General features: G+C 33.3%; 3 protein-coding genes across 10 annotated transcripts in view; 2 read left to right on the top strand and 1 right to left on the bottom strand.

Moving 5' to 3' along the window:
* Positions 1-6,394: 6,394 nt before the first annotated feature.
* On the top strand, positions 6,395-30,688 carry LOC110107963 (transcription factor BIM2). 4 transcript variants are annotated; one of them, XM_020838430.2, is made up of 12 exons: positions 6,395-6,631; positions 6,730-6,813; positions 7,557-7,805; positions 14,893-14,956; positions 15,101-15,225; positions 15,418-15,523; positions 26,877-26,946; positions 27,041-27,136; positions 27,896-27,934; positions 28,077-28,516; positions 28,612-28,747; positions 30,173-30,688. In XM_020838430.2, exons 1-12 carry the CDS (start codon positions 6,613-6,615, stop codon positions 30,284-30,286), a joined length of 1,542 nt encoding a protein of 513 aa, XP_020694089.1. In that variant the 5' UTR covers positions 6,395-6,612; the 3' UTR covers positions 30,287-30,688. The 4 variants fall into 4 exon arrangements, with proteins under 4 accessions (XP_020694089.1, XP_020694090.1, XP_020694092.1 ...); XM_020838431.2 differs by having other exon boundaries at positions 15,107-15,225; XM_020838433.2 differs by having other exon boundaries at positions 7,589-7,805.
* Positions 30,689-62,141: 31,453 nt separating this feature from the next.
* LOC110107957 (phosphatidylinositol 4-kinase gamma 7-like) lies at positions 62,142-66,366 on the top strand. The gene is made up of 2 exons (XM_020838410.2): positions 62,142-62,390; positions 63,849-66,366. The coding sequence occupies exon 2, from the start codon at positions 64,133-64,135 to the stop codon at positions 65,972-65,974; it is 1,842 nt and encodes a 613-aa protein (XP_020694069.1). The 5' UTR covers positions 62,142-62,390; positions 63,849-64,132; the 3' UTR covers positions 65,975-66,366.
* Positions 66,367-71,636: 5,270 nt separating this feature from the next.
* LOC110107962 (DNA-3-methyladenine glycosylase) overlaps positions 71,637-72,089 on the bottom strand; it is a 12,489-nt gene continuing 12,036 nt past the window's right edge. For all 5 annotated transcript variants that reach the window (XM_028694664.1, XM_028694666.1, XM_028694663.1 and 2 more), the window contains one exon: positions 71,637-72,053. In XM_028694664.1, the coding sequence (XP_028550497.1) occupies positions 71,763-72,053 (291 nt within the window). In that variant the 3' untranslated portion in view covers positions 71,637-71,762. The remainder of the gene's footprint in view (positions 72,054-72,089) is intronic.

The following is a 72,089-nucleotide window of genomic DNA, read 5'->3' on the forward strand; positions in this document are numbered from 1 at the left end:
AAGTCATGATTTGTGTTATCAATTAACATTAGAAGTCAATCAACCATTACCATATAACGCATGTCATATTTATCTCCCAATTTTCATTTATAATAAGAGAATAAACAAGTTGATCACCCTATATCAATTGAGTTTCCCCATTCACCATCAATTGCCATCCAACTATCATTATTCGATGAAAACTTTGTTACCTTGTAATTTCTCTTTTTATATCTATAAGAGACGTCTCTTTTGATTCAAGCCTACTATATTGCACTAATGCTTTCTTAAGTTATCAAGAATAATTTCATGCATAATCATTAACAAACACTACTGGAAATTATTTCATCTTGGCTAAACTTGGTAGTTTTTTCCTTCTCAAATTTTACGTGCAAAAAAGTTGTCTCATATATACAATTTTCAATGGCATATGTGCACAATATTTTGCATATCACAAATGTTAAATTATCTTTATCAATATAAATAATTCAATATGCAATGCCCATAAAGACAATATTTTAAGTAAAATATTGGCACCATTTATAATCATTATAATAAATCATCCCATTCCAAAACATGAGCATGCCCTTACCTCTTCAATCAATTTATTAACTCAAAATTAAGCACACAAGTCCATAAGGCCAAAGCATCAATCACATCCTTATTAATAATACTCTCATAACCAAACCATTACTTCTATCAAATGCATTAAAAGTTTTATAATAATCATGATTGCATAATAATATAACTTTGATGTTAAATTTTAGAAACTTTCAAATCCTTTGAAAAATTCTTATACATACATAAAACGATATTACATAAGTCAAAATATCTAACGTAAATCAAACTTGATCCGAACCCACCTAAATAAATCAAGTTCGTTTAACCAATTTATTTTTCAGATCATGCATTTTTCTTTAGTAAATACAACTCATTTAACCTGAAGGATACGTTTAACCTGAATCTGAATAGTTTTCAAACCAATTTTGAACTTGTGGGTCAACTCTAACCTGCCAAAATTTTAGCATGACAAAAGACTATCGTCTGATCCAAAATTATCAAGAAATTTAATTGAGTTAACCCAAATTCAAAATTTCTAATTGACACATGTATTAAATAATTATATTGAATCATCTATTTACAACCTACCAAATGAGACCACGAGATTTAGAAGAATGCAATATATGACAATAAAATATGCTAATTATCTCTAATTAATTTTATTTATCTTCAATGATAAATATAGTTTTTTTATTTTTTAAAATATTTAAACTATTAAGATAAATTTATACGCATATTGTATATATAAATTTCAAATTCAAAATATTTTAATTAATAATAAAAGCCTTCAGCCAGATCAAGATGGGATGGGTAAAAAATAAATAAATAAATAAATAATGAAAAGAAAGAAATGGAGTGCTAGAATCTTCCGCACATGAACCCCTCCACGGGATCCCCGCAAGGCACGGACATGTAGGTCCCACAGGTGGGCCCTACCTAAGCCAGGCTATCACGCTGGCGGCGCATCACGTGATCGTCTGCCCAACATGCTCTGATCTGAACCTCCAATCCTCCTATTTTTTTAGGTCTATTTTTTTAATTTTCTGACAATTATTATTTTTAATCGTAATTAGTATTAATAAATCCTAAACCACCTGTTTTAGTCAACGTCTTCCTCAGTCAACCCGCATGTGAATCGCGAGTGACAGAGCGGCTAGTGAACGGACGGTGCAGATCGATTTCCCTGCCGAAGCAGGTTTGAGGGCCGTTAGATCGTAATTACGCCGAATGCCTGTTTTTTTTCCTTTGTCAGTTATGTGACGGCAAGTTTTTTCTATCAGTTAAATGACGGCAAACGACGTCAGAATAGACGGCATGACGGTGGGGCTGCGTTGAAGAAGTGGAAAATTAAGGAATAACAACAAAAACCTGTGGCTATTTGCATTTCAATGCCCATATTTCTGGCGAATTAGACACTCAATATTGATGCATCATGTCACCCGAATACACTAAATTTCAGTGTATTTTGGCGACATGGCGCATATGAATTGGTGTCCGGACGAATCCAAATACCGGACGTAATAATTTGCCCATATCTATAGTAATACCCTTCGTGCCCATAATTGTTTAAAATAACATATTTTTCATATTTCACGATTTCACTAAAATCAAATTGTGTAATAAAAGGTAGAGAAATGAAAAGGTGGGACCCGGGCTCCTGCGCGCAGCTCAATGGTAGACGCGAAATTTTTCCTCCTGTGAGCCTGTGTTCGAGGAACAATTATTACGTCCTCCGACCGGACGTAGAGGAACGTCCGGTCGGAGGCCAAATCGCGCCAAAAAATGAGAAATACCGAGCAATACCAAACAACAACGAGGAATACCATCACGTGAAGACCCAATATCGAGTTATACCGAGTTATACAAAAGTTGTACCGAGTTTTTCCTAGAAAAAACTCGGTACAACTCGGTATTGCTCTGTATTGCTCGGTATAACTCGGTATTGATATTCACAGAGCGGTATTCTTCGTAATTATCAAATAATACCTAGTAATACTGAGCAAATACCGAGTTTTTTTACGGAATTTTGTCTCCGACCGGACGTTCCTCTACGTCCTTACACCAGACCTAATAAAAGTTCGTGTTCGAGGCGCCTCAATTTCCCAAAAAAAAAAAAGGTGGGAATCAGTTGAGAATATGCACTCAGTTCCTTTGTTAATATCAAATCTTTTTTTTTTCTTACTCATTTAAGTATTTTTTATATAATATATATTTATGGTAGGATTATCTTATAAAATCATATTTTTGTGTTAGGTTAATCAAAATATCATGAATATTTAAGTAGGGCTGAACGAGTCACTGATTGTAAACTTCCACAATTGTGCATTTTATCGAGTGGCTCTGATCTATTCAAATATTATGTCTTCAAAGATCATAGTCATGATATGAAAGATTATTACCATATGTATTACAAATAAAAATGTTTATCAACTAGAAGAAACTGAAAAAAGTTCATCATTGCGAACCTAGGATAATAAGATGATGAGGCATTACTTAATAAAAGTTAATTAGATTAAACTTGTTACCAAACAAATGACTCGATCACATAGTCGCTATTGTTGTCACAACCCAATACAATACAATTCACTATTCTAAAGAGGGTCACATCATGTCAAGGCCATGATAGTAGACGTATATAATACTTCCCATGACCTTATTGGAAGAATTTATTTATTATTTTATTTTATTTGATATTTATAGCACAGAGCCATTTAAGTCATAAAATATAAACAAAAATAAAGCATCAATTTATTTCATTTCATCAAATTATACTTTCAAAAGAATTGACATATAAGTTAAGTGGGGTAATTTTGGGGTATGTTTGGGCATTCATTTTATTTATTTTCATATTCATTTATGTCCATTTATGTGTTATGTGTGGATTTGTCATATCCATATATGACATATAGATAAAGTGCTTGTCAAATATATCGTATATAAGTATTGCTTTGATAGTCATTTTTGATATGGTTTCCTAATTTACTAGTCTGATAGCTTAGATGATGGGTAAAGCATAGAGTAGAGTTCTTACTATTAGATCATATGATAAAAATAGGTATTGTTGATGTTTTTGAGATTGAAGCCTTTGAGGTTTGTGGGTGCAGTAGGGGATTGGTTGAGGAGGTTGAAAAATACATTTGATAGTATGCATTATCCTTCTTGGAGGAATTATAGTTGGCAGATTTTTTGTTGGATGGAGAGGCAGAACGCTGGTGAATGGGCAAGCGAGATGAGAAATTTCATAGGACGAAATTGAACCCTTTAATCAGCTGGGAGGAAATTTTCATGTATTTTGGGCTTGGTTTGTACCACTATCTACATGATAGTAAATACAAGAGAAGTTTCTAAGGATGCTTTGGGGAAGGAGTATTGTGATGCAGTACGAAGAAGAGTTTAATACTTTAGTAGGTATGCTCAGTAATTAGTTCGCACTACAATGAGAAGTGTTATATATTTTTGAGTGGACTGCAAGATAGTTTGACTCAACCACTAGTCCCATTCCATATCTCTATTTTTCTGAAATTATGGAGAGAGCCCGTTTGATTGTGAACGATTTGATAATAACTCAGCAATGGTGAACTTTTATTAGAAAACGTATTAGCAACGTAGAGAAAAGTAAAGATTTGAACTTGGATATTCTAAGAGAAGAAGACAATATGTATCTATTGCAGTTTTCTGGTAGTGGCAGTGTGACAAATTATGGTTCAATTAGTGGAGCGCATATATGTCATAGTTGTGGTAGATGCCACTCTTGTTAGTGTTACTGGATGATGATATTATGTTTCGGATGCAGACAGGTGTGATACAGGGTGGCTGAGTGTCCATGGGAAAGATTTGATTAATGATTTGAGCCTCGAATAAGAATTTTGTCATACTTGCTGGGAGATCGAGGACAAATTTGCTTTATACATCTTATGAGGGATCATATGGTAGAGATAGTGGATCTGGTTCTTTGGCAAGCTCAGCAGTAGGTAGACCATCTACAAGTTAGACAGAGCTTGATAGTTCTATTGCTCCAGCTCCAATTCAACTAGATATGTATAGTCTGACTCAACAGGAGGCTCGGGATGCCTCAATTGTTGTGAAATATATGAATTTAATTTTTTACCAGCCATGTCATATTTTATTTGATTTTGGAGTTAAGTCATCGTTTATTTTCGAATGTTATATTTATTCACTGAACTCGCCTTCAATTTTATTAACTTTTTCTTTGTTTATTGCTTTACCTACTGGAGATGGTAAGATAGCTGGTAGAATTTATTTTATGATATTGAAATATTTGAGAGGAAGTGGAGGTTCATAGTGTAGAGCTCTTATTTTCATCATTCTTGCATCTTTAACTTGGATAATAAAGAATTTGAATAACTCTATATCTCTCTCAAATCCACCTCCTATGTTCTTGTACTCATATTTCAATATGTATTGACCTTGAGATTTGTGCTCGATCAATATAATTTTTTGATAAGCTTAAAACCAATCTTAATATAAAATGCATACGAATAATCTAACATAACTTTTTTCTCTCTCTACAGCGTAAAAAATCAACAGCTCACTTCACAAAAAAATTACAATTCTAGACGCCTTCACATGGATTACATTACTAAACAGTAAGCCTTCCACCCTTCACATCACATTACGAATATTTTAAATAATTTTATCAAATATTAAAAAAAGGACATATATTTAGGGTGACGCCCACTGTCCCTTTTCTCCGATCTCCGATGAGAAGCGGAGATTCATGGAGTCTGCCTCGAGATTTAGCGAGGGTTTCGAAGATGGTGAAGAAGAGGTGTTAGCAAGGGTAGAAGGGTCTTTTCATAAAAGTCATTCCTTTCCCCTTCTGAATTTCACTTTACTTACGCTTTTCTTTCTGACTTGCTTTTGAATGATAGTAATTAGAATTATTTTCGTATAATTTGAATAATGGTCATAATATTTGTTTTAGGAGTTATAAATAGATCTTAATTTTTCTTATTTTGAAATCATTGATAATTTTAGAATTATGATTGTTTTTTCAAAGCTTTTAGTCACTATGATTGAGCTTTTCGCCTCCTATTTTTTTTATTGTGGCTTGTTTTTAAGATCTGTTTGGAATGAATACAACTTTTTATAAAGTTGATTGGAAAATTGATGTGGTAAAAATAATTTTATAACTCTAATTGCAGAAAATAACTTTTTATTACATGTATTTTTAAAAACTATGAGAAAGTAACAAAGAAATAATACTCAACAGAATTATTACTATCTGGAAAATAAGATATCAAGAAAGATGTCCCAAATAAACTCTTAATCCTCTCTTGTTGTGTTTTCGTATTCTTTGACTTAGTTTTCTTATATTCAATGCTCTAATTTTCTAAATTTTTTGCTTTATTTCTCAAAAGCTCTCTACATTCATTTATTTTAACTATTGAAATTAAATAATTTAGTTTGCATTTTCACAAAGGCAGACTAAAGAATGTGCATTTGTAATTTGAATAATTTATTGATTTATTGATGAGAATTTGACGGCTCTAATAAATTTTTACGAATTTAATTTTGTTATCATATTTTCAATTTATATTGTGTTTACTTATTGGAATTAAATTAATTTTTTTTAATTTAAAATCAGGTTGAATAGATAAATTTAATATTATTAAAAAAATATATAGAATATTTTAATATTAAAATTTTTATGTAAAAAAAAATAATTTAATGCTAATTTGGATAATGGCTAGCCTTAATCCCGCAAAATTCCAAACCACCAAAAAAAGCGAAAAAAAAAAAAAAACACTGTGTTAGAATAATTTACAATTATGCCCCTTAGGATTTATAAAAAAGCTGTGCCCTTTTCCAAACATCTTAATTACCATTCCAATCCCAGAATTCCCTGCATTTTCCCTCCCTTCCTCTTCTCTGGCTTTACTGGTTAGGGTTTCAAAGCGCTCTTCTTCATCTGCATCTGAATTCCCAGTTGAATTTCATGCGCATCACTGTGAAAAATTCAACAGCGCAGTTCATTTCCTTGCAATTCAATAGAAAACCTATTGAATTTTAGAGAAAATCGAACTAAAATAGAGAGACGGAAGTGTACATATGTTAATGGAGCTGCCAGGTACCAAAACGATGCAAATCTGAAATAGTTCTGATGATTTTTTAGTTATTGGGGTTTAGGGATTCTCTTGCATTGCTTCTGATTTTGATGGGTTTTAGGTAAGAAGAAAACTCGCGATTTGCTCTCGCTTTATACGAAGGAATCCTCCTTCCAGCTCCAGGATTCAAGACCCCATGCTCAAGGTATTTTTTTCCTTTATTTTTACCATAATTATCATACAAAATTGTTCTCGTCGTTTAGTAGATCTGAGGAGAATTATGTTCTTGTTGGTTTGGTTTCTTCGGCTGTCTTCTTATTTTTATTATTATAAGGCCTTTTTTGTTGAGAAATACTTCAAAATTCAGCTATGAAACCCGGAATCCACTTCAAGAACGGATCATAATTTGTAAACAAGTGAGAATTCTCATTGATTTTTCCTCTTTCTTATAAATTAAAAACAAAAATAGCTTTTAGTAATGGTTTGGTTTTTGTTTTTTTATTCTTAGAAAAATTTTCTTTTAGGATATATATCCTAACTAATTTTTTAGGATGAGATGAGACGAGCGCATTAATGTCAAACCGAATTCAATAAATTTGAAATCAATCACTATAAAAATTTGATCAGATCTCCGATCCAATTTTTTTTTAAAAATTTTTAATCAACTCCAGTGATGAATCCCGGAATCCATTTGACGAACCGATCGTAATTTGAAATCAATTACTAGAATTCCATTTGATTTTTCTCCTCTCTTTAATAAATTGGAAGACGAAATCCGTTCTCAGTAATTGTTTCTTCAATCAATACTGACTGAATTCAGAAACAAGAGAGAATTCCATTCCCTTGATTAATCTTTTTAATCTAAAATTTGAAGTCGGAATTCTGGTTCTAGTAATGGTTTTTTGTGATTCGATTATTAATTTCGTTAATTTTTATTTTAATTTAAAGGATTTTTGATGAAGACGCACGACTTCCTGCAGCCGCTTGAAACGGCGGACGACGAGAAGACGCACAAAGGACCCACGCAGCGGACGACGCACGTGCTGCCGGGTGGGATCGGCACGTACAGCATCAGCCACGTGTCGAGCGGCGCCAGCTCCTTCGCAGTTGTGAAGCCGGAGTCCAACACGTGCGGGCCCGACGCCGCTTACGCTTTCCCGGTTTGGGACGCTGCGAAGGAACCCCGGCCCACTACAGGTAATTCGCTTCTTACACCGTCTGATTGTTCATTCGTGGGGTAAATGGACGGGTGTGATTGCTGTGAATATTGTCACTGTAGCATGACAGTGACGAGATATCGCGGTCGTTGTACACGCGGCCCACGTGATGGACGCGTGAGGTCACGGGACTCATTTTAGTGGGGCTGTGAAAGTCCATGGGTTTGTTGGGAGTGGTGGGTTAAACTGTGGCCCGCATGCGGAAGAGTCGCAGTAAAGCAGAGTTCTGGGCATTTTGCAGAAAGCCCTCAGTCAAGTCATTTATTACTAGAGCTACAAAAATTGGGAAGATCTTAAGCAACATAGACTGTAGGGTCTGTTAAAGGCTATGTTCCAGTACAGCTTCACCTTTTTTCCTACTAGGTTTTTAAAATGAGCTATTTAATCCACTGATGTTTAGGGTGATTGGTGGACGAGCATAATTGAGATCCCCTCATCCTCGATTTAAATCCCCTCTAATACGGCCTCGCCTTTTCAGTAGGGCAAAACAAGTATGAGTCCGATTCCGGTGGGTGGACTCGCTATGTTCCGTCAAGGGATTAGTTACGCTGCTAAGCGCTCTCTTTAAAGTGGCAGCGGGTAGATACTCCGAACCCCAAAAAATGCTAACACTTCATATAATTAATTTGTTTTTTTAATGATAATTGGTACCATATAAAATAATTAAACTTGTTAAGATATTACCCACCTGTTAATTAAATATCTTTGGTTGTCAAACTTACACTAAGAAGGTGAAGTAGATGCACAAATTATGAAATTATACTTCAAATATTTTCCAAAATCCTTCCAAATTAGAATTCACGCAAGCAAACATACCCAAACTGTTATTTTAGTAACCAAATCTGTTAATTAAATACATGCAGAAATGTCAAAGTTAAGATCTATAAGATGAGATTAATTAGTGTTCAACTATTAAGGATAATAAAAATGTTTACACTTAAAAGGATTAGGTCACACATTTGTAATCAGATAAAACAATTCTAAAAATGTGGCACAATATTATGAACTATGATGTAGGTTACATAATTGAGTCAACAATTATTGAGAACAATATTAGTATTTAATTTTACAGAACAATCTATGGATATTATTTCATTAAGCAGCAAAGCTATCAACTATAAATGTCCTTAATAAACAACCTTAATTTAAGGTTACTAAAATATTGTTTGGGATGGCTCTCTTACTGCTTCTTAAAGCAATTTTTAAGTACAAAATTTCTAATCTTGTTCTAAGAAACTATTTTAAGAAGCAAAGATAAAGCTGTCCAAAATGAAACCTAAATGATAGCAAGAAAGTGATTATCAATTTGTCATAAATAAATATTTAAATTTCCATAATATAAATCTGGAAGGAAATAAGTGCAACTTATAAATATAATTTTCATTATAAACTTGGTTTTCATCCATTTGACCAATATTCATGCCTAATTTTCATCTTGATCATGGTTTCACTAAATTAGCTTACTATTGCATGACTAAGCTCCTTCACTCTATGACTAAGTGGAGAGACTTTTATAACCTACACTATCCTTAACAGGTGATTTGCTCTATGTTAACCTAAACCCAAATGCAAAGATAAAAACTATCAAATTAAATTGATCAACACTTAGGAGGTGATTCATTAACTATCACATAATAATTCTTACAATCATTTTTAAATAAAATATATTGAATATATACAAATGAAGTTGTTTTTCATTAAATAAGCACTTAAGCTCATCCTCAAAGTGATCAATCTCCTAGCTAATTTTGTGAAAAATAAAGCGCGTGTATGCCACACGCACACACACACAGACACACATCATAACGGGACAACAGTGGTTAGAGGAGGATGTAGGTTAGGGGACTGTAATCGAACGATGTAGGTTATTGGATTGATGGTAGTCGAAGCATCCTTGTCAGATGATGGAAGGGACTGTAATCGAACGATTTTGGTTAGGAGATCGTATTCAGACGATGGTAGTTGGAGCAATGTTGTTGGACGACATTGATTAGGCACTAGTAATCGAAAGGATTGTAGTCAAGCAATGGTACTTGTAAGGACTATGGCCATAAGGTGAGCATAATCAGATGACTATCTTTTGGTGATAGAGACCAAAGAACTATAGGCCAGTGAGGGTGGTCAGATGGATTGTTATAAGGTAATGGTAGTTCAACGATGTTGTTTGGGTGGTGTTTTGCAATGGTCGTTAGACGATGGTAGTCAAATAGTGTTTCGATGGTGGCAATTAAGTGGTGGCTTGAAGGCGACCACAATACAGTGTCCAACAACAGTGGGTAGATGGTGGTTTGGCAGTGGTGCTTAGGTGGAGTTTCAAGATTCTTAGAGACTCATAGCTCTCTTGAATCTCAAGTCAAGATCCTCCTTCATGTAGAGAGCAAGGACATATTTATAGATTTTTGAGTGTCATGCCCTATAAATATGAACAAAAATTAAAACACTCTATCAGACAATCTATATATATTCTCTTGATCATAGAGTGTTTCTTTAATATTTAAGTGACTTAATGTCATAGAATTAAATGATCTTGAGCTTGTTGGATTCATCTCATCTAGTCGCTTGATTTGATTATAAATATGCCAAATTTGGTGGTTGCTTGATCCTCAAATTAATATTCCAAAGTTTTCAATCATGCTTCTTGATTTAGGCTTATTTGGACACGAATCAGATCATTTTTTATCATTGGGTTTGTCTCATTGAGTCAATTATTTAAATTAGAGTTTGGATTATCCTAAATTTAATTTTGAAAGATTTTAATTCAAATTTACCTCAAGATTCATGCCCTATTAAGACTACTTTTGAAGATGTATCATTTGCTTCTCTATTGTTAGACGGTGAAGCTTGTGTTGTCCGAAAATATATGTTTAAGTATTTTGAAAATTTCAGTGTAAAATTATAATCAAAATAAATATGCAACTAGTCTATTAACGTCAATATGAGCCTCCTCTCAGGGTTGTGAGCCAACTAAAATATATTTAGTTATGATTTCAATTTTTGTTGAAGTTGGAGCGCCTATTGGAGAGAAATTTATTGGAAAATTTCGCTTTAAGCATTAAATATTGCTCAAAATTGATTATAGAAACCTTTTATAGCTTTTTTTTTTTTTTTTGGATTTTTAGCGTAAAAAACTAGGCGCCTATTCAGGTATTAAGCACGGGCCTTCAAGCATATGCTCAAATTAATTTTTATAATTAGTTTTTTACCTTTTTTATTTTTTTTAAAAAGAAAAGAATAGATTTTTTGCTTTAAAATTCAAAATAATAAAAAAATGATGTTTGAAAAATCTTTCCAATTTTTCCTTCACTTTGGATTAAAAAATGCCCCTTTTGGGACATACATAGGCGGCATAGTTTTCTACAGCAAACTCCAATTTTGCCCTTTAAAAATAGGGGAATAAATGTCCAATGAGAGTTTAAAATTTTTGGAGGCAATCAAAACTCTATTCTTTTACTCATGGTCCAATTCTTCCCTAAGAAGGTGGGAAATTTATCAAACACGATTTAAAAAAATGTGAGAGGTGATTAAGACATGTATTCCCTATGACAAGTCTCCAATATTCACTTAAAATAATTATTGACCGTCCTTATTGGATGGGTTGAATTTGGGACATACATCACTTCCAATCCCTACGACGACGAGTCTTTGATCTTTCCTTGAAAGAGGTGTTGACTGTCCTTGTTGGGCGGACCAAGATTTGGAGGTGATCAAGACTTTTGATCACTAAGACAAGGCTTCAGTTTTCATATGAAAGAGACATTGATTTTCCTCATTGGGCTATTGCATTTGGAGGCAGTTGAGACTTCTAGTCCCTATGGCAACGCTCCAACCTTCCCTTCAAAAAGGTGATGGTTGTCAGTGTCGGGTAGATTGGATTTAGAGGCAATCAAGACTTATTGATGCAAGCATTGGTGTTGGTTTTGATGAGACGTGTCACAATTAAGGCATAACTCTTTTGAAAGTTTCAATAAAGTTCCTAAGAGAAGTGACTACCTGTTGAAAGATAGGATATAAGTTTGAAGGCTATAAAATACTTAATAAAATTTATTGTGATTTTGATAAATAGTGTCTCAATTTCATCTATATCTAATAATCCTATGCCTTAAAAGGAGACTTCTTATATATACAACTCATAAATGTATGCTATATACAAATTTAGTTGACATTTACAATCAATTGGTTGCAAGTAATGATTACTGATGAAATCTTAATCTTTGTGTAATAACGATGAATTATTATGAGAACATGCCCTTCAGAGGGGATTAAGCTCTTTTGGATGCATACATCTTTTTTCTTTTGTGTATAAACATAATTGATATTCTGCCATAATAGTGACATGCATCACCAATAATGTTATTTTAATTAAGCTCCTTATTTATGCTAAGGAGGGCCATGAGGATTTTCTTTTTAAATGATGTCTTCTCATATGTTGTTAATTTAAAATAACACTTTAAACTTTAACTTTGGTGAATAAGTTTAAGGGAAACATACTAAAGATGTTTCACATGTTGGAGATTATTAGTCAAAGTATTATTTGAAGATGTTAATATACATAAAAGTGGTTGAGAGAAATCCTTCAAAAAATGTTTGGCCTATCCAAAATTGCTTGTCAAAGTGTTGCTTTATAATGTTGGTTCTTGTGAAAGAGGCCAAATTGAATCCCTCTTATATTGATTGTATCTTTATTGGGAGGGGACAAATGTTATGTGCACCATGAGTCAAATGTAAAGATTGATATGCCTTTATATCATAACTATCTTTTTGAGGTCATGGTTATGATGACCTTGACTAATGAGTAAAAGTTTAGCTGGAATTGGGCATAAAATTTAAAATTTGCTTGAGGCCCCAGCTCTATCAGCGGGCCCATTCTTAAATTTCTCATATTTACTAGAACTTTTAAGAAAAACTGTTATCACCACGATTTCTTTATATGCATATAAAAATATTAGATGTAATGACTTGATTACAATTGTGCCTAAGGTGTTAACATTAATATCCCTTCGAAGTTGTGGCTAAGGTTACACCTCAGTCTTGATTTGCTTTCTATGAAATTGATGCAAAAAATGGATGATAAAAGAGATGAATTTTTATGACTACAACCATGGTTTGTTTGATGTTGGAATTGAAGTTTACCTCTAAACATGGCTTATTTCTTTCAATGCTGATGAAATGCTATAGGGTAGATAAATTGTGCTATTATAACCATACCCAAGGCATTGGCTTAAATGACCTTTGAGGTTGTTACAATGGCTGCCCCCTTGTTGAGAATTATTTCCCATTGATGACGCCTGTTGCATGATAGAACATTCACGATTGTAAAGTTAGAGTTTATTATTTTAATATTTTTGTTTGAAGATTCAACACACACAATTAAAAGGGGAGTTGTAAGAGTTTTGAGGGACAAAAGAATTTTTACGCGAAACATTCGAGAAAGAGAAAAATCACGAGACATGGTTTAGTTCTAATGATTCCATTAGTTTTTATCTTTGGTTACAAATAAATGCCCTTTCTTGGGGACAAACATTCATTCAATGTAGTAAACATCTAATGTATACAACATATTACGTGCTTAAATATGGAAAGGCTCTATGGCGTGGGACCTGTTTTTAAGAGATTGTTTGTTTATTCATTTGGTCTTACTTCTTTGAGAAAAGGAGACTAGAGATTAAGAAGTCTATCATAAATTTTGGTGTTAACGTCGAAAGTTAGAGTTGGTGTCGATGTCGTGCATTAATCTCAAAACAATGACATGTGTCGACATTATTATCGATGGTAGGTGATAATGTCAACTATGTTAGTTTATTCAAGTGACAATGGTCAGAGGCCTATAAGTCAGAGGATCATATATGGCAGAGGATCATGTTTAGGCAAAAGAATGTTGAAGGATTGCAGTTGGATAGCAATTGTTACATGATTGTAGTCGGGTGAAGAAGATCAGAGGACTGTAGTCAAATTATGATGGTTGTTAGATTATAGTCAAATGACGGTGGTCGATGGACCATAGTCACCATAGTCGAGTAATAGTAGTCGGAGGACTATAGTTGTTGGCGGTGGTTATAGGATTATAGTCGGGTAGCAATGATTGGAGGACTATAAGTAAACATATGTCGAAGGGATTGTAGTAGGACTATGGTGGTCCAACAATATTGGTCAGATTTTAGTCCAATGGTTGCTGTCGTGGGTGGTCCGATATTGACAATCAAATAATATTCTAATGATGACTGTTGAGCGGTGGTTCAATAATGTTGGCTGGGTAGTGTTCTAACCACGGTGACTGGATGGTGTTTTGATTGTAGTGGTTGAGCAATGGTCCAAAGGTGCTCGAGGTTTGGATGACCTAGAATTTAATTCTGAAAACTTTTAATTCAAATATTTATCGAGATTCATTCATTATTAAGATAAATTTTTATGATGAATTAAAAAAAATAAAACTAAATTTTATATCAATTTATTTAGAAATCGAGTAAACTATTTGTTGTGATTGCATCAGGCATTTTCTTTAATTTCGTGATTTTATAGGGGAAATTATTGAATATATATTACACATTTTGCATGCTAATCATTGCTAAACTTCATACATATGTGGATTCTATTATTTAACTATTTTTATTTTGAGTGAAAATATCTGTGATTAGAAGTTGGTGAAAATTATTTATCTAGAATCATGATTCGAATCATATATTTTGTGAATTATTGTTATTATTATTATTTCTTTAAATATAATAATTTAAAAAATAATGATATAATAATAATAATAATAATAATAATTTTTATTATTTCATAATTTTATTTCATACATTCTGATTATTAGTAAACACAGCCTTTCTGTTTTACCTTAAATAGCGTATTTATATTTTCCACAAATATTGAAAATGAAAATCTGTACATTTTTCTTAATTTGTTTCAATATCCAATATATATATATATATTAAGAAGGTATATATATAATATAATATTTTCGATGTTAATTTGTAAATAGGATGATATAAATGGGTATGTATGTAAAACGATTAATTAGCGATTGACTCTTTTCTTCTGTTTCTCCCTATCTTCTTGCGGTGTACTCCCAGGGCAGTGGCCGTCAACATTCGCCGCCCTCAGCCCCCCGAGCTTCGGATCACTTGCCTCATCAAGGTATTTCCCTTCATCTCGTTCTCAGACCATCCGTTTCTTCTCCCCTCCCCACCCCTTCTTTCTCCAATCGCTTCTCTCTATCTACGGTCCGTGTGTCCCTTCTTCCTTCCGGTGGATCTTGAGAGCTAAAGAAATTTTGAGCAGGAACAGCGAATTCCCCGATAAGAAGCAACGATTTATGGAGTCTGCCTCGAGATTCAGCAAGGGTTTCGAAGAGGACGACGACGACGATGAGGAGTTCGGAAAGCGAGAAAGCTCTTCCCATAAAGGTCGCTCCTTTCCCTGTTGGACACCCCTTTATTTGCCATGATTTTCTTTTCAATTCGTTTTCGTGGGGCGCTCTTTCTGCGTTCTGTACCTTAACCACTATGATGCGCTTGTAGGCGTGCCATGTCTCTGTTGTGCTTTCTTCTATGCTAAATTTAAAATTTTGCCGTGCTTAATGAGAGCTTTTATTGCAGATCTAACCGTGAAGATTGATGGGAAAACCGGCGAGCAGAAGGCTTGTACGCCACGGTCAAAGCATTCTGCGACAGAGCAGCGTAGGAGAAGCAAAATAAATGATAGGTAAGGCCGTTTCCACGTCTATTGTTGTTGTCAAAGTTATTCAAGTTATTTTGTAAGTATTTATTGGTTTTACTGGATTGTTGCTTTGATGGTAGTACTCTGCCATCATCCTTGGTGAACTTGTAAGGAGCCGGACCTTTAATAAGGTGCTGCTTTGGTTGTAAGATTAAACCTGGATTTAATCAGGCTTTGATTTAAAGCTTGCCAAACAATTATTTTATGTTTTGTTCTAAATCAAGGTTTTGATAAATTTTATGTAACCCATGATTTAATACAATTTACCTATGATTCAAGTACTAGGAGAGCAGAGTTTGGAGGCTGTTAGGTTTGAGATCTCTGATGTACTGCCCAAACTTCTTGAAGCTTCGAGATCTCAAGGCATCTTTTCAAGCCTCTTAGAATTGAGACCATCTTGACCTATGTCACTGTCTCCTTGACCATTCTAATTTTCATTCTTCACTGTCACCTTTTCTTCCCCTACGTATTCTTATTGTTTTCCTGCTGGACTTCTATCGTTACTCATTCACTGAATGTTTTCACCAACGCCAATATCTCCCACCAAAGCTCGCTATAGGTTCCTTTCTTTGTTCCTTTTTACCTGAAATTAATGCTTGCCACAGGTGCTTGTGGGCAATTTTCTGGTACTTTTAATGCTATTCCATCTGTTAAGATAGCGGTCCTTGGCATTGTCTTTTGCTTACAAATTAACGCTTTAATTATTTGAACAAACTCTTACATCAGTTACCTACTATTTGCTTAAATCTTAAAATAAATAAATAAATAATTACTATTGATCTAATAACTTTGATTAAATAGTAAAATGATATCTTAATGTACATATTTAAACCACAATATATAATCTAATTATTAGTCATATCATCCTAATTGTTTTTAATAATATCCTAATCTATAATTATGCTTAAATATATTGTTTAATTAATTTCTCAAGTAAATCTTATTACAACTAATTAATCCTCTATTACATTTTGAGTTTTTAAATTAAATGTTAAATATTTATTTACTCTGAACAATCAAATCAGCTCACAAATTTAATTTAAATCTGTTAAATCTAGTACTTCTCTTATTTATTTATCTGCCTAAAGTAATTTTTTTTTTTGTTAATTTGGACTTTGACCTATGTTAAGAAAGGTAGAGGTAGACCTAAAAATACTTGGTTAGAAAATACTAGAAATGACCTTTCTTTATTAGATTTAACTGAGAATTTGTCTCTTAACCGGACACAATGGAGAAAAAAGATTCATGTAGACGACTCCACGTAGTGGGATAAATGCTTGATGATGATGTTGTTGTTATTGTATTAATTTGGGCTTGACATTACACCCAACAATCCCTTTGATTTTCTTATTAAATCCCAAATTCATTTAATCCTTAACCCTGAAAATAAATTGTTTGATAGATTACCCGGATTTAGTAAGATTTAGCAGCTATAATGCCAAACAGTTTTTAAGATTTACTAAATCCGGATTTCTAGTATTTACTAAATCTTACTTAGAATTAAATTGTACTTGTAGTCAAACAACACTATGAAGTCTGAGGCTTTAGCCACTACGAATTCAGAAACTTTGTGGATTCTAATTTTTCTATTCCATTATTAGGGCTTTGGTGTAAAATATGAGTTGGATAGTGGTTATTCGGCATATGCATCTCAGGTTACAGGAAAAATGTTTTCTTGGGAAACTGCTACTCACAAACTGAAGCTAACCAATAGAAAGGATTAGAAGGTCAAACAATACACAGTACTTTCACTTTATAGGATATTACATATAAAAAATGGTAAATACAATTTATACAAAAGAAAAATAAAAATAAAAAAAGGACGTTGGTGGCTACGGTAAGGGAGATGAGCACATGAATTGCAATCCAATGGTTAAGAGGGAGAAGATCTAATGGCTAGGCTCCTCAATCCGTGTGCTCAATAGATCATATTATAATTTGGTAGGACCCACAACTCCTTAAGGCTAGGTGTAGGAAGGAGGCATAGGAGTGGATTCATGATGTGAGGCCTTACGGTCTTCAACACTCCCTCCCAAGCTGAATGTGTAAATCTACCATTTCTATTTAAGTTTGCTTACAATATTATTAAATGTGCAATTACGAAGTCCTTTAGTGAATATATAGATAAATTGATTTTATGTTAGTACATATGCAGTGCAAATCAACCAATTTTTCAAATTTCCTTTTATAAAATGTTTAGCTATCTCTACATGCTTGGTATGACCATGTTGTATTGGGTTATAAGCAATGTTATATACAAATTTTATGATAGTATATTTTTATTAGCTCTCATCACTTTTTTTAATCTTTCAAGATGATTTTGATCGACATAAATTTATAGATTCCTTGAACAATTAACGGTTGTTTCTTGTCTATAAATTTGGATTCAATTCTAGATTTTGAAATAACCGATTGTTTCTTGCTTAATATTATGAGATTTTTCTCCCAAGAATGCACAATATTCTCAAGTCGATCTTCCATCAACATTTATTTTAGTGTAGTCTATATCAGGAAAGAATTCAATTTGTAGAGAATTTCTTTTTTAGAGTTTGATTTAAGATATTTGAGGGCTTTATAAGTCACTTGAAGGTGACTCATTCATTGGTGCATGAATTGACTTTTTTAACACAATTTCTTAAAGGATTCATGTCATTATTGTTCGACAAGTTTTACGTTGGCTGTCGACTACCTAACGCAACCCTCCACTTTTCTCATCCAGGACTTGGGACCTGGCAACGGCAGTGTTTAGTGCATGAATTGACTGATGAGATTTATTATAAAAGCAATGTCTGGATGGGTGAAAGATAGATAGTTTAGTTTTTCAGTTAATCTTTGTTAAGTTAATCGGTGCTACTATCCCATATCTACTGTATCTCCTTCAGTACATCCAACTTTTGATTCAGTTCAATTGGGGTTTCACAAGTTTTGCAATCAGTTATTTTTTGTCTCCTTTAGTAGTTTCATGATATACTTTTATTGAGAGACGAATATTCTTTGTTTTGATTAAGTTATTTCTATACCCAAGAAGTATTTAAGTGCGCCCAACACCTTGTTCTCAATTTTTTTAGCAAGTTGTATTTTGAGGGGCTCTTTCTTTATGGGCATCACCTATAACAATTTTATCGTTAATGTATATAATGATAATTGAGATGTTATCATTAGTAGAATTTTTTATAAAGACGGTATGATCCCTTTGGTTTTGTTTATATCCAACTTATGTCATGGCTTCTGTAAATCTGCCAAACCATACTCTTGGGTATTGTTTAAGTCTATATAAACCTTTTTAAATTTGCACACATTATTTTGTATAAACAAGCTATCAACCTTTAGAGGATCAATATGGACTTCTTCAATATCTCCATGTAAGAAGACATTCTTCACATCATACTATTGTATAGACCATCTAAGATTAGCTGCTAGAGAAATTAGTATGCAAGTTATATTCGTATTTGTAATAGAAGAAAATCTTTCTTGGTAGTCAATTCTATAGGATTGAGTATATTCTTTGCCAATAAACTTGCCCTGTACTGTTCTTGACTCCCATTGGCCTTATATTTTCTAGAAAAATTCCACTTACTTGTCAGAAAAGCTTTATGTGAAGGGGAAAAGTTGTGAAAGAATGTGGTATTGACTATTGAGAGATGAGATATAGAGGAATAGTTATGAGTTAATCATCATTATATTATAATAAATTTGAGTCTTATGCTTATTAGAGAGTATGATTGGGCTTATTCCTTCATGTGTAGACTTGAAGTGGCATTGTGCTTTGATTTTTTGGGATCTTTGTCATAGGGATGTCAAGATGAAAGATAGAGGTTTTATCAAACTTATCTTTAAGTTGGAAGTTCTCTTGAAAATGAGTTTGAATTTTTTTTTTGCTTTTTATCAAAAGTGACATCCTTTGGGATAAAGATTATTTTTTTTTTTGCATTAGGATAACACTTATTTCATTTTTAGTAGGAGAATATTCAATAAAGATATTCGAGGGCTTTAGGATCCAATTTATCATTACGCTATTTGTGTATATGGACATAATCAATGCACTCAATTTTTTGAAGTTTTTTTGTGATGAAATTGTTTGTGTGGAAATTTTTTTGTCAATTAGTTTAAAGGTCTTTTTAAAACCAATCACTTTTGTGGGTATTCTATTTGATTATGTAAGTAGCAGTATTGACAACTTCATCCAATATCTTTTTAGTACTTGATTCTATAGAAGAAGAATTTCATGACTTAAAAAAAAAGAGTTTTCGTGACTTCTAGGAAGTAAATATTTTTTTTCATTTTGTCATCCTTTTTGGAAGTATGTAGATATGAGAATTGTTAAATGATCTCTTTACGAAAGAAAGAAGATAATTTGTTATTGAAGTAATCACGAACATTATTTTTCCAATATATTTTGATGTTAGTATTAGATTGATTTTGTATTATGATTGTAAAAGCAGGGAGGTAGATTTTCCTTCTTTCTTCAGTCCGGAGTGTTGAGCATTATTTCCTTCTTTCTTCAGCCTGCAAAATAAAGAATAGCTCATTTAGTATTGGTAGATTTTCACTGTTAATTTGAGGCATTAAACACGAAAAAGTTAGAAGTCATATCTTTTTGAGCTAAAAAATATAATTCAAATGATTCTTTAAGGGAGTTGAGAATTCCTTTGTTTATTATTTTTTTTGGAGTTAAGCCTCTCTAATTCAACAAGAGATTTATTCCTTTTCATTTTTTTTCTTTTCACAATAGCATTGCGGATTTTTATGATGTTTCCAACCATTTTTTTTTGTTCCATTTTTTCTTGCAGAAGTTACAACATATATATTACCTTTAGCAGAAGGTTTTTGTCATTTAGGTAAAAATCTATGGCAACTAGTCTCTTATCTTAGGGTTCGGTGGTAGTTAGGGCAAATGTTTCAAAGACCGGAGTGTTGAGCATTATTTCCCTTCTTTCTTCGGCCTGCATAATGAAGAAAAGCTCATTTAGGATGGCAGTTTTTCACTGTTTAATTTGAGGTATTAAACACGCAAACGTTAGAGGTCATATCTTTTTGAGTTAAAAAATATAATTTAAATGATTCGTTAAGTGAGTTGAGAGTTCCTTTGTTTATTAATTTTTTGGGAATTAAGCCTCTCTAATTCAACAAGAGATTTATTCTTTTTCATTTTCTTTCTTTTCACAATAACATTGGGGATTTCTATGGTGTTTCCGACTGCTTTTTTATGTGCTGTTTTTTCTTGCAGAAGTTATAATATATATATATATATGGTAAAATATGTGGCAGCTAGTCTCTTATCTTAGGGTTCGGTCGTAGTTAGGGCAAATGTTTCGAAGACCGGAGTGTTGAGCATTATTTTCCTTCTTTCTTCGGCCCGTATGATAAAGAATAGCTCAGTTAGGATGGTAGATTGTCGGTGTTTAAGATTTGAACACAATTTTGGTTGAAGTCATTATTGAGTGTTGCAAGGAACTCAAAAATTCTTTTTCTTTCTACAAATTACATTGGAATTACATCATTATTGTAGCACGTTATGTGGAGATCTTGTTAGTAATATAATTCAAGCCTATAAACTCTCTTTATATTAAACTATTCAATAAGAGGGTGGTTAACTTTTTTTTTTTTAATTGTTGAGTTCTTACTTTTGATCTTATATATGAGGGTATAATCATTTCCTTTTTAGTATGTTTTTCTGATGTCTCAAACTTCTTTTGTAGTAAACAAGAATATATATTGCTTATTGATTTAAAGTATCATTTTATTTAACAACTATGTCATAATCATAAAATCAACTTCATTATAAAATACAAACTTTGGGTCCTTTGGTTCTAAACAAATATCTACAAAGTGATGGATCATTCTCTTTTCTTTTAGAATCGTCTTTTAGAATGGTCATCATAATCTATGACTACTTAAGATAGAATTTTCTTTTCAAACGACATGGTGCTCATAGTCCTTAAGAGTTCTCCCTTAATCTGATTTTACTATTCATAATAGTTGAATATGTAGAAAGGAAGTTGAAGAAATCAGACAAATGAAGTGAAAAAGAACCCCAACAAGAAAGAAGAAGAAAAAGAGAATAAACATTGAAAGCTTGAAACTCTAATCTCGCTATGTTGCCATGTAAAAAATAGAAAAATGAAATAACTACTTATATTTGATTTCTTACTTTTTGTACTCAGATTGTAGTTATTTATAAGCTTATTTAAGGATATTATATATGGAAAATAGTAAATGTCTATTTATAAAATAAATAAAAAAGTTCAAAAAAGAGGACTTTATGGCTAGGTGGAGGGAGGGGAGCACGTGGATTGCAATTCAATGGTTAGAAGGGAGAAGATCCAATGGCTAAGCTCCTCAAATTGTGTGCTCAATAAATTATACTATAATTGGTTACGTAGTGGGACCCATAGCTCCACTAGGGTGGAAATTTGGGCAAATGCAGGAATGAGGTGGACGAGTGGGTATAACAGTGTGAGACCCCATAGTATTTAACATAAATAATTAAATATTATAGTTTTTCTTTGCTCGTTGTATTCTTTGCATGAATTGTAGATTTCTTATTATAAACCTCTATAATATTTAATCTTTGCTACCTTTTAAGAACACATTATTTTCTCCTTCAATTTCTGGTCTAGTTGATAAATAGGTTAACTTTTTCTGTGGGTTTAGTGGTAGTACTTTCCTCTTGACGGGTTATCTCACTAGTTCCACGAAGCTATCTGATGTGAAACCAAAAGGAATTGTATTAGAGATTATAAAGAAATTGATTTAAACTTTGCAATATAAACTAATGTTTTACAATATTAGATGCTTAGACTTAAGGCCACCAATAATGTAAAGGCAATCAATTACAAGATAGAATAACAATCACTTGAGAATGATCTCTATCATAAAAGATAAACTTAAATATTGTAAACAAGAGATCCCACACTTAACAAATAGAAAAGTCACATTGAGTTTCCCTCACTCAAGCTATTCTAGTAAGGGTTAGCGGGAAAGAACCTTAGCAAACTAAGCACCAAAGTTGAGAAGACACCTAGAGTAGTAGCCCAATGAAAGTTTGTCAAAGAGGGAGAAGACGTGGGTGGGTACCAAATGTTCCGCCTACTTCCGGATGGTAGATGCTCTTCAATTGATGACGCCAACGTGAATAAGGTGTGATTGATGTGATTTTCTACGGAGTTATCCACTTATGGATCGCGGTCGAAGAGGATGGATTGATGAATATTCACTAAACTTTGATTGTCGTAGAGGAATCCACAATCACGATCCGGATCGGCCATGAACTAATCAAGGGGATTGTCGATGGAGGGAGGCCTTCTTCTTTCTTGGAGTGTTGCTCATGAGGCAAGAGGGTTTCCAAGAGGTGGGAAGGAAGAAGGGGCGGCTAAGGGAAGAGGGGCTTGCTTTTGGTGGACTTAGGGTTTGGGTTTGGAGAGGGGAAATAATACAAAATTTGAAATTAGTTTCATATTTTAGTAAAATAGGAAAGGTATTTATGAATTTGAAGTTTGAAAATCAAATTCAAGTGGAGGGGGATTAATGAGGAGAGAGGAGGGAGATCCCATGGAGGGGCCGGCGGCATGCATGGGGTTTGGAGGGATTTATGGGAGTTAATGAGGATTCCTAATTTATGAAGCTAAATTAGGAAGGAAATAAGGAGGTCCAATCTAATTTCAAATTAAATTAGATGCAATTTGAAACTTTCCTAATTCGACATGGTTAATTTAGGAAAGTATTCAAAATTCAAATTTTGAATTTCAAATAGAATGAAATCTTTCCCAAATTATGTAGGCTAAATTAGGAATGTCTTAATGAAGATTGAATTTCAACATTAAGAGGGGGGGAAGGTGGTGTGGCTGGCGGTGGGCTTGGGAATGGAGGGGGCTTGGCCGGTGGGGAGGAAGGGAGGGGAGGCCGGCGGTCTAGAAGGAGGTGGGAAGAGTGGCCGGTGGAGGAGGGCTATTTGGCGGCTGTGGTGAAGGGCAGCCAACGGGTAAGGACGATTAGGGAGGTCGGCGATGAAGTAAGAGGAGTCGGACCACGAGCCCCTGACACTTCCGGCGACTGGTGGGTATTGCTTTGCCCACACCTTGGGACTTCATCACTCAAGAACTCCAAGCTCTAGAGAGAAAACCAAAAATTTATTTCATTCATCATTATCTCTCATACAAGATGAGGACCTATATATAGGTCTCCAAACAATTTGAAAAGAAAGACAAGAATGCCCTTGGGGCTACAACTCAAACACAAACAAATAAAGGGTACAATCGTCACAACTAATAAAAGAAACAAAAAATACAAAATATAAATAAAAATAAAGACTTCTGATCGAGGCCGTCGCTCTGCGCTGCTTCCAATGATAGACATTCCGGAATCTCCTTCTGATGTCCTCATCACTATCAATTGAAGATGCTAGCAAATCTTCTAATGATCATCCCTGAAGCAAATTCGTACCAATTTCTTTCTAGGGTTTTGTTCAAAGCAAGATCTCGTAACTTCATAGGTAAATCATTTAAATATGGGTTGTTAAAACATTTTATGCAGAAAAATTCCTTTTTTATTCTTAAAATATTTTATAGAGATAAATTGCTTTTTTTATTAGGCCTAAATTTTCGCGTTTGCTGTAGATATCAAGTTGCTTTCATGGAAGTCTAAAAATGGATGTTAAATGTGACTTAGGTGATATGTGGCCTTAAGACGTTGACCTTTTCAGGAAGATGATTTTGTGAGATTAATTTACGTCTTCAATGTGATCAAATGATGTTCTCATAAAGGGTAGCGAAAATCAAACTCTTTAATGCACCATGGAAAGACTATCTCGTTTTAGAGGATCTCATTAAAAATATATATAGGGGGCAGAATTGGAGAAATGTTTGGTTTCCCATGTAATCTAGTTGGTTGATTGTCAGTTTGCGGACTAAAAGTTATTCTGTGGGCATTTTAAAATCATATAGTCCAGTGACTCCTTGAAATCCTGTGAATGATTTCTTTTGGGACCATTTTTGTTTTCAAGCTGCATCTCACAAAGCAAAGTGGAGGCAGCTTTTCTTTTGCTCTAAAGTACAAAATGCAGTGGAAGTGGCGGTTTAATTAACTGAATCAGATTCCTTTTGTAGTTCTACATGTTAATTAGGCATGTAGCAGAAGTTTCAGAAGGTTCAATCTGTTAGCTAGATCGAGTTATACAAACTACATACAAATTTCCAAGCTAAATTAGATTGAATCATGAATTCATGATGTTATTGAGACTCCAGCACTAAATAATTTATAAAAGAAAACACCAAAATTTTTACACTGCGTCAAGCAACATCAAACTCCAACTTGAAAAAAGATATGAGAAATGTATGTCCAGTACAAAGAGCGCACAGAGTGCTTGCAGCTCCCACTGATGCTATTATATCTTGGGAGCGATTAATGTACTCAGTTTTTTATGTGAAACGGGTAGGAGGCTTTGCTAGGAAGAAGGAAGAATTTGGAAATTCTCAGATTTTCATCCCAAAATCTGTAAGAATTCTCAGAGTTTTGAGCTTAGGAAATAGGGAGAACAGATGAGGAAATAAGTCTGTAGAATTTTGGTGAATCTCGTGGTAGAACGAAAGCACCGGCTTTGCTACGGAGAGGATCTCCTCTCCGTAATCTGAAATTGTTCCTTGCAAAACTGAAATAAATCTGGATTTATTCTAGCTCACAAAATCTGAAATTTTTTTCTTCAGGTTTTTGTGCCAAAACCTGAGAAAATTCTCAGGTTCCAAGTAGAAGGAATGCTTCACGGGAGGAGTTTGGGAACTAGATTAGGAAGTAATGCTTAGGCAAGGTTTTGTTCACGGGAGCATCTAGTGGAGGAATTCCACGTGATAGCCTGGGAAGCTTTCGGCCAAGAGAGGAAATACAGCAATTGAAATTGTTTCCAAATGAGGGACTTAGAATTTAAGGAACAATTAATTAGAAATTGCTAGTTGCTGGAAAATCAAGCCATTAATCAAACAGACAAAGGCATAGGGAATTTCGGCTGGAGCAAAAAAAGGGGAAAAAGGTAATAAATGTGAGTGAAGCCAAGGTGGAGGTGATTTAATTTGGAGAGTGATTTGAGGGAATTAATGTCTTAAATCTGAATTTAAATTCAGATTTGAGAATTAATGACGATTGGCTTAAATGGTGGGAGAGATTAATGGTGTGAATAATGCTAATTCGAATTCAAATTTTGGAATTCAAATTTGCATTAATGAAGAGCTCTTCCCTAATTGGAAACTAATTGATTACAAGGGAAGGATTAAGAGAAAATGAAAAGATAACGAAAAGAATAAAACCACGAACCCGGCCGTCTCCAAGGTTGGTGGGTGATACGATTGCCCTCTCCAAGGGACTCAAATCACGAGCTCGGACCCATCCTGCGGCTGGTGAAACTCTTGACTTCTCTCATAGAAATCTCACTCTCGTCCTCTCCCAAGAAGAACACAAGTGTGGGAAACAATTTTTCATATTAATCAACCATCCATTACAATAGCTTAAGGCCCTTATTTATAGGCCCCAATATGAGAAAATTCGAAATTACAAAATTGTCCCTTGGGCCATAACACTCAAACAAACTATCCTAGGGGTAAAACAGGAAATACATTAATTTAGAAGTAAAATTCAGAAAAATAAATCATAATAGAAAGTTTAAATGATAGCCGTCGATTTGCGACGCCTCCCGTGATAGATGCTCCAAATCTTCGTACCGATGTCCGCATCAGTTTTACCTTTTTTTTCCACACAGATTTATCTTTTAATGAATTTTAGAATGAAGTTCTGAAAAACAAACCGATGCATTCCAAGAATAAGGGAATATCGATACTACATGCATTTCATTTTTCATGAAAACAATTTTGATAGTGGTTAGAAGTCTAATGAAGAAATTTAAAAAAAATCTGAGTTATCAGACAGAATACTATGATCAAATAATTGATTGCAACATGAGAAATTGAAGCAAAAGAAACTATCCAACTGCATAAGCAGCAACTTCATTAGAAATAGTATGTTGTGTTACTGAAGCATGTTCTTAGACCATTTTATTCTTCAGAAGTGAAGCCTTTTACTCGGCCCGCTATTGTTCTGCTCATTGCTTTTGGGCAAAGTGAAGCACTTCACCGTTGAAGCATATATTTAACGCGCTTATAGCAACACTGGAGACCATTATGTGCAAAGTTTGCTGATGATCCTTGGCAAGTCCGTAGAACTGGCGTGCATTTATAAAGGAATTATGTATCTACAATCTTTTCTGCATTAAGAGAACGATAACAATAAGTAAGCTGTAATTTAAATAGTCTGTTCTTGCAATTGTAGTTAAATGGATGTTAAACATTTTTGGCAGGTTTCAAATACTCAGAGGGCTTTTGCCAAACAGCGATCAGAAAAGGGATAAAGCTTCATTTCTCCTGGAGGTATATATCTTCTTGCTAACTAGCTTCCTCTCATTTTAGATGACGTAGTTCATGTAATTTTTAATCAGTTTACATCATAAACATCGATTTTCAGGTTATCGAATACATCCAGTTCTTACAGGAGAGGTTACAAAAATATGAGTCGATGTACCCTGGATGGAGTGATGAAACAGCCAAACTAATGCCTTGGGTAATAGTTACGTTTATTTTACAACAAAAATTGTGCATATGCAACAATGTTAGAACAGCACGCCGTTCCTGTTTTCTGAAATGATGCAAATGCAAGTGATTCCAACCTTTTAAGAATATAATAATTCTTATTTATGGAAAAAAAAGAAGTGATTCCAACCTTTTGTACCTGAAATCATTCAAAATCATCTGTTAACTGAATGCTGTTTATAATGCGTGAATGTTCTAAGTCATTTTTGGCCTCACTCGCATGCATATTTTTATTCTGAGTTTGACTTGGTGTTATCACCGGAACCTGATGTTATGCAATTCAAAATGCATTTTCCTTATTCTCCTTTATGAACCTTCAAAATGGGAGATATATTTAATTTAGGAAAAACTAAATTTAAACCAGTGATGGTCATACTAGTTTTTGGTTCTCTTTGTAACATACTTCGTATTATAATAGTCAAATTTTGGAAGCGGTCTTTATTATTGTAGCCATCCTAAGAGATGCGGAAAAATTGATCATGCTTTCCCTATGTCCTATTTCTATTGTTTTCTTTTGTGCTTTTTGTTTCTTTTTAACTTTCAATTTTTAAAATTAGCCTATGATTTTAAATGGTGTTAATGTCTGTATTGAACTATGGGTATTCTGGGTTTATTTAAAAGAGAAAAAGAAACTGGACTTTTCTACTAGTGCCAACCAGCACCAAGTAGCTCGGGCATTTTCGCTAAAAAAGTTTTGTATTGATTTTCTTTTTTATTTGTTTTTTGGCAGGTAAAGGTCTATTTTAGGTCATTCTGGAAAAATTCACGGGTATATGTCATTAAAGTTTCTTAGTGGGAATTTTAACTAGCTAGGCATTTGAATGCATGTCTGAGAAAGCTTCTCAATTGTGATAAATGTTTTCTTTCTTGATTCTCATCCTAATTGAACGACAGTTATTTTTGTTAAACAGAACAATCACCATGGCTCTGGCGATGGCATGATTGATCCTCAAGTGTTGAAGAATGGTGCTTCTTCTGGATTACTGATGTCTGATAGTAGCATTCCAGTTGCACCATCAATTCTTTCGTCTTCTCAAAATCCAACGGAATCTGATTTGATTGCTGGTGTTTCTTACAAAGAATTGGAAAACCCTAATGGTTTTTCAAATAAGGTTGCAGCTTCACCAGCTTCTTTGCAGCCAAACTTGTACCCTTCCATAGGAAGAGGGACTGGTGATGTTAGCCATCCTCAGCAAAGATTGATTCCTGAAACAGTTTTCACAGGATCCCAGTCTGAGTGGTTGAGATCCTCATTCCCTACTGGTTGTAATGTCAGCAATGATGAAATAAATGCACAGGAGTTGACAATCGATGAGGGCACAATTAGTGTGTCTTCTGAATATTCTCAAGGGTATGTCTAATCATTTTCCATATTCTTCTTATTTCTTAGTTCCTTGGAAAAAAAAGATATGCATATATTTCCATGTTTTGTTCAATGTATTACAGGCTTTTAAATACTCTTAGCCAAGCTTTACAGAATTCAGGCATAGATCTTTCACAAGCTAGCATTTCTGTACATATTAACTTGGGGAGGAGAGCAAGTGTTAGCAGACGTAATGCTTCAAGTATGGCTGCTCCAAAGGTATATGCATATGCTTTTGTTATCTTTCAATTAAATGTTTATGCTTTCCATAAAAGTGTAGTAATTTTTTTTTCTCCCACTTAGTTTTTTTTCTCTTTATGTTGAAAGATGATTCTCCCACGAAAAAGTTCTGTTTTGTTCTTCTTAGGATATGAATGAATTGCATGATGCCTTTTATTTCCTTCACCATTTTTCTGTGAGTAAAAAATAATGGGTTAACACTCCATAGTTTTTAATCAGTAAAATATTCTCTTGAGGCAGAGTCCTCACTATCCAAGAAAATAGGTTCTGATCATCATGTGAATAAACTCAGCTTTAATTTACCATCACATCTGAGCTGTGGTATTATTTGGAGCTGTTCGATGGTCAGCATATATTCCTTCTTCATGGAGTAAGTTAAATAATGTTTGTGAATGAATTTCAAGGCCACTGGAAAAGAGTGCATAGAACATATTACGGTCATGCATTTAATAAATACTAATTTGTTCTCTAATCTTGGTCCTCATCTAGGAATAAAAAAGATAGTTGGGTGGCCATTTTGTAAGCTTCATTTGATAGATTATCATATAATATTTGAGCATTGTAGGCTAAAACGCTATATGTAAAGGAAGATAAAGATTTCTACCTAGTATAAATCTGTCATGTTATCCCAATTAGACGGTAGAGTAAATATATTTGCATGAAAATTGAACTTAGTAATGAAAACGCTCTCATAATGAAAAAGTCAATAAATATTTAAGATTACTATTTTCTACTTAAATATTTCTTTATCTATACAATAAAGTAGTACTTATGTACTGCTTTATTCTGGTGAACTTCTAGGCTAAATTAGGCTTGGTGGGAAAAGCCGAAGCTTGGTTTATGCCAAGGTCACTTCTCCCAATGTTTAGTTATAATTATTTTTTATTACGTAATTATATCAAAATATAGAGCTTGAACTGGTTAAAGCTTGGCCCATTATCAAGCTTAAAACATTTTATTTGCATGGTAAAGCTGCATCGTATGAAATAAACATATTCTCACTCTAATAAAGTTGATGAATGCTGCACATTTTCAGTCTTTTGGTGCATGTCCTGTTAAGTATTTTTCTTATAGATTTCTCGAACAAATTAAAATTGTTTTATGAAGCAAAATACCAAAAACCAAACAAATTATGACATCAAGCTTTGCTTGCCAGATCCAAACCAACATCATTGAGCAGCCCAACTCCTATCCTAATGTTTGCTTCAATATATTTTGAAGAACCATAGATTTTATTTTGGCCTGACAGAACTTAAGGTTTATGTTCCAATAAACTTAGAGAAGTTTGTCATCACAAAATGTGCCTTGTTAAAACATATTGCTACATTTTTTTAGTCTATCCTGCTGAATTTTGTATGATGGCCATGCAAATAAACCTATTCTATCTGATGAAATGCATTTCAGGAACAGGATGAGCCATTATCTAGCAACCTTGTAATGAACTCTACTAGGTCAGGGAACAGGAGCGATGAATCAGAGCAAGCAACAAAAAAACACAAATTAGATCATCATAACTAAATGCTAACTCGATACCGAGTTATGTACATGCTGCTCTACCTGTGTGGTTGATTATACCAAACCCAAGGCACGAGCATTCTTTCATTTGTCCTTTTTTAACTCTTCTCTAAAAGGACATTACAGTACAAAAGCTCAGAAGCTGCTTTTTGTATCATACTTCTTCCATTCATATATATATATTAGAAGATTCACTTCTTTGTTATAATGTATTCCATTGTTGTATGCTTTCTTCTGTATTTATTGGGCTGTAATTTGTGGTTAGGAGGGTAATCATATAAGTCTCTTTCTCTCTGACTGTAAAATGATTGTTTTGTTTGCTTAGTTTTTGTAAGAGTGGTTGAACTTTTTTGGTTGAAGAACTCATTGCTCCAAAAGCAAAATTCATTTTTTTCTGACGCAAAATCTTGCTAGCAAAATTTCCACATTTTCTTAGTTTTGTAAGTTGAGATTACCTTTCTGCACAGATGGGTTTGCTTATTTCCTTACCTGTATGTCTTCTATGATCAGGATTTCTGAAGCGCCTCTCTTTTGTAATAATGGGTTGCTTATTTTGCTTCCAACCATGCAAAAATGGTTTATTAATATTCGACTAATATTCTTGCTTTTTATTGGCCTAACGCTGTATTAAACATTCAATTCATATTCTCAAAATTATAATAAATTTAATTAATTTTGCTGTTTATTAATACCATTTTATTTCGTGAGGGGGTAAGAATTTCAGTAGATGATACTATTATGATTTAGTGATCAATCAGTAGTTTTAAACTTAAGGTTTATTGGCGAGGAGAAATTATTCTCTGCGGAGTTCGGATAGGAAGAATTGTCTGGATATGTGTGTATATATTGTGTTTAAATTTATAGATAGTGTGTATCAAATTTTTTTATCCACTTTATATATAGTTTGTATAATTACAGTCTGGATGGTTTTTACTGCTCGCCAAAATAAAGCCTTGGTTGATTATGATGCATTTAGGTTGCATCAAACTAAGTTCAATCTACACTGATTTTGGGATCGTCCAAGCCTATCCTATTGGCTTATAATTTTATTTCTCAAATTTGTCTTGGCCAAATACTTCTATACAATTTAGACTCTGTTTGAGGTAGTTTTTTTGTTGTTTTATTTTTAAGATTACAATCATAATTTATGTTTGATTATTATTATTTTTTTAATAATAGTAACGACTAAATAAAAATTATAATTGCTGCTTGAAAAATAAAACAATAAAAAAGTTGTCTCAAACAAAATCTGTCTCATTTTATAGAAAAATTATTGCATCCTCCCATCTGATGTAGAGATACGTCTTTCCACTGCCAAAAAATTCGGTTTTTGTTCGGTATTATTTGATAATAATGAGGAATATCATCATGTGAAGACCAATACCGAAATTATAAACGAGCATACCGACAATACCGAGCAATACAAAAAAAATACCTAGTTTTTCCTAGAAAAAACTCGGTATTTTTTTGTATTGCTCGGTATTGCTTTGTATTGCTCGGTATAACTCGGTATTGGTCTTCACATGATGATATTCTTTGTTATTGTTTGGTATTGCTCGGTATTTGCTCGATATTTCTCGTTTTTTAGCGCGATTTTAGCTCTGGGAGGACGTATCTCTACGTCAGGTAGGAGGACGCAATAATTTTACTCATGAACTTGCCAAATTTCAATCATTTTCTTTTAACTAATTTCTTGTTTAACGAATTATAAAATCATGAATCATATAAGAGATAAATAACATGTCTAATTATGAATATAAGTAGAAAGTTGGGTAGTTAACAAAATATGTATTTAGTTACTTCAAAAGAGAGAAATGGGTGGTATAAGCTGAAGAGAAGAGAAGAGCTGAATATATGAACTGTATGTACATTACAGGAGTGATGCTCATCACACGAAGTATAAAGCTTCACTCATTTTTTACAAGCTACCTTTGCTTGTTCTACAGTGGATGAGTAGGGCTCAACATTATAAAAATTTTTATAGTAGTTCCAAACCGCTATAATAAATATAGAGGTCACTGATAAATTTCTTATAGCAGTTTGAATTCCCTTACAAAATTGGTTTCAAAACTATCGGCTACTAGGATATATATATCATCTAGCATAATAATTCAATCACAACTCATTTGACATTATGATACATTAATATAATAAATAACATGTTATTGGTTGGAAGTTAATTAGAAATATATAGTGTATATTGTAATTATTGAATTCAAATTTGCTCTTGGATGACACCCGATCTTATTGATAGGCTGACTTGTGAGCGTGTCACATGGAACTCATGAGAGAATGAAGTGAAAGGAGAAAAAGGTAAATGTTAGATAAAAGATGTAATGAAAGTACTTAAAAGCTTGATCAGCCAAAAAAGGTCTAAGTATCATAAGATCAAAAGATGCAAAATGCTTCTCATCATCTCTTATTTATAGAATTTTGATAGCTACATGAAAAAAGTGTAACACTACACATACTATCAAAGACACATGTTATTTCCCAATTAGAAGATAGAGAGCAAAGGTTGCATAACTCTGATGATCTATCTCTCTTGGCAAGCTCAAGAATGCTGAGTAAGAGTGGGTAGGTATGTGAGTGAGTTTCAAATGAGGGCTGCTCGATGATTGAATGGTGTTTGGAGGTCGCTAGTGACTTGTGTTCAGTCTCAGATTGCCTAAAGGAAAATGCAAGTCAACTGATGATTCAGAGAAGGTGAACTCAGTAGTCGGCTGGTTACAATAGGGCAAGCTGAGGCCCTCAGGGTAAGCACTTTCCTATAGATAGAATTGGATGTTTGAGGATCAAAGTAGTTTCCTCGGGCGAGGGCGAGTCACTGTGATGGCTGCTTTCCTTCCGTGAGGTAAGCAGAGTGTTGCAAGGTTAAAAAAGACATATATTTCCCCCGATAGTGATGACATTCCTTCGTATGGCCAGGTGAGTGGGGTCTGATGCTTCTTAGGGGAGATCTTGTGTGGGGCCCATCAAATATTGGTTCTCTTCTTGTGACTCGCCAACTACTTGCTAATATACATATAAGGCATATGTGAGTACAACAATTAAGCATGAGTAAATGTACAAGGGATAAAGGTTCAATAGTTAATTAGCAATGAAAAAAATTCAAGTTCTTTCAAATGGTTGCATAATTTGAATATAGAATGTCTTTCATGCTAGTAAGTAAGGGCTAAATACTCTCTCTCTCTCTCTCTCTCTCTCTCTCTCTTAACTTAGCAAGTTTATTAGAACGGGACATTGTTAGGTTTTTGGGTCTTAACTTACCCTGGCTTTTTCTTTCAATTCTGAAGTCCTGTACGAATTCTTAGCAAATCTTAGGATGAACATAGAAGTCTCCACCATGACCTCCTTTGTTTGCAGTCAAATATAAAGATTACTAAAGCTGATTTAGCAGAATAAATAGGTATCTCTTCTGAAGGACCTCGCTCTAAATCCCTAATTTCCCATGAGTTTGATTGGATTAATATTAACTTAACTATTAGGAATGTGCCTTCAAATCTACACCAACCCCTTGTATAAATTTTAAAATCAAAATGCTCGTATAATCCAACATGTACTTCACACTTCTCACTACAGGAAAATACTCATTTCCGTTTCTCTGGAAAAAAGCCGCCGGAAATTTGGCCGCCGGAAAGCCGCCGGAAAATTTCGCCGAAAATCATTGGTTTTCCTGTAGTGTTTATTATACCCAAAGTTGGAGATCGTGTTAACATAACCCCACTTCTCTCCTTTGTCACTTACCTTATAATTTTGAATACTCAATTTGATGAAGCCCAATTGATTCTTGATTATTTCCATAACATAAGACTCATATTTGACATCCAAACACTTGTAGAAAAAAAAAATAGCCTTAGGACACATAGTAAGCTATATCCTTAATCATAAATACTAACTCACCTTTCCTGCTCCACCCGATAATATCCCTATTTTTTATACAGATGCCTATTTTCTTATCATTTTTCATCGGGGGCCAGAGCACGCTGAGCCGAATTTTGATGAAGAAGCGAAAGCTACTCCTATAGGAGGACATCCACCGCCATCAATACCACCACCCGCACCTGCCTACCTTGCATGCCTACCCTAAGGATGATATCACTCAGCGGCTCGAGTGACTGGAAACTTGACTAGACTATCATATCCAACAACAATACCAACATCACGAGGACGACATGCGATGGTTTGGAGAAAGATTTGCCTTGGTAGATAATAAATTTCCATCCATCCACAAATTCTTTTATCCACCACCACTACCACGAGATCAGGATCCACCTTTCTAGTAGTCTGTGTCTGGTATGTGTTTCTTTTCTTATACTTTTTTTTTTTGTGCACATCCTCTTTTTGGTGATTTCAAAAGGGGGAGAACATGTTTGGTTGTTTAGCTTATGTTGTATGGTTTCTTAATTTAACTTAGCAAGTTTATTGGAACGAATCATTGTTGGGTTTTCGGGTCAAATCGAACCTGACCCGATTTTTAAAATAAGCTGGTTTGTTGAACCCAAACCTGACCTGTTTCACAAACAGGTTAAACCAAACCTAGAATTTTCGGGTTGTGTCAAATATTGACACCCCACAACTACAAAGCTAAAGAGGAATTTGAAAAATAATTGGAATCAATAAACTTGCTAAGTTAAATTAAATATTTATTCAATAATGTTAACCAAATTATCATTAAACTAAATTTCTTACTTAAGTAAACAATAATTTAATTATTGTAATAATTATATATAGGCGAATTTAACAAATTTCTTAAATAATAAAGTGATTTCTCATATTTAATAAATAGATAATATATTAAAAAATTAAAAAATTAAGCCAAAATATATTAAAATATTTTGCATAATTTATGTCATTTTCAATATAAAATTTATAATAAATTTACTCCAATATAAATTAATGTCATTTGTGCCATCATATTCGAAAGTTTTGCTAAGTCTTATTAAAAAGTATCCTAATCACACACAATAGAATATACAACTTTGAATTATAAACCCTCCCCTTGTCCTCATAAATTATCAACCTGAGTTCATCTTCAGATGAACAAAGCCTCTAATAAATTTAATAGACATCATCATCATCATCATCATCATCATCATCATCTCCATGATGGCTGATAATTAATATTATTAATACCTTCGAATGACTCATAAAGTACAATCCATTAACTCTTCTATTTGATGACTCTCACTTAATAGATAGCGAAAGCATGCATGGGCTTGCTCCTTCCATGCTCTCTTTTGCCTTAACATGCGTCAGTCCTGCGGACATATGGAGATATGAGGTAGAAGAATAGCAATGGACATCATGCATGGAGTTTCATTAAATAAGTTGGGACATATGACTGTTAAACTCCACCTAAACCTTAAAACTACTAATAAAGAAATTAAGATGCTTACATAAACAAGCGACTAGGTTTCGTTTGAGACAGCTTTCTTACTGCTTCTTAAATCAATTTTTTAGTGCAAAGATTTTAATTTTTGTATTAGAAAGCTACTTTAAGAAGTGGTAAGAAAGTCATTCCAAACGAAACTTAACTTTCTTATTGTTTTATAAAGCAGTTTTTTAGAACAAAAATTTTTTGAACTTGGATTTTTTTACTAAAAAGTTGGTTTAAAAAATAGTAAGAAAACTATTCCAAATATAATCTTAATTAGACTTCATTTTGAATAGCTTTATTACTCCTTCCTAAAATATAATTTTTTTTTTTTACTAAAAAGTTATCGTAAAAAATAATAAGAAAGACGTCTCAAATGAAGCCTTAAGGCTGTAGCTATAGATAAAAAAGCATATAAAAATTCATTTTCTCTTTCTCTTTGCAACAAGAAGACCAAGAAGCTACTAAAACCTGCAAAATTATCAAATAACTACATCTGCTATATTTGTTGCAAGCCATGGCTTCCTTCTTTTGTACCTTTCAGGTTATATAAAACAATGAGAAAATCTTCTCTTTTCTATACCTTAATTATATATCAATTAGCAACTCCCAATATTTTAGTTCACTTTCAACTTATGCAAGTCCATAGTGGCATAGACATGGAAGGCAACTACTATTAGCAGGTTAATTAGTTTGACATGTTGACACGTTTGGAAATCAAACAATTAATACATAGCAATAATTTAACTCATCAACTAAAAAACAAACCAAGGAATTTAATTAAAAAAATTACAGAGATTTACTTCATTTCATTCATTCTTCTTTTTTTTTTGCATCCAAATGAAACCTTTAGTGTTCAACAATCAACCTTTTAAGTTTTAAGAGGAAAAAAAAAATTCACTAAGGTTTCTTTTGAGACAGCTTTCTTATTGTTTTTTAAAGTAACTTTTTATTACATTTTTTTAAAAAATTGTACTAAAAACTATTTTAGAAAGCAGTAAAAAAGTTATCCAAAATGAAAACTTAAGCTTCATTTGAGATGGCTTTCTTACTGCTTCATAAAGCAGCTTTTTAGTAAAAAAATATTAGCTAAAAAGCTGCTTTAAGAAACAATAAGAAAACCGTCCCAAACAAGCCTTTAATGAAGTTGCCAATTTATGCTCAATTAGATTATAACCAATCTAACCTAATTGTGTAATAGAATGTTTGTGATGGTGGAGTGGGATTTGATATAATAGAATTGTATGAGATCACATAAGCACAATGTAGAAACCGAGTGCAAGAGCAGAGAGACGGAGAGAGTAAAGAGAAAACTTTTATTATCAATGTTTTTCATACAGCACTAATACATATTCATATATATAGAGTATGCTAATACACTGGAACCTACTGGATACCTAAGACCACGGCATATTACAGATATACCAAAACATATATAAGATGTAAATGTATCTATTCTAATACCCCCCTTCAAATTGATGGGTCTATCTTGACCGTCAATTTGTCTCTGAGAGTGATGAATCTTTGTGTAGATAGAGATTTGGTAAATATGTCGGCGACCTGATCGATCGTGCTAATAGGATGAAGTCTGATGTTATTGAGCTGAATATGATCTCGTACAAACTTTTGATCGATTTCGATGTGTTTCGTGCGAGAGTGAAACACGGGATTGTTGGCAAGAGCGATGGCCGACATATTGTCACAATACAGATCCGTTGGGTAGTTCTGGGAGATTCCAAACTCAGTCAGCAAGCGGCGAAGCCAGGCAATGTCTGTGGTGAGCTCGGCCAGAGCTCTGTACTCGGACTCGGTGGAAGAACGCGAGACCGTTCTTTGCTTCTTGACCGTCCAGGAAATAAGAGAATCTCCTAAGTACGAACAATAGCCGGATGTGGACTTCCTTGTTAGCGGATCGCCAGCCCAGTCGGCATCTGAAAAGGATTTGAGAATTAAGTTAGATTTCGTAATAGGTAGACCATAATGTAACGTACCTCGAATGTATCGCAGCAAGCGTTTGAGAAGATAGAAATGCACAGGAAGCGGCTCATGCATGTGTTGCGAGAGTAGATTAACACTGTACGAGATGTCCGGTCGTGTAAGTGTCAGATATTGAAGTGAGCCGGTGATGCTCCTGTACCGAGCGGAATCGTTTAGAGTAGGATCTGGGGAGACGTCCGTGGGCACTTTGGTACACGTCGGGTTCGCAAGGGGGTTGAAATTTTGCATCGCTGACTGCATGAGTATACCGTATGCATATTTTTCCTGTGACAAGAAATAAGAGTCATTAGCTTTTTGAATTTTTATGCCTAAGAAATCATGTACATCTCCAAGATGTTTCATGGAAAATTTCGAGCTTAGTTTGTCGAGAACAAATTTGATCGTGCTGGGATCGTTTCCCGTAATTAAGATGTCGTCCACGTAAATTAACAAAAATATCTGAATATGATCTTTCCGGTAGAGAAGAAGAGAAGGATCAGCTGTACTATGAGCAAACCCAAGGCTAATGAGAAACGACGTGAGTGTGTTATACCACTGACGTGGTGCCTGTTTGAGACCGTAGATCGCTTTGTTCAGTTTGCAAACATGATGTAGCCGAGACTGATCCTCAAACCCTTTTGGTTGAATCATGTAGATGGTTTCTGTGAGATTGCCATGTAGGAAAGCATTGGCAACATCAAGCTGTTGGACCGACCAATTTTTGTACAGAGCGATCGTGAGCAAGATTCTGATGGTTGGTAACTTGACAACCGGACTGAAGGTCTCCACGTAATCAATGCCAAATTCCTGATGGTTGCCTTGAGCAACCAAGCGTGCTTTGTACTTTGCTACCGAGCCATCCGTGTGATATTTGGTTTTGTACGTCCATTTCGAACCGAGAATAGAGGCATTCGTCGGCGGGACGACTAGTGTCCATGTGCCTTGTTTTTGAAGGGCCAAGATCTCCTCAGCCATTGCCTGGCGCCAATGAGGATTTTTGGACGCTTCAAGATAAGTAGTAGGATCTTGTTGTTCCAAGAGAGAGGGTGAAATGTGCAACAGGTTCATCCTCTTGGTCGGTCTTAAAGACCCAGTTTGGCTCCTAGTGACCATAGGATGTTGAAGGATCGAATGCGGAGCAGCGCTGTTGGCTCTCGGGGATGGGACATATTGCGGAGAGATGCTGATGGATAGCGGATCCGTCTGAGGTTGATGAGAGACGTTCTCCCTAGTGATACTCGAGGTGATGCCCTGTGCACCTGAATGAAGGATGCTAGTGGAATGTGGTATTAAAAGTCTCGGACAAGTGTCCGGCTGCTGAGAAGAGTTGTTAGCCGAAGGAATAGCAAACGGAAATATTCGTTCGTGAAAAATTACATGACGAGAAACAACAATTTTGTTTGTTTGAAGGTTTAGACACCTGTAACCTTTATATATATCAGAGTACCCCAGGAAAACGCACGGAGAAGCAGTTGGTGCGAGTTTGCTGCGATGCTGAGAGGGACTAAGTGGGTAGCACTTGCATCCAAAAATCCTTAGCTCCTTGTACTCGGGTTTCCTGTTATACATCAGTTCAAGAGGAGTTTGATTATGAATCGTGAGGGAAGGTAACCTGTTAATGAGATAGACAGCTGTGGTGACCGCCTCAGCCCAGTAACTGTGAGGCAAGGAGGCTGTGAGAAGAAGCGCACGAGTGGTTTCTATAATGTGCCTATGCTTTCTTTCCGCTAATCCATTTTGCTCCGGAGTATAGGGGCAAGAAATTTGGTGGGAAATGCCGTTACTGCGAAGAAAATTGTGGAACGATGAATTTACGAATTCGGTTCCTCCGTCAGTCCGAATTGTTTTAATACGACGTCCAGCAAAGTTTTCAATCTGAGTTTTAAATGTGACAAATACAGAAAATACATCAGATTTAAATTGGAGCGGGTAAATCCATGTGTAACGAGTGCAGTCGTCAATAAAAATAACATAAAAACGAAATCCTTGGTTAGTCACGGTGGGAGCCGGACCCCATACGTCGCTATGAATCAGGTCGAGCGGGTGAGACTGTCTGTGATTAGAATGCGGAAAAACTAGTTTATGACATTTAGCCGCAGTGCAAAATTCACAAGAATTGTGATTTTTATTTATGTTTAGCAGTGAGTTACAATTGGAAATAAAATTGAAAACACGGTTATGAGGATGTCCCAAACGTCGATGCCAAACTTCAGTCGTGTCTCGTTGCGTTGTAAGAGCAGTATGCAGCTGGGTAGACGAGGCCATCGGAACCTGGTAAAGACCGTCTTTAGCTGGTCCTTGAAGTATTGTTTCCTGTGTTGCTAAGTCCTTCAATGTAAAACCAAACGGATCAAACGTAATAGAAATGAAATTGTCTTTGGTAAGTTGGGAAATGGAAATAAGATTGTATTTGAGATTAGGAGTGTGAAGAATTTGGGATAATTTTAGCTTACGAGAAGGGGTCGGGAGAATTCCCGCCCCAGCGTGAGTGATGCCGACCGTAGTTCCGTCGCCTATGGTGACGTTATCTGAACCATTGTAAGGCTTTGACAAAGAGAGATTGTCGAGCGAGTTTGTGAGGTGTGTGGAAGCACCGGAGTCCAGGAACCAAGCAGCTTCGGTCGGATCTGATGACGCTAGAAGAGCCGTTGCTGGATTCTTGACTGAAGGTTGATAGTTCAAGTTAAGTCGATGCCAACATGTTTGAGCCGTGTGACCACGCTTTGAGCAAATTTGACAAGAGATTGCAGCAGTGGGATTGTTCTTGTTTTCAGTATGAGCTCCGACATTGTTCTTGCCTCTCATTCGTCGACCGCGACCCCGATTTGTAAACAGAGCCACACTAGGATCGGCTGGGGCAGAGAACTTTACAGCGTCGGAAGCCAGGTTGATCTCCTCGCTTAGAAGAAGCGGATAAATCTGATCCAGCGTAAGAGGGAGAGGAGACGTGCGAATGGCGGATTTGAACGACTGGTAAGGCGGAGGAAGACCGTTTAAAATGTAATGTATAACGTCTTCAGTATCAAGATTGGTACCCGCCGATGCCATCTGATCTACCAACGCTTTGATCTCCGACAGATACTCGGTCATGGACTGCGTCTTGAGCGATACGTTGTGTAAAGCGTTCTTGAGTTGCATTGCTTTTGACCTGTTCGTGGCTTGAAATCGCGTTTCAAGCGCCGTCCATAGCTTCGCCGTCGAGTCTAGCGAAATGACGTAGGGAAGAATTGAAGATGATATTGTTGAGCAAATGGATGCCGATAGATTTTGATCGGTAAGCGTCCACTGCAAGAATGCTGGATTTGGAGAAGACGAGCCATCAAGATTCTTCAAGAACTGTTCCGGCGGAGGGATGTTGGAATCAAGAAACGCAGCAAAGCCATTTGCCCTGAGAGTTTTCAGGATCTGAGATTTCCAGATTGGAAAGTTGTCAAGCGCAAGCTGCGTGGGTACGAGATTACGAAGATTCGAGACGACGAACTTGAGTTTCGTCGAGATCTCTGGGTCGTCACTGCCTGATCCGGCATTGTGATCTTGCGACTGCGAGGAGATAGCAGAAGCGGCCATGGTGAGGATCACGAACCTTCTTCTGATACCATGTAGAAACCGAGTGCAAGAGCAGAGAGACGGAGAGAGTAAAGAGAAAACTTTTATTATCAATGTTTTTCATACAGCACTAATACATATTCATATATATAGAGTATGCTAATACACTGGAACCTACTGGATACCTAAGACCACGGCATATTACAGATATACCAAAACATATATAAGATGTAAATGTATCTATTCTAATACACAACAATAAGTGGAGTGCAACATACATAGAAAATAATTTTAAATGTGTAAATAAAAAAAAATCATAGGGCCTAAATCAATTGAAATATTACCACTTGTATTAGTTGATTATTATAATGGCCCACCATTTTTGTGATTATAGAAGATGAGACTATAATGTAAGAACTTGGATAATAGAAAATTTCTCTTATGATGGTCATTGATAGTGTTGAGAATGATAATGTTGGTGACTAACTAGAGTTAGATGTAGTTGGTGCTTGAAATGGCACCACTAACTATCACTTTTGTTTGTTAATTAGATTTTTAAAGTCAAGTGTATATTAGTAATGATTGTACGAGGTTAGCTGATTGGCACATATGTTAATGGTTGGATCTTGGAAGGTGATGGACATTGATGTCAGCCGATGTGGGTATCGAGTAACCAACGATGGTTGATATTAGGTGTCAATTTTAATTGGCCGCAAGCATCGAACAACAAGTGATAGCTTTTGTCAAATGTCAAGCTTGGGTTTTCAATCAATGTGATTGCTTTCTTGCTATGAGAGAAAATTTGGGCGACCAACAAAATAGAGAAGACTAAATTAGACACAATATGTTAGAAAGGTTCGATTCAGTAGATGAAGGTCAATAATTTTAAAACTTATTTATTCATCTTGATAAAAACAAAACAACACCACTAACATGTTACAAGGCAAAGGCTTAAAGAAGTAAAAATAATTTGAGAAGATTACAAACCAAGTAAAGAAATTGAATAAGAAAATATATACTTTTTTTATCAAGTGTTCGCTTTTATGTCAGTAAATCCAGTAATCCAACACTACAAATAGCTCAAATCTCAAAATTAGGCTTCGTTTGGGACAGAAAATAATAGCTTAATGAAAATTTCAATGTATGATCACTATGTAGGTGTTGATGTGGACTAATTATCAGGATCATGAGTAAAGATTTTCTTTAAACTTTCTCATGTGCACATACGACTTTTATTTTGATCAAAATTTCTTAAAATGTCTGAATTTTGCTTAAATTCGTCTCTAGAATCTCAGTTATGACTTAAAACATTAAAATTAAGTTTAATAAAAAAATTCTTTTTTGGGATTTTTGAAAATTTGAAATATACACAAGTAATATAAAAAAACCTAACAATTTAATGAAACCCCCTTAAAGATTTGGTGAATATCATAGTTTTACTTTTTAGGTTCTGAATATCCTAAAAAATACTGAAAAATAAAGTGCAAAAGGTATACTTAAAAGAAAATGTTGAGATTCACCATTCATGCTTTGAAGCTACTATCACTTAATCACCAAAAAGAGGCCAACTTTCCTAGTTGGCATGTGTTTGGATTAGGCAATTGGCTTATGGTCCCATTTTAAAGCCTGATTACGCTACTATAACTTTCTTTCAAAATAGAGTTTCGGGTTATCCAATACGCTAGATGAAGCTTAGCTAGTAAAAAAAAAAAAAAAAGAGTTGGTTGTCCCAAATATATTGCTCAAAGGGAAAGAAATAAAGACCAAGATCATAACATAACAATAAAGCAGGGATGTCAAGATAAAAAAGTGAGGAGGATTGGTTAAGAGTACGATCAACATGATGCATAATAAAACTTTAGTGATTTTTCTTTCAATTCTTATCAAATATTTATCCCTTTATTCAAAAACTCTATTACTCTAATATTTAGAAATATTTTATCCATGAATTTCTATGTCTAGAATTATAGTATTCCTATTTTTGGGGATTTTTTCATGATTAGATTTAAGGAAAATCAAAAGATTTTGTGATTATTGGGAACATCTAGGGTTATTTTAAAAAAATGTCTTCCTCGTGAGATCATATAATTTGGTTAGAATGAAAACTTTTTCAAAATTATAAATATCACTATGACATTTTCACTCATTAAAATTTTTTTAATTTAACCAAAATGTTTATAGATATGTGTAGAGATTTAGTAAAAAAATATTTATTTTGCACCAATTAGTTCTTTTCTAAGAAAATCTTGAATTTATTATCGGCTAGGAATTTCTACATTATACCATTGCTATGTAATATTTCTTTGGTGGATCAAATATTCAAGTATTCTAACATATGAAGACTACTGATCTCATGAGCCCTAATCAATATGAGTTTAATTTCTCCTCGGATCTAAAGCGGGTTGAGTTCGGTTCTAAGAAAGTGACATATTTTTAAAAAAATGGGTCTGATTCGGGTTAGGTCAATTAGCATCGAGTCAATTTAGAGTTGGATCTGAACCCGACATGTGACCAGATTTTGACAGCCCATCACATATCATCCAATTTTGATAACATTACAACTTTTCTTTTATTTAATCATAAATTATTCATAAACTTAAACTTTTCCTAATACCCAAACCGTCGCAATCATTCAACTCATATTAATCTATTGATTGAAAGCTTTGACTATCAATTAAGATATCTTGATTTTAAAACTTATATATGCGATGTGTATTTGGATTTGATTTGATTGACTCAAAAGTTCAAAAAATAGTCTCATTATTGTCCATAAATATTTTTTTGGACACAACGGCCCAGAATCATTTTTTGGACATTTACCTTAATTGCCTCATACATATATTGTATATGCCAGACTAGAGAGAAATTATTATGTGTGAAGTCCGGATGCAAAATTTCATCCGAACTTATGAGTGCATATAATTTGTATTCGTTATGTACATATTATGTACTAAATTAAAAGTACACTATATATATTCACTCACAATTAGAATATAACTCTGCATATAAACTCCGCACAACACAATTTTCTTCAGACACAATTCAAAATTTTTAATGGATAATTAAAGCACCCAATCAACAAATTAGGATGAGTTTCGTTCAAAATTACGTGGCAAATTATTACGTCCGGTGTCCAGATTCGTTCAGACATCCAATATAGACGAGCCACGTTATCAAAATACACCAAATCCGATGTATTTGAGTGATGTGGCACATTTGGATTGAATGCCCGGACGTCCGGTGACCTGACGTAATAATTCGCCAAATTACGTGCTGTCCTCGCAATACACATCCCACGACAGCCGCCATACCCAAACCACGTGAGGTAAATGCTGGGGCATGGAACAGCTGGCTGAAAGAAGCTTATGACTAGTCAAGATCAAGAATAAAAAATAAATTATAATTTAAAAAAAATATTCCCTGACGCGGAATCCTTGTGAAACAAACTATTGGAAACAGCAAGCTATTAGCGATGGTGAACCGTCAGATTCTTGAAAGATGCTTCACGAATCGTGCAATTTCTTCCTTTGACGATCGATTTCGAGTGGGAGAGCACTTATAACCAACAAAATTAGCTTAAAATGGAAAGAGAAAAAACAAAATTGTGTGGGAGGATAAGATTGGCTAGATGCGTAGTGGGGAACACGATAATAAATGGTGACTTAAGTTTGAGAATTAGCACACTCAATTCATATAAAATTAGTTTACACACTTAAGTTTCATTAAAATAATCTTTTAAAAAAAATTTACTTGGAAAAACTATTTTAAAAAATAGTAGAAAAAATATCAAAAAATACAGATATATTATAAAAAAATTTCATCGAGCACGAACATCAAGACAAAGCTGCACGAATATCAAGACAGTTGAATTAGAAACTTCAAAAATTATTTTTGGGACTATCCGAACTCAAATTTTAATAAACTTATAGTCGAACCAAATATCTCAAAAATGTAAACCCAGCGACACCAAATTTGATCTAATCTGAACCCAATACGGGTTTAAATCGAGGGCCCAAAACACATTTGAAAGTTTCAAGACATTAATTGAATGACCAGATGATTTCTAAATGTCACATGATTATAGTCGAATTGAGTGGCTTGACTAGACAAATCCAACGAGCCCAAAATTGCCAAATTCTATCATTATTAAGGCACTCAATGCCCAATAAACAATCTATGATCAACGAAATCGATATCAGTCGTAGAAACACTTCTAACATACTCTCGATCTTCTCCATATTTACTAGCAATGCTACTCCAAATAAATTATAAATAGACATCCTATTCTTCAAAAAGGCGAAGAATAAAATAAGTGGAAGAAGGAAGAGAATCTTAGATGCATTAGCCCAGCTCTTTGATGAATCTTGGGAGTAAATATCCAACCATTTGGATCTAAATGTTAAGTGTTCTTGCATATCACAAGTGAATCGGCATATCCTAGAAAGACACTATCATCAGAACTACCCCACGATCTCTAAAGAAAGTGATCAATCACACCATGACTGACATGGCTTTATATACAATTGGGATAAACACACCCACATGTTACTGAGACATTAATCAACTCTGAAGGAGGTAAAATTTATAACCCCGCTTGTAAATTGATCTCATAAATAGTTAGGTATCCTGGAGGAGGAGAGCATGCCCGATCTAATAATTCAGGATCCATAACCAGATGATCATTGAAAAAATGGAACTTCTTTTGAAAAATTATTAGAGAATCACCAATAATGGTGGACACCACATCGCCATCTTTGAACACATTACAGGATCTCTTATGATTGTCATTCTGCGTAGCAGGCCACATATCTCCTTTGGTCATTGGATCTCTTAGTGAGAGGTGATCACCCATCAGGACTTTTGTATAGAGAGGGACCCTACAATTAGGTAGGGGATGCCACTTTTGTAAATCAAGGGAAGCCTCTTATATAGGAAGAGGCATGAGGGGGAAGGAGGTTGAAGGAAGAGTATGCTTCTTCCACAAAAGAATGCACGATCGCACGTGGGCCATATCAGTGCAAAACTGCCCATGTACACAAGAGCGCTGGTAGGCTGACAACATGGGTTGGCAGGCCATAGTGTCACAGGCGGTGGCGATTATGGGCGGCAGGTTGGTTCTATCGTTACATCAGGTCTGGGCTTGATTTTGGCACGGACAGTTCGATATGGATGTTTTTGGTGTCAGTAGAACTATTTTTTTTGATGTTTCAGACTCAAATTTGGTACTTTCAGAAGCCATTGGAGCCTCTACAATTAATTTTTAGCAAATTTTAAGATTTTAGAGCATATTTTTTAATATTTTTTGCTCCAATTGATACACTAACTTTTGGACTTGCTAAATTTATTATTAAGAGTATTTTACTTAAATAATGTTCTCGAGGGTAGGTCTATGTTAACGTCTAGGATGTGGTCGCACATCATAGTTGCCTGAAAATTATAATTTTACATTTGAACAATTTGAAATACTCCAACAGGTATTTTCAAACTTTGCAAGCTTCAACGTCCAAAATATGGGGTCAACTGATATATCATCAAAAAAATTATCTTAATTAGGCAAAAATCGAGGCAAAGTTGAATTTAAAACTTTCAAAATTAATTATGGGACTATCCGAGCTCTGATTTTAACAAACTAAATATCTTGAAAAGGCAAACAAAGCGACACCAAATTCAATTCAATCTGAACACAAATGGATCCAAATTGAGGGCCCAAAGCATATTTAGAAATTCAAAGCATAAATTAGATGACAAAATGATTTTCAAATGTAACATGCTTATAGTTGAATTGAGCTGCTCAACAAGTTGAATCTAACAGGCCCAACATCACTAAATTCTAACATTATGAAGGCACTCAAATGCTTAATAAATATTTCAGTATCAAGGGAATCGATATTCCGTCCATCTGAAACACTCCTTACCTACGTCTGGTCTACTCCCTATTTACCAGCCATGCCACTCTCAAAAAATTATAAATAGATCCCCCATTTTTCACAAAGGGGAGGAAAAAAGAAGAGGAAAGGAAGAGAAATTTGAGATCTCTTTTGCCACCAAGCTCCTTCTCGACAACTGTCAGGCCATTAGCCATCGTTGGAATTTTGCTTGACCACTAGTCATTGCTGGACTTTTTTCGAGGCATCGACCATTGTTGGACTTCTGCCTGGTCACCAGCCATCGTTGGACTTCTACCCGGCCACCGATTGTCGTCGGACTTCTTCCGAACTACTGAACGACATTGGTCTTTTGTCTGACCCTCAATATCATTGAACTTCTGCCTTTAGAAGAACAAATAAGATGACCTCCCTTTAGGTTGACATCTATTAACAATCAACACTAGGCATTTGTTAGTCGCTAACATTCAACCCCATTTTACAATTCATTTTGTCTCACATATTATAAGGAGAGCAAAACCAAGTTGATTAGCTTACATTACTCGATCTTTGACTTTTCTTGCCAATTTTCACTCAAAGCCTACCAGTGACCAATGTTTAAAGCATTTAAGCTGTCAAATTTTGATGCCCATCATTTTAATCTCTTGGTTACCAATCTCATTTAGAGGATGATTGGGTTTATCTAACACCAATTAACAAATAATGTTGACATAAATTAACCATTGATGTTTATTGCATGTTTTCCCAATCATCCAATTCTCTCTTCTATCAATAAAATGATCAAGCGACATATTGATCTTGTCTTGTTATTAAAAACTCCTTATATATTATTGTCTAATGCCAACAATCAATTGATGTTCAATGTCTAATGTCCATTTTTGAAGTTGCTTTTCCTTGAACAAGCTTACTACACATTATTATAGGATGAAAACTCAAACCCCTCAAGACTCCAAATCATAGGAGACATATTTTATAATTTATATTTATTATATTACATTAATATTATCTCTAATTAAAGATGGCCTTTTGAAATAATTGACATTTGTGAAATTATTTTAATTGCACTAGCTTGGACATTAATTTTTTTTTTATTTTTGGGCATTTAATGTAAAAAATTTCGCCTCTTAAGAGCTACTCTCAAGGCATCTATATATTTTTTAAATTCTCTTTAAAACTAAGATGGTAAACTCTCCTTCTACCATTATGAATATTTCAACATGTATAGGTTGGCACTATTTTTTGGAATCAAATCAACACTAGGAGCAACTTTAGTTGTAGAATGAGAAGGATGTTCAAGTTACCATCAAGGGCTAGATTTGATAGAGAAAAAAGTTGACTCCAATGTATATTAGATCATTTATGGTGATAGATAGAATTGGAAAGTTTGGTTATCAACTGTTGTTGTCAAATATTAATGATATATTTCATATTTCTTTATCGAAAAAATGGCTTATAGATATTGTAAATAAGATCCGACATGATGAAATAGAAGTGCAACATAATTTGACTTATGGATAAAATTCTGAATATATTTTGGCTTACAATGTGGAGTGGTTGAGAAAATAAGCATATTCTCATGATGAAAATATTATGGAAACATATATCACATAGATAAGCCGCTTAGGATAAATAGTTTGAGATAAGATAATTTTATCTGAATCTATTTTATTGACGGGTGCATATTTTGAAATGTTCTGGATGACTTTTTTCTAATAAGAGGAGAACTATGATATCTATAAGTACATTTCTATCTAATAAAATTTTCATAATTCCCACTAAATATTTGGTTGGTTTGATCTTTCTAATATAGATGCTTGTTGGATTAAGAAGGTACTTAAGATAACTCTTAAACTTTATTTTTAAATGATTTAAATATTTAAATCATTACACAAAAAGATTAATTAATTAATCAAGTGAGAAAATGAATAAAATAAAATAAAATAAAAAAGGTGAAATTTTAATTTAGAAATTGTTTGCATTCACTTATTTGGTTGATAATAAATTAAGTTAAAAAATTTTTCCTTCACATTTTTTAAGAAGAAATTAAAATATTTTTTATGATAAAGAGAAATATTTGTCATAATAATAATTTGATAAATTTTATTTATGTTTTTTATTAGATTTGAATAGCAAAGCTATTAATAAGAAAAATTGAAAAACTATCTATTCATATCTTCGCAGATAAATCTAATTAACTATTAATTATATCTTAATGAATTAAGTAAACTCTGTTTACATTCCTTCAATCTCTTCAAACCAAAAGCGCGTATGAAGATGAATTTCCAGCTAAGTAGTTTGTTAAAATATGCCAAATGTCGCATGAATTGAAGAGTCAATGAGAAATTGAATGCTTTTATTATCTCTCTCTCTCTCTCTCTCTCTCTCTCTCTCTCCTGATTTTGTCATTTAACTAATGCTGAATCTTAACGGCTCAGTTTTATATTCATAGTAGTGGGCCATTTAAACTCCACCTGGCTGGCTATTAAATCTTATTGTATTCAATCCTCTCTCTCTCTCTCATCACATAAAGGTTCGATTTGTTGAAAAGGTAATACAAAAAAATATATGCAAAAGAAATAAAGCATATCATAATTTAATATATTTATTTAAAGTTATTTATTTGGTTATAAAATAAATATATGAGATTATATTTTTTTGTTTGATTTGCAATAAAATGAATTTAGTGTAATATGGTGATGCCAACAACGCGATAATGAGCAGCAGTCGATAGTAGTCAACGACGGGGAGATTGTCAGTTGTTGTGGTAATAGTAGTCAAAAGTGAAAGATAGACTTCTAGCGATAGCAGGATGTTAGGCGACGTTGGTAGCTGACGACAATTACATTGGAGCAGCAGGAGGCGAAGGTGCCAGTCAAAGGATGCTTGTAGCAGCAAGTGATAAAAAATTTACAGTGCATTTAAAAATGACTATACATTGTCACATTAACTCTTACTTAAATTGCATTTAGATTGCAATATGCTTTTGTTTCTCTTTATACGCAATTTCGCATAAATACTTCAATAGAGAAAACCTTCATGGCTATTACAAGATGTTTTCCTTCCAAAGATATACTTTTACATAAAAAATTTCATGCTTTATTAAATTTGTCAGTTCTATTACAATCCTTCTAATCTTTTTTTTTTTTTTGGGTTCACTTTTGATTGAAAATTTATTGGAAGAATGATACTTTGGTGGGAATGATGTTTTTTATATTAGAGGGAATGACTGATTCAGTGTATAACTTTGTCTTAAGCTTTTGTAACAAAGTATAATTTCTAGAATAATTCTTCAATGAAGAAATAGAAAAAAATTATTCTAGACTTATCTTATGCAATTTATTAGATTAAAATTTTTGAAGTTATTAAAGCATGAAAAGGGTGAATAGATTAATCCAAAACTTCCAAAAAATAAGAGTAACTTTATTTGTTAAAAAAATGGTTATGTGCCAATTTGAACTAAACGTGCATGCTACTTATTTCAAAAGTTCATGAATGCGCTTACCATGTCTCTCTTGAGGGCATTATTGCCGCTTAATTGGTAATAGATGATAAGTCATTAGAAAAATCACTTGATTTAGTATTAATCTTGATATATTATTAAATGAATTTTTTTAAAAAATTATATTCAGGATAATCTAAACTCTAATTTTAACAAATTTATAGTCAAAATAAGTGTCTCATTGAAACAAACTATTTGATATTGAATTAAAGGATGAACAGTGGTATCCACTTATATCACTAAGAATCCATTAAATCATAAGTTCTCAGAGCTAGTAGAGAGAGCGAGATTGGTGGAAAATAATTTAGTCACTCCCCAATTTAGATAGGGCATGAGTAGAAAGATAAAAAGTGAAGAAATAACTAGAGGAGATAGTAGTGAGAAGAAGAGCCAATTTGTTGATGTCAGGAGAGGACCTATAATACCAACTAGAATATGTAGGAGTGTATGAGACGTGTTAAGAGGCAGACATGGCAATGTTATCTGATTATAGAATATTATTTTAGATATGGTCAATATGAACACAGGATATGGATTGCCTAAAGAGATGATTTGGAGAGAGATATGTGCAAATTAGTCTATACAAGCATATGAAGAAAGGATTATAGGATCTCAAATGTTTGGTAAATGTTCTATGAGTGAGACAGATAGTTGGAATGTTAGTGGGAGTTAAAGACAGCCCACACCATCAATAATGATAGCACCCCTGATATAACTATGGGCATATAATTTGAGTTAACAAGAAGTGAGGGATCGATGCAACGGTATATAATTTGGTAAACGTTCTAGTATAGTTCTTTATCTCGAATACTCTTGTGAAAATCTTATTGCTTATGATTCAAATTTTCTTGCATAATATGTTACATGATTGACTAACTAATTGACATGCATGCATATATAATTAAATGAATACATGATTTGATTGATGATTGATATGACCAGTGATAAGTGATTTTATTTTGTTTGTTAAGGGCCTATAGTGAAAAATGTTGATGTCGATATTTTTCTATGGTGGATAGATTGTAATAGTTCCCAAATTTCATTTTCCTAAAATTTAGAAATTGGTCTGTGGGAGCATTATGGTGTTAGGATGGGTGGTGCCCCAATTTTGAGCTCTTGAGGTTTTTGGGAAAGAACTGAACACAAAAATGCTAAGGTTTTGGGTGCAGTGACAGTGAGTTATAATGTTATTTTTTAAAATAAAATATCTAAAACAATTTATTTAAATCCAACACACAAGCCATTTTTTTCCCCATTCATTCTTTGCTTGGCTAGCTAGGAGAAAAGAGGAGAGAAAGAAGAGAAAGGAAGAGAGAGGAAGAGGTGAGAGAAAATACTTTCGAGTCATTTCATCTATCACTCTAGTTGAGATAAATGTTTTGATTATCGTAGGTAACTCGAATCCTACTTTTTGTTTTTCAATTAGTTTGCTTTCTCATATTTTATCTCTCTTAAAATTGATTAAAACGTAATATCTCTTATTTTAGTGATTTCCCACTATATAACTTTTAATATGTTGCAGGTATCATTACCTTTAGATTTTAGCTCACTCTGTGAATTTTATATATTTTTCAAAAAAGGATTAAGATCCAATGTAGTGAAGCATATTAGGATTTAGCCCCTAAGTTCAGGATTTCGACTTGAAGCCCTCAAGCATATATAGGTTCTTATCTCATTTTAAATTCCTAAATTTTATCATTCATGCGACCATTAATTTTTCAAAAAAAGACAAAACTTGAAAAGGTAATTAAACCATCTCAAGAATTATTAGTATAATATATTAAAATTATTTAAAAAAAAAACAAATTAGGAGCTTAGCCAACAAAATGTTAAAAATCCTAAAAAATAATTTAAAAGAAAAAAAGAAAAAATTGTGCTTTTTTCAATATTTTTTTTTGAAATAATCAATTTATTCTTTTTTTAAAAAGGTTTTAAATTATTTAAAAAATATCATAAAATGTTCATTTAGCTTAAACAGAGAACAAAGAGCAATTGAGATCGACTTATTGATCGATGAAAATCATTAGGTCCAACAACTTTTTCACACTTCATTTTTTTTCAAAGCCCTCTAACTTCAATTTTACTAATACGCCGATAAAAAAAATTATTTTTATTTAGGATGCTAAGGATACTAAAGTCAATTATATTCTCATATCTTCATTAAAAAGTTGACTAAATGTTAAGATGACTATGCCCGAAAAAATTGTTTGAGACTTCCTAATTTAAAACACTTTTATCAGATACCACTACAGAAAATTCAACCATTACCGACGGCCTGAATTGACGGTTAAGTAATAATTTCCGGCCGTTATTACCGGCGGCTAAACAACCGCCGGTGGAAGCCGCCGGTAATGGCTGAATTTCCTGTAGTGTACCCTAAAAAAAATATTTTAAATTGTATTCTCATAATCTTCATTAAAAAGTTGACTAAATGTTAAGATGACTATGCCCGAAAAAATTGTTTATGACTTCCTAATTTAAAACACTTTTATCAGACACCCTACAAAAAATTATTTTCGATATCCTAATAAAATCAATTTTAGACCAAATATTTGCTAGATGCAATATTATTGTGTTGATTTGAAGATTTTTTTTAATACTTCCATAAATATCTTATAAATAATATTAATAATTTATTATCTTGGGGACATTACTAATGCCCACCTACACCTTGACTAATTATTATAATTTTGATTTATTGCTTCCATGTTCAAAATACAATCTTTAATTATGAAGTCCATATCAATTCAACATAATTCAATTGATACATGTTAGAAGAAAATCTATTTATGCAACCAGGTGTATGCATTTATTTTTGGCACATTTACTTTATCAATCTTGAGACAAAAGTCTTGGCCTCCATTTTGTCTGAATATTAATATTTAATGAAAAAAAAAAAAACATAAATAGCTGGTTGGATATATAATAATATTTCAAATGTTAAGCTTTTTAATTTCTTTGCAAGGCATTCTTTTGGTAAGCATTGCTTGCCTTGGCATTAATATTAATTATGGTATATCACATAGTGAATATAGGTCTTATTTTGTTTAAGAGATTGTTTCTCTTAAGATGTAATTAATAAAAAGAATGTATTATTATGATAATTTTGTATCTCATAATAAAATTAAATCTATTTGTTTTAGTTATATTGGATAAGGAAAAACCTCTAAAATTAAAGCATTTAATTTAAAATTATAAGTACTTTTATTCATGGGGGAGTTCCTTCTAAATTTTCGATATGATATGATTAAATTTTTTTAAATTGAGGCAGATGAATCAGAGGTGGTTAGAAACAAAACCCTAGCATAGCATTTTTTAAGGCTTGATCTTACTCACTAGAATGTATTTTGCGATCTTCCTTCCCAAATGCAACCTTAATTAACTTGGTGTTGGAGTAGTATTTGTTGAAGGTAAATAATTGAAAATAGAATTGGATGATATGCATTTGTAATTGTATGATACAAAATAGAAAATATACTCATTAGATGATTAGATAAATTTACTGTCAAAAGATTACAAAGAAAAAAAGGGGATAAATTACTCTAGCAAACTTGATTATATAGAAGTTATTAATGATTTAGGCTAGCTAAGGAATAATTTAATCTCAAAAAGCACTCAACTAAATAAATAATAAAAATAAATTTATAAAATTTGTCTCAAAAATCTATTATAAACTAATGGTGGTGATGATGATAAAGCCTAATTAAGTTTAAAACTTTTATATGCTTTCATAGAGCCTAAAGATGTAGGAACTCTATAAACTTAAAATAAAAAATAAAAAAAATTAAAGATGCATATCTTGAGCATGTGTTATGACCACATCTAAATTGATAGAAAAAGAATTTGGTTAGGATTTTCAAATACAAATTTATTTAGAGAATATCATTAAATTATTAAATTTATATAAGATTAGTGCAATATAATTTTAATAGAGTATCTATATATTATATATATTCATCTCAAAATAATTTTTTTTTAATTTTGAGACTCTTTTTTAATAAAATTTTGATCAACTTCTAAATGGCCTATATGGAGGTTAAATTTTCTCCTCATGATTAGATGTGCATATATCTCATAATTTCATCTTTGTGAGTAATTTAAACTTAGCATAATAATTGGTCGTTCCATCGTGTAAATGATAATATGTAAAAAGTAGGACCTTCTACTCTGGTTGAATTGAAGCTTTTATTTCTTTTAAATTCAAATGAGTTGGGAAATTTGAGAATAATATAAAAATATTGAACATATATCTTGATATATTTAATACAATAATGAGATAATTTTATTATATGTATTCCTAATTTCACATATCATGTATTATCCCTCAATTTAACTAGATTATTTAACAAAATAATTAAGTCTAAATATAATATAACTCAAAATTTCGATAATATAATTAACTAAATTATTAGATATTCACAAATATAATACAACTAAAATATTTATCTGATAATTTAATTGTATTAAAGGATAATACATAACATTTGAAATTAAGACTACTAGAAGTAAAATTTGCCTCATCATAAAATAAAATTAAATCCAAAGATATCAATATAAAATCATTTTCAGGCAAAATATTTGCTGGATGTCAACCTATTGTTTTGATTTGAAGATTTTTTAATACTTCCAAAACTATATTCTAATCAATATTAATAATATATTATGTTGAGATCATTACTAATGTCCACCTAAACACCATGACTAATTATTACAATTTTCATTTCTTGTTCTTATGTTCAAAATACTATTTTAACTTATGAGGTGCATATCAATCCAACATAATTCAATTTTTATATGTTAAAAAATCATTTATACAACCAAGTTATGCAATTTTGTTTTTGGCATAATTACGTTATCAAATTACCTTTACACAAAAGTTTTGCCCTCATTTTGTCTGAATATTAATATTTAATGAAAATATGAATAAAAAGCTTATTGGATATATAATAATATTTCAAACATTAAGCTTTTTGATTTTTTTGGTATGGCAAACTTTATGTATGTATTGCTTGTCGTGGCATTAATATTAATTATGACATATCACATTTTATTTGCTAACATTGTTCATTCAATATTAACACTATAAATAGGTCTTGTTTTCTAATTAAAGAGACAAATTCTCTTATGATGAAATTAATCATATGAATTTACTCTTATGAAAAAAAATTATCTCAAAATAAAATAAAATCTATTCAATTTTGCTATATTGAATGTGGATAAACCTCTAAAATTAAATGCACTAATTTATTTTATGCATGTTAACAATAACACATCGCTGGGGCAAACTTTCTTTTCGCTCTCTGAGAAAACCCTAGGGTTTTCTTGGTGGCGGCGTGGCTTTTCCCCGCCGGCGGCGGGCATTTTTTTCGGCGGTTTGCTCAGGAAAGTTTTCCCTACTCTGTTCTCTTGTTCTCTTAGGTGTTAGCTTATTTAAAATCATAAGTATTTTATGCATAGGGAAGTTCCTTCTAGATTTTGGGTATGATAAGACTGAAATTTTTTAATCTATTATATATAAAGAATAAGGATATTGATGAAATACTTAAGTGTAGCAAAATTAATTATTTTAGACCTTTTTCTAAAGGATTGTTGATATTTATGTAAACATATATACATTTTAGAGTTGAAGCAAAATGATTAAATAAATACTTAATTTATATTATGTACTTAGAGGGCATTATTGAGACTTAAGGATTAAATATTATTTTAAACTATAAACATGTTGGTTATGTTATTTAGGTTTGTGTTAGGAAGTAAGAAAATCATTTTTAGTTAACTTGAGGTTGATAAAAAGGAGAATGATAAGATTAATATGCCCAAAAAAATAGGAATAATAAATTATTGAATAAATTTTTTCAACACAGAGTTTGAGTAGTATTTTTGGAAGGTATATAATTGAAAATAGATTTAGACATTTGCATTTGCATGATAAAAAATAGAAATTTATATCTATTAGATTAGTAGAAATTTTTATTTTCAAAGATTATAAAGAAAAAAGGAATAGTTTAATTGAGGTAATATGATTTTATAGAAAATATTTATTATTTTTTAAAGAAAATATTTCACATCTCAAAAAACTCTCAGTAGAATAAATTATAAAAATTAAGTCATAAAATTAGCTAGTCTTAAATAATTATTATAAACTAATGATGGAGATGATGACAAATCCTTATTAAGTTAAAAGCTTTTATAGTGTTCTTATAGAGCCTGAAGAGGTTGGAACTCGATCTACGAACCTGATTAGATAAAAAATAATAATGATGCATATCTGGAGCATGTGGTAAGACCACATCAATTTTGATAGAAAAATAAATAATTGAATTAAGGATTTTTGTTCTCTTAAAATTTGAATATGTTGGGAAAGTTTTGAAGACTATATAAATGTAAAAATATTAAAAAAAAAATCAAATATCTTTATTAGTTTAATATTTTAATGAGATTAATTTTACTATATATAATTTTAATTTCACATATCTTATATTATCCCTCAATTTAATTAACTTATTTGCCACTATAAATAAATTTTAAAATACAATATATCTTAACTAATAAAAAAAAGTTAACTAAACTAATAAATATTCAAAAATATAATACAATTAAATTAATCATTAAATAATTTAATAGTATTAAAAGATAATACACTACACATCATGAAATTAAAATCATGTATAGTAAAATAATCTCCATCATAACATAAAATACATCAAGATATCCCAAATATTTGCTATATGTAATCTTATTGTTTTCATATGAATATTTTTTTCAAAAATATCTTATAATTAATCAATATTAATCTTATTGTTTTGATTTGAAGTTTTTTTAATACTTCCAAAATTATCTTATAATCAATATTAATCATATATTATGTTGGGAACATTACTAATGTCCACCTACACCTTGACTAATTATTATAATTTTCATTTCTTGTTTCTATGTTCGAAAGACTATTTTAACTTATGAAATCCATATCAATTCAACATAATTCAATTAAAATATGTCAAAAAAAATCATTTATTTGTACAACTAAGTTATGCAATTTATTTTTGGCAAATTTACTTTATCAAATTACCTTTAGACAAAAGTCTTGCCCTTCATTTTGTCTGAATATTAATATTTAATGAAAATAGGAATAAATTGCTCGCTGGATATATAATAATATTTAAAACATTAAGCTTTTTTATCTTTTTTGGTAAGCAAACTTTAGGTAAGTATTATTGGCCTTGCATTAATATTATATATGATATATCACTTTTTATTTTTAGTAGTATTCATTCAATATAACACTATAGAGAGGTCTTGTTTTCTTAAAAGATATTCTTTTAAGATGTAATAAATCATGTGAATTTATTTGTATGAGAAATTTATACCTCATAAAAAAAATAAAATATATTCAATTAAGTCATATTGGATTAGAAAATCTCTAGAAATAAATACTCTAATTTAAAAATTATAATTATTTTTATTCTAGAGCCCATAATAGAATAATATTTCCATCTTTCAAAATTATATATTATTCTTTATGCTTAGGGAAATTCTTTTAAAATTTTTAGCATCATAAGATTACATATATATTTTGAATATATTATATACAAGAATAAAGATATGATCATAATACTTAGTATAATAAGTTTATGAATTTTAGAACTTTTACATAAAAGATTATTGATATTGACTTGGATATATATACATTTTAGTATTTCATTATTTTTCGATCAAGCAGTCGGTCAAGCAGGAGAGAGATATAGAGAGGTTTAAAGAGGGAAAAGTGTAGTTTGAGTCGCTTCAGGCCTTTTTAGCAATTAGGTTTGTTCGAAAGTTGTCCGAATCAAAGTAGGTTAACTTTTACCAAGTAAATTTTTATATGTTATAGAGATTAAGATTATGAATATTTTATGGAACATTTTTATACAATATTTTGGAAATTGTGTAATTTTTTATTGAACAGAAAATAATTCGGATCCGGACACTAGAAAAATAAAGTTGTAGTACAATTAATATCTAAAAATAGTATTTTATATAATGCTTAGAAATTTTATTACATTTTAAACCTTTGAATTTTTACCCAATTGGAATTTCTATTGTCTATCATAATAGAAAATTGTGTAATTCTGATGCATACTCAATTATGTTTTAATTGATATAATGTGATGAAATATGTACATTTGTAATAGAATTATGACTATGGGATATATAAGGGGTGAAATTTTATCTCTGTTTAGGAATTCATGTCCTATAAGGCATGTTTTGATAGCTATAAGCAATGCTTTGATACTTATGAGCATGTTCCGGTGCAATAAGGACAAAAGGGCATCAAAAGTGGCCAAACATTTTTGAGATTCTATATGGGATAGAGATATGTGATATGAATTGCTTTGTGATATAAACTGCTTTGTGATATAAACTATTCTATGATATGAATTTTAATTTATTTATCTGATATATATTATTATTTAAATAATTGGATAATTATTAAGTTCTTATTATCTTTCTCAATATAATAATTTATTAGACCTCATTTAACTATTTTTAAATATTTTTTCAAAAAATGATAAAATAATTTAAAATTTTAGATTAATTTATATGGCCAGCTGAGTTGTGATAGTTCACTATGATTTTACTTCTACTTTTTAGGATCTTGGAAAGGGATGTAGCTTGTTGATTAGCGATTAATAGTTCAGGATCTGATCAGACTTGATAGGTATTTCTATTTTGTTAATTTTTGTACAGTCATGACTAATTTATTATTCAGTTATATTATTTTTTAGCCATGTCCTATAGTATATATATTTTTTGATAAAATGAAAGAAATCTAATGAATGAGTTTATTTTTAGTACTTAAATAATTTAGTAACTCTAAAGTCTATTAATTATTAAAATAAAAATTGAAAGAGATTTTAAAATATTCTAAAACTAGATCTTGAAATTTGTTTGTCATAGTTTAACATGATAGGACGTGTCATAGTCGGGCTGGGTTATGACACAAGCTTTTCTGGTATCAGAGTAATAGTTTTGGAATTAGATCGTAAGATAGAGCTATAAAATTAATTTGTAAGTCAAGTGGGATAGTTTCACGTCTATTTGGGTGTTCATTATTATTTATTTAATATGCATATATATCAAATTATGTAGTTTATAAGTATGGATCTATGAGACCCAAATATGATAAATGGACAGAGTGCTAGTCAAGCAGCCCTTATAAATCTTACTTCTCTAATAGTCAATTTATATATAATTTCACAGTTTGCTAGTTTGATAGCTCAGATGATGAGTAATGCATAGAGCAGGGTTTCTACTATTAAATCTAATGATGTAAAAGGATATCTATAGATATTTTTTTAGATTAACATCTCTGAGGTTTGAGGGTGCTGCTGAGCTCTAGCTAGCAGAGGACTAGTTGAGGAGATTTGAGAATGACATATAATGGCATACAATATCCTCCTAAGCGAAAAGTGGCATTGGTACAATCCCACTTTATATATAATTAATATTGAACCTTAAGACTTATGCAACAAATTAAGAGCAGCAAATACTATTTATACAAAAGCAAAATCTCAAAAGCCAAAATTGCAAATCTTATTGTTTCAATGTTTATTTCTTATGGGCATGGCTACAACTGCTAATGCAGTGAGTTGTTGCACAAACAATCGTAACTGGCAAGATGCCTTAGTTAAAAAAAAATATAAAACTGGTTAAAAAAATATAAAACCCTAAAATTGGTTAAAAAAAACATAAAACCCTAAAATTTTAATTCTTAACACATGTCGGTGAAAACTATAAAATGAGGTGAAACCGTGGAAGAACTTGAATCCCAAGAACCTCCAGAACCAACAACACGAAAATAGCCAAAAACTCTAAAATATTAAATAGGCAAAGAGATACAAACAAATAAAAAATATGTCAGGCCCGGAATTTCACTGGTGACCGACTAAAGAAGGTGTGGCTCCGTCAGAAGCTATAGGCACCGACGAAAGAAACATACAAGGTCGAGAGCCGATGAGGCAACGAGGTCGAGAAGAAAAGAAGAGAGAATGCCATAACACAAGTCAAAACACTGGAGACCAAAATGCCAAATACGATGCGAATGCCATATAAAACATAGATGGCTAGTTTTTAACATACATGGGTTGTAATCTAATTCCCTTCGAGTTTCCGAGTCAACCCTAACCTGGTCCAATTTTTAAGACGGATCAAATTGCTGAACTCAAACTCAACCAGTACTGAAAATGGATTAACTAGGACCTGAAATTTTTTGGGTCGGGTCCAAGTCCGGTCGGTTATTGACACGCCCACTGTAATATAGTTTATTTTAATTTTAAAACTTTTCATTCTAAAATTCTTTTTTTTTTCTATGTGTTTGTCTATTCTCATATCATATTTTTAGTATAGGTCAGTTTTATTTATGAATAATTTCAATTTAAAAATATTTTTATTATATTATATATTATTATTATTATTGGCCTGTTACTCTTGGTTGCTCTTACACAAATATTTAGCTATCATTCTCTCTTAAAATTTTCTCGATCGAATGAGGAGAGGGCTCTTCTTATCTGAAATTACATCGAATGGAACGTCAAATTTTTGTTGGTTTGAAAATTTTCTTGGGGTAATTTAAGGATTTCACAATGAAGTACGGTAATGTTGTCTTCAGGGGATACGCCGTAACCTTACCAATTAAATCAAGGAGGTGTATCCATGTGGCATCGCGTCATTTATCTCGATAGGACCAAGCGGCAGATCGAACGGCTTGGATCGGTCGTCCTCTCAATTTACGAATTCTTTTTTTTTATTATATTTATTTATAAATTAAATTTATTATATTAATTCTATATATATTATATGTACAATAAAGGAGCAAAAAAAAAAATAATTGTGGCATCTAAATTATATTTATTATTTGAAAAGGTGTACAAATTAAATATTTACTATTAAAATATTAAAGAGCTTAAGCATATTAATTTAAATTTATTATATAAAAATAATAAATATATTAAAATTTTCATATTTTTTAGCTTGATTTGGAATGACTTTCTTACTATTTTTTTTTTTAACTTTGTCCTTAAATAAATGCTCATAAATATCTTTTTATTTGAGTATTTATATATAATAAATTTAATAAAAATTTTATCTTATTATTCAGATCATTAATTATTGATGAAATATTTACATAATTATATGATTCATAATTAATTTAATTGTTAAACTAAAAAAATTAACATTTTTATTTTCATCATTATTATTATAATAAATACTTTTGATTTATCTGAATAAATATTACAAGGTTAAAGAAAAATATAATTTATATAAAATCATCAAACAATAGTCAAAATTGCATTTTCTTCTATTAATAATATACCAATACTTAGGCATATATATAGTCATTAAAAAAAACTATAGAGTTATTAGATATTTTAATTACTACCATGGTTAAGTAGAAGCAGGGGGGTTGTTGTAAATTTGATATTCTTTGACCCTTTCATGCATAATTCTGAAATAAAATATGTAAATTTGGTTTTCTAACCATGATTCCGGGAAAAAATATAAAAAGCTTGCTAACCATGGTTAAGTTGTACCAACGCCTCTTCTCCTCGAGATGGTTAAAGCAGATTCGTAGGCGAATGCTAGCGAGCGATAGAGCGAACGAGGGAGGAGTGAGAGGGAAGCTGAGGTCAGTGAGGGGATTCCGCCTTGGAGAGCGGATTGCTGAGCCGGCGGAGATATATTGTTATTGGATCGTTTGCGGCTGTAGCCGCTCAACGGCGGAGGAGGTGACCGGCCAAAGGGGCGGCTGCGGTTGACGCGTTTTCTGCTAGATCTTGGACTTAGGTGAGTGTACCAAACTGATGCCTTTGATTCATGAATGGATCTTTCATTTTTTTTGGGCGATGGTTGATTTTACTTGGGATCGTACATCGTTTTCGTCGTTCTGATTCGACAAAGGGCGGGTGAAGAGAGTTCCTGTGATTTTTTGGTTTATTTGAATCTATTTGTCGATTTAGTTTCTGTTCTGGTTTGGCGATTCAACGGCCTTAAGTGCTTTCAACTTGATCTGTGGAGTACGATGGTATGAATGTTGAAAATGATGGGTAGTTGGTTGTGTTCGACCGGATTTTCGGGTGGCGAATATACCTCATGGATTTATTTTATGAAAAAAAAGAAGGATTATGGGGTGCGCTGTTTAACTATCTATGGGATGTGATGCTGTTTGGTAAAGATCTGGAGAAATACCGGGTATGCCAAGTAGAAATCTAGAACCTTCCAATTGTTCTTCGGCTTTTTGGGCTGCTTATTTATAAAATCATTTTTAAAGTTTCTATATCATTTTGATTATTTAGCTTGCATATTATGTTTTTTTTTTTCCTCGTAATATTCACTGTATCGCGATTTGGGCTCTGCTTCCTTAGAAGTGCCTTAATATGCCTGTATCGAGTAATCTTGCGATGTGAACAAATCATGAGCATTATGGGGAACTATGAGCGAAGAACTTATATGCTCTGTCTATTTATTTAGGATTCTCCTTTTTAAGATGATTTCACATCGCTTCTTGCGGCCATTTATTTGATTAAGTTGTTTAATATATTTTTCAACGATTTTTTGTTGTTGGGTTATGATTCTATTTTGCGAAGAATAAGGATTATAGGAGTTCTATTTTTAGATCTACGGGATGTTACGCTATTTTGTTGGATGGTCTTGGCAATTGTATTGTAGATTATTCTTCTTTTATATGTTTTCGGATCATTAATACATGCAATTAATCTATTTTTTTCAAGGTGTTTTCATATGCTGTTTTAAAATTTCCTTTCTCTGTGGATTGCTGGATTTTGAAAGAAACGAGAGCTAGTATATTTGTTTCCATTTTTTCATTCATTTCCTGGCAGGCCAAAACAATATATTTCTTTTCCTTGCTTCGTTTGTATATATATTCATAGGTATTACGCTATTTCCTGGATTTATGTTTTTGAAGATACTATTTTTACTGTTGATCTGATGTATATCATTAATTTGTCTATGTATTTACGTTAATAGTACATGCTTTATGACTCTATCTAACAACATAATGTATATCCCTTGACTCGGTGATAAGGAATTTGGAAATTAGTATAGTTATTGCATATATTGTTGATTTTTCATTTTTTAAATGTACAACTGCTGTATTACGCAACCGTTTTGTCCTCTGTTCATTTTATTTGTGATAATATATGCTTTTGGTCCTGAGTTTTATTTTAATTTGCTTATAGTTTTATTTGTAGCAGTTTTGCCTTGTCTGATATTACCTATTTACAGGCTTTTATTGTTCTTGGGCAAGTATCAGTTTTGATGATTTACCCGAAGTAGGAAGATACAATAAATGTCGACCACCTCCCTCCATTCTCATATCCTCTGATGCAGCATTCCTATACAGTTTAGCTTCTACATGATCGTTTGCATACAAATTCTTCTTCTCTCAACGACTGCATCATCAGCTGTGTTTGGTGTGCGTTCAAGAGTGAAGAAGAGGAAAAAGTAGGGACCTGCTGTTGCTGCTGTTTACAGCTGCAGTAACCTCAAAGTCCCTCTTTTCCTGTTTCATGTCTCCTAAATTGGACAGCCCAGTTCAGACTCAAATGGCTGTTGCCGTCCTTAATCGATCTCTCAATAACGAGTACCATGGTATTAAGAGTAGCGAGGGAAGACCCTCTTGGAGGCGGCGAGTGTTTGTCCAAACTGATACAGGTTGTGTCCTTGGAATTGAACTGGATCGTGGGGACAATGCCCATACAGTGAAGAGGAAACTGCAGATTGCTCTTAATGTGCCCACTGAGGAAAGTTCGCTGACATTTGGTGATCGTGTGCTGAAGAATGATCTCAGTGCTGTTCGAAATGATTCCCCATTGCTTTTGAGCAGGAGCCATATTCACAGAAGTTCTTCCACCCCTTGTTTATCTCCAACAGGAAAGGATCTCCAAAATAGAGATAGGAGTGGTCCGATTGAAATACTAGGATGCCCTAGTCGTTGCTTGGTAGCAAAACAGCTTGTGAAAAGTGTTGTGAAGGCTATCAAAAGTGGCATGGATCCTATACCTATTCATAACGGGCTTGGGGGTGCTTATTATTTTAGGAACAATAAGGGTGAGAGGATTGCCATTGTTAAGCCAACTGATGAAGAGCCATTCGCACCAAATAATCCAAAGGGGTTTATTGGCAAAGCTCTTGGTCAGCCAGGCTTGAAAAAGTCAGTTCGAGTTGGGGAGACTGGATTCAGGGAAGTTGCTGCATACCTTCTTGACCATGATAACTTTGCAAATGTTCCTCCCACAGTTCTTGTGAAGATCACACACTCGATGTTCAATGTGAATGAAGATGTTAGCTGTAACAGTATGCCTCCAAACCGGAATCAAATTCCTAAAAGCAAAATTGCTTCATTCCAGCAGTTCATATCTCATGACTATGACGCCAGTGACCATGGCACCTCAAATTTTCCTGTTGCTGCTGTGCACAGGATTGGAATACTTGATGTCAGAATTTTTAACACAGATAGGCATGCTGGGAATCTTCTCGTGAGAAAGCATGAAGATGGAGCTGCTAAGTTTGGTGGTCAAGTGGAGCTTATCCCAATTGACCATGGTCTCTGCCTTCCGGAAACCTTGGATGATCCATACTTTGAGTGGATCCATTGGCCTCAGGCATCAATCCCATTCTCCAATGACGAGCTCGAATACATCGCAAACCTCGATCCAGTCAGAGACTCCGACATGCTTCGAATGGAACTTCCAATGATCAGGGAAGCCTGCCTTCGTGTTCTTGTCCTCTGCACCCACTTCCTTAAGGAAGCCGCAGCCTCCGGGCTTTGCCTGGCAGAAATTGGTGACATGATGAGCAGGCAATTCACAGGAAGGGATGAAGAGCCAAGTGAGCTTGAAGTTGTCTGCATTGAGGCAAGGAGTCTGATATCTGAAAAAGAAGTATTCCTTCCAGAAACTAACATAGATGAAGATCAAATTCAGTTTGATATTGATTGTGAAGAGATTGACTCCAGGACTCCAAGCTACTATTTTGGCAGGAACCCTCTGTCAAAGTTAGATGAGAGTTTGGAGGACGACGACGAAGAATATGAAGATAAAAATGATTTGTTTCCTAACGTCAAGCAAACTTTGAATGCTTCGAAGCTGTCCTTTTCACTAAAAAGCATAAGTCTTACTGACAAAAGTCAGCGTCATCATGGAAAAACTATCAACAGCAGCGGATGGAGTAGAAGTGCGAACGAGCAGCTGCCAGTAAGTGCGAGCTTTGTGAATCTCGCAGATATGGGAGAGGAAGAGTGGGGAGCTTTCCTTGAGAAATTTCTTGAGCTACTGCAGGGCTCTTTCCGTGGCAGGAAGTGCAGGAGCGCTGAGCAGAAACAGAGGATGGGTACTTCCTGCCAGTTTTGAGTAGGAGAAAATAGGAGCATGTGAGGTGACTGCTTTCTTATTTGCGTTCTTCCTCGTTAGTAGTTTGGTGTTTGTTGTGGTAGGTGTAAGGAAATCGAAAGTGGGGTTTTTTTTTTCTTAAGAATAAAGCCATCGCAATGGAATCTCGAGAGTTGGATTGATGGAAGGCAGATGGGAGAATGATGTTGCATCTGTATATATAAACTTATGATGTCCAAGTTTAATATCTGTTACATGATGAAGGTGAGTCTGATGGCTTGCCTTTTTTTTTTCTCTTCCCTTTTTATCTCTTTATTATATTATATGTAGATTCATATGTAGCTTGTCTGAACTTTCTGTGCCAATCTTTTGAAGGAGGTTCATTTATGTGGACCTTATTGGCTTTACATTCATTTTTTCTGTTCTTCTCTTCTTGCTGCACCATTACAAGTTGCTCTTCCCCATCAGTTTGTGTTTAGAGAAGAGTATTATTTGTTGATGGTACTTTGCTTTTGCTTGTTAGATTTGGAATTATGAGTGTTGTGAGCCTCATCAATTCATTTGATGTGTTTGTAGAACTTCATATTAGTGAGCATTCTTTCTTCTGTGATTTGTTTCATGTAAAATTACCTGTTTTCTAAATTTCCTTTCCAGCTGAGTGGGGTTGCTGAAAAACTATTGACCTGTATTTATATGCTATATGAACATCAGATGATAAATAATTGATTTGTGTTACTCATGCAAGGGGTAGAACATGTAGTGATAACATAGGATAATACAAGTATTGTTGCGTCTTGGAGTATTCGCGGTGGTAGAGAAATATATAGTTTAACGTCTTAGTATTGTACGAAAATTCAGCACACAATCAGATAGTGTAGTGTTCATAAGAGACATCAGAGTTTTTACGTGGAAACCCCTGAAAAAGGGAAAAAATCACGGGGCTTAGCCCAGTTTGAATGAATCCATTAGTATTTCCAGTCGATTACATATGAGGCCCTTCCTTATGAGAAGACCTTGGCTTGATGGTACAAATGTACATCATATAGAGTGTATTATATGGTGGGAGTTATAATATAGACATATTTGTTTGGTTAGCACGATCATAGTCGGTAGGATGGAGACCGGAAAGACTGTTTTCTGGTGATGGAGGTTGGAAGGACCATTGTAGTTGATGGAGGTCAGAAGGACCGTAGTCGACGGGAGATCAGGGTCAGAAAAACTGTTATCTAGTGATGGAGGTCGTATGGACTATATTAGGTGACGGAGGTCGGAAGGATCGTAGTCGGCAGGAGATTAGGGTCTAAAAGACCGTAGTAGGAGGACTGTACTTCGGGAGAACTCCGGCAGAGCAACGGTGTCAGGCTGTGGTCCGACGGAGGTGAGTGCCTTAAGTGGTGGTCCGGCGGAACAACGGCGTCAGGCGGTGGTCCGGCGGAGGTGAGGGCTTGAAGTGGTGGTCCGACAGTGCAAAGGCTTCAGGCGGTGGTCCGGCGGAGGTGAGGGCCTCAAGTGGTGGTCCAGCGGAGCAACGGCGTTAGGCGGTGGTCCGACGGAGGCGAGGGCCTCAAGTGGTTGTCCGGCGGAAGTCCGGCAGTGGTCGAGGAGGAGCTTCTTCATTTTCTTCCTTCTCTTATTATTTCTTCTCTTCTTATTTCCATCCCCTTTCAAGAGGAATGATGTGTCTATTTATAGATTTCTGGAGTGGCATGACCCGTAAATAGGTGAGAGATCAAGGGAAAATGGGGAGTGGTTGGATGGACGACCGATATTGAATCCCTTGATTTTACACCGTTTATCAGACATTTGAAGGCCTTAATGATGTCGGAATTCAGCGATCTTGGACTCGTTGGATTCATCTCGTCGAGCCGCTTCATTCAACTATAAGCTAGTCACGTTTGAAAACCGTTTGGTAACTCAAACAGTGGTATGAAGCTTCCAACAGTGCTTCGGGTCATTAATTTGGACTCATTTGGGCTCGTATTGAGTCGAATTTGGTGTCGTTGAGTTTGTATTTCCGAGACGCTCAGTTGGATTAATTTGGACTCGTTCGACAGTAAGTTTGCTGAAATCGAAGTTCGGATGGTCCCAATTTTAATTTCGGAAGTTTCCAACTTGATTTTGCATCGAGATTCGTGCCCGATCAAGATAATTTTTTGATAATGTATCAATTATAATATCAAACGATTAGAAATAAAATTAATCGATCAAAGATGATACATTTATAGTTTGTAGTCCAAAATTAGTTGAAGAATTTATGATGAAATTTATAGGAGATAATTTTTTAAAAAAATTTGACTTAAAATAAATGAATATAATGTAAAATAAAATGTTGATAGCTGTCGATGGTTAAATTTTAAAAAGAACTCCAGAGAAAAAAAAAAAAGATTTACTAATATTTGATATTGTATTTTCTTTAGTAAATCAAACTATTCTTAAATGGATTAAATTTGAATTTTTTTTAAGCCCCAAAAATTGTTCTGATTTATCATTTACTATTCTATTAAAAAAAACATTATGATAATCCCTGCTAGTGACATGCCACAATTAAATTAATATGTCATGTTGCTATTAATTTGATTTAATTTTGATTATGATAAGATGTCTAATCAACAGGACTGGACGATACAGTTGTGCTGAATAATGGTGATGAGAGCCATACCCACACTGTTACTCTTTAGATATTCATTTCATCAAATATTGTCCTGTTTATACAAATGTGTACGCAAAACAACCTTCTTTGGGGCCGTGTAAATGATGTGGACGCGAGCATATTGATCTATCAGCAAGTGGACAAAAGACTTTGATAAATTTATTTATATGTAAAATATGTATATATCTTCGAGCTGTGGCTGTGCAGAAGGAGATAATGATTGAATGAATGAATAAGGGAGGTCTCTGTATTCTTTATGTGCAGAAGTTGAATGGAGCACCCGGTTTTGGACAGAATATGGGACCAGTGGAGTTGTCTGATAGTTACCGTTGGGCCGGTTTTTTGAATTGTTGAAGGCAGTTTCCATATGTTCGGTTTTAAACATAGCTGTTGTGTATGGTTAGTCTTGAGGATGGTACGTTCAACGGGTTTTATGTTGGTTGTTGATTATCTAATATAATTCTTTATTTTGTTTTGTCATGTATAGATTAAGAATATGTATAGAAAAGTTGTTACTAGTATTTGAATATAAGGTGGTTTGACTAAGTATTTTTTTATTTCAATTGTATTATGTCAAGGTTTTGTTTTAAGCTCGTATATTTTGGTTTTAGTCATTGATGTTCTTAGAGGCATTTGCAAGAGGATGTGTCATGTTTTATGCTTTTTTTGTTGATGATATTCTTCTTGTTGATAAGACTATACTGTGAGTTGATGAAAAATTTGAATTATGGAGGTGAATCTTGGAGTCTAAAGGTTTTTGTTTGAGTATATCTGAAACTGAATATATGGAGTGTAATTTTAGTAGTGATAGATCTAGTGTTGGGATTATGACGTTGGATGATCAAGTCATTAAAAAGAATGTATGTATTAGATATCTCAAGTCTATTGTTTGAAGCAATGGTGAAATAGATGAGGATATTATTAGTATAATTCAAGTTGGATAGTTAAAGTACTATTTTGTGATAGAAAAGTATCCCTCAAATTTAAGAGGAAAATTTATAAGATGGTGATACATGCAATGCTTTATGTTGTATAATGTTGGGTATTAAAAGAAAATAATGAAATTAAGTGTTGTAGAGATGAGAATGCTCAGGTGAATGAGTGGTTTTGTTATAGTTGGAGATAAAATGTGAAGCGAGTATATATGTGAAAAGGTTGGAGCAACTTCAAGCCTTAGATGATTTGGTCACTTCAAGCCTTAGATGATTTGATCACTTCAAGCCTTAAGAAACTAAAACATGTTGGCATAAGCTTTCTAGTACCGTTTGATGTCTGCTTTGCAATTTGATTTCACTTTTGTATTCTAGACATAATGAGTTATTTTGTAAATATTTTTATATAATCTTAGAACTCCATATTGAAAGATATAAAATGATTTATAAAAATTTTATGTTAAAAAATTAAGTAATTTATAGAATTACATAAATACCCTTAGTAATTTTATTATAAAAATCACATCTCACTGACAGAACTTCATAAATGGATTTTTCATTTTTATTTCCCTTAAACCATAGCAAGCATCAACTAATCCTACAATAACAGCTAATGATCAGCATTAAACATCTTAATTAATCTCTTAAAGCCTCCAACGGCAACAACATCTTTCAGGTTACAAATTTTAAATCAAGGCATTGCATCTATAAAACATACGGCCAAATGCCAATCTCCATAATGCACCCATTCAAACTTTGAGTAAATGTAAACAATACACATAGAAAAACAGCAAAAACTGGATAATGCAACCATTCAACCATTTGCAACCATTCAATCTCACAAAAGCCAGTAATGCATACTCACCGGGGAAGATGACGCCGCGAGCAAGCAGGAGATTTTACTTCTTGAAATCTCAGCCGTCCGGAGCCGGAGAAGATGACGCCGGAGCCGCGAGAAGATGATGCCAAGGCGGTGGAGCGGGGGCCGCGATACGAATACGTAATAGGCTTTTTTTTTTCTCCACGTGCCATTCTATATCTCCATGACTCTGTCGCTTGTCCGTTAGGCCGCTCAGATGGCATCTGAGCCATCACTTTTCCTTTTTAGCGAACCGAATGGTTAAATTCCTTCAATTAATACGTATTCCTTTTGAACCAATCTTCTACTTATAAATGATTATGGTGTATTTGCGATTTTACCATATTTTGTTGAGGATATATACTTATGTGTGTTATCTACATTGTAAAAAATGATTCTTTAATTAATTGAAATAATTTACTATTATATCTAGTTTTAAAATTAATAAATAGTTGTTATAATGCATTAATCATATGTAAAAACATGTGTCAATTTTTCATCTTAAAATATAGTGATTGTGCTAAATAATATTCATTGAAATTTATCATATAACATCTCATGATATTTATCCAATTATATTTGAGAAGATATTTATCCAAATAAATGCTGAGATAGGAGGTTATCTTAGATGCATGCATTCGATTTATAAATTTAGGCTTCGTTTGAGATAGCTTCTTACTGCTTAATGAAGCAGTTTTTTATTACAAAATTTTGTACTAAGAAATTGTTTCATAAAACAGTAAGAAAGTTGTCACAAACAAAGTCTTAATCTTTCATATTTAAAACTAGAATCATTTTTGGAATGAGTTAGGGTTTAGATTTAGTAGTATGTTTGATATTTTTCTTCAATGGATTATTGAGAATTTCAGATTAGTAAAGGATTTCACATTTTTTTTTTTTTTTTAGAGGAAATCATCTCATTGATGTTGGAAGATTTTTAATTTAAACTAAGAAATCGAGCTCAACAATCACGTCAAGCTCAAGCTTTCCAAACGAGCTAAATTCGAGCCTATAAATTTTTTTAGCAAGTCAAACTCAAACTTAGTAAATGAGCTTAAGTCGAGCTCAAGCTCAATAATAACTAAACAAACTTAGCTCGTTTATGCTGTTACTCAACTCGTTTACACCTCTCGCATAAGAGGTTAATTTTTAATGCATTATAGAGGGCCACAAGCTAATTGATTGTAACTCAACAAATGATTCAATTCAAGTGGAAATCAAAATGATGACATTACCAATAGATTGCATGAACCAAACCTACATTGATGATTGTTCTATTCCATAAATACTATTACAAAACAACATGTTTTACACATTTCATGACATAAATACAAACACAAATGCAAAAATAATAATAATTATTATTAACTAGGCAGCCATAGTTGTTAGTCCCCAAGATCTCTGAGCCATCCTCACACATTCTCCAAATCTAAAGCAATCAACAACGTGATCTATGGCCATTCCTGTAGCCTGCATGAAGGAATAAACAATAACAGGACCAACCAAGCGAAATCCTCTTCTCACCAAGTCTTTGCTTATGGCTTCTGCCTTTGGAGTCCTCAGAGGAACACTTCTTGGGTATTTGTATTTGTTCACCATTGGTTTGTGATTCATTTGACCCCATATGTACCTACTGAATGATCCAAACTCCTTTGCTACCTAAATATTGCATTAGAAACATAAAATCATATGATA

Source organism: Dendrobium catenatum, unplaced genomic scaffold, assembly GCF_001605985.2.
Source record: "Dendrobium catenatum unplaced genomic scaffold, ASM160598v2 fragScaff_scaffold_536, whole genome shotgun sequence".
Classification (NCBI taxonomy): domain Eukaryota; kingdom Viridiplantae; phylum Streptophyta; class Magnoliopsida; order Asparagales; family Orchidaceae; genus Dendrobium; species Dendrobium catenatum.

What these genes read in the sequence shown, in the direction of transcription:
- LOC110107963 (XM_020838430.2), top strand. An exon ending in GGAACCCCGGCCCACTACAG is followed by an intron (nt 7,806 to 14,892) that starts GTAATTCGCTTC and finishes GTGTACTCCCAG; the next exon opens with GGCAGTGGCCGTCAACATTC. An exon ending in AGAAAGCTCTTCCCATAAAG is followed by an intron (nt 15,226 to 15,417) that starts GTCGCTCCTTTC and finishes CTTTTATTGCAG; the next exon opens with ATCTAACCGTGAAGATTGAT.
- LOC110107957 (XM_020838410.2), top strand. Translation starts at nt 64,133, where the DNA reads ATGTCTCCTAAATTGGACAGCCCAGTTCAGACTCAAATGGCTGTTGCC.